This window comes from Callospermophilus lateralis, chromosome 2 (assembly GCF_048772815.1).
Source record: "Callospermophilus lateralis isolate mCalLat2 chromosome 2, mCalLat2.hap1, whole genome shotgun sequence".
Lineage (NCBI taxonomy): Eukaryota > Metazoa > Chordata > Mammalia > Rodentia > Sciuridae > Callospermophilus > Callospermophilus lateralis.
The window spans coordinates 25,322,403-25,394,491 of record NC_135306.1 but is presented as its reverse complement, the minus strand read 5'-3'; the positions used below and the strand labels follow the sequence as shown (position 1 = coordinate 25,394,491).

General features: G+C 37.4%; 1 protein-coding gene and 1 pseudogene across 1 annotated transcript; one reads left to right on the top strand and one right to left on the bottom strand.

The window, feature by feature from the left end:
• Positions 1-27,607: 27,607 nt before the first annotated feature.
• Positions 27,608-66,964, top strand: Rad23b (RAD23 nucleotide excision repair protein B). The gene is made up of 10 exons (XM_076845719.2): positions 27,608-28,057; positions 39,777-39,858; positions 41,490-41,569; positions 44,545-44,813; positions 49,258-49,313; positions 53,968-54,095; positions 59,489-59,624; positions 60,771-60,898; positions 61,641-61,811; positions 65,164-66,964. The coding sequence occupies exons 1-10, from the start codon at positions 27,992-27,994 to the stop codon at positions 65,275-65,277; spliced, it is 1,230 nt and encodes a 409-aa protein (XP_076701834.1). The 5' UTR covers positions 27,608-27,991; the 3' UTR covers positions 65,278-66,964.
• LOC143392070 (60 kDa heat shock protein, mitochondrial pseudogene) lies at positions 57,518-58,116 on the bottom strand (annotated as a pseudogene).
• Positions 66,965-72,089: the final 5,125 nt, after the last annotated feature.

Here is a 72,089-nt window from a genome sequence, read left to right as displayed (position 1 = left end):
AGGCTTCTTCCAGTGGGGCCTGTCCTGGCTGGACCTGGGGGTTGGGCTATACATGGAAAAGAGCAGCCTTTCCTCATACGGAGTGTGTGCCCTTACCTGGAGTCAAGGTTCCTTTCTGTGGTCAATAGTTGTGTAACAGGGCCAGGAACTGAGCAAATAGTTGAGCAATTACTTGGGGAATGATTGGAAAAAGAGGGAAAAAACACATAGATAGCATTCTCAATGGGGATAATATTTAATGGGGTGAAAATTGGTTATTGGGGATAATATTCAATGGGGTTCTTGGGGGAGAGAGTAAAATAATTTTACTCTTAGGGGCTGAGTGTGTAGTTCAGTGGCACAGCACATGTTTAGCATGCAAGAGGCCCTGGGTTCAATCTCTACCAATAACAACAACAAAATTAAATTTAAAAATTAAAAAATTCTACTTTTTCATGTGTAAATCCAGATAAACATTAAATACCCCCAAAATCCACCTGTATATTTGTGACATTAAAATCTCATGAAGGGATTAGGAAAAATATTTCTTGGGCTCAAGACATGACCCAGTAGTACAATTCTTGCCTAGCATGCAAGTGGCCCTGGGTTTGATCCCCAACACCACCACCACTGCCCCCTCCCCCAAAAATAAAAATATGTATAGAAAATATTGTTAGGGGAGTAACAATTATGGCAAAGTGATCTATATAAAGATTATAGCAGAGTATGCATCACATAGTAGGTATTCAATTATGAAAGCTGTGGTTAATGTTATCATAGTTGGCTGTTATGATTGTCCTAACTAGAGAAACCATGTTGCCCCTCATGGGTAGAGAAGCAGGTACTGTAGCAAGTTCACAGATGAAATTAGCTTATGATGGATCTTGCCAGAGTACTCAAGATTCTAGAAAATAAACAGATTTTTGCACACTACTGGGATGACTTCCAGGGTGCCAGGAAACACTGTGCACAGCTGTGTTAAAATTAGGAGAATGAGAAAGTGTTCAGATTGTTACAAGGGCCACTATGACTCTGGCGGGGGCGGGGGGGAGGACAAGCTTCATAAATGTATCAATATAGAATTGAGGAAAATATTGGGCAACTTCTCATGCATGTTGTATAGGCTCTGCAAGTGTGTGGAAAACTGAATATCTGGTGGTTATTCTTAAAATCTGTGTTTGTATTGCTCCTGGTCTACAAAGTGGTTTTGCATAGACTATCTTATAAAATCATCACAATAACTCTGGAAGGTCAGTACTACATCCCCATGTAAAGGGTAAAGACACTGGGGTTTACAGGGTCCACTTTATTTCTGATACTTGGCTAACTGGCAATAAGTATCAGAGCAAGGTTCCTTTCTTCTCTGCTACACCACCTCTCTAATATTCTTTCCCACTGAGGAGGAAGATATGAAATGTAAAGCTATGAAGGAAAAGTCATGCTGGGACTTGGGGACTCCCTGTGAAGGATATGATAGTGACTGAATGGACACAACATAGCCATGCATGAAGGGAAGTTACCTTCACAGAGTAGGAATGTAGCATATGGCAAACCTACTGAAGCTGCTTAGAGACATCGACTGCTCTGTTGCTGAGAAATGAAAACCCCTCAAAATAGAGTACAGAAGCATTCCAAGATGCTGTGAAATTTGGACAATCAAATAGAAGGTTTGGGGGGCACAAATGTTGAGAATAAAAAATATAATACACACACACACACAAAATGAATGACTAGATACATTGTGAGTGCTGGTTTTTATTTCAGGGCCATAGCTTCAAATAGAGGAATGATGGATATTTGGCTAAGAATCGAGAGCATATTCAAAGACTGAAAAGAATGTGTTTAGTCAGAGACCAACTCATCTGGCCAAAAAGGTTGTAAATGGAAAACAGATGGGATAGGAGGGAAGAAAAAAAAAAACAACACCTAGATGAAACTGAGATGGGTTTCTATGCATGACATGAAGGAGTGCCTGGAAAGAATTTCAACAGTGAGGGAGGTTCTGAGTAATTCAATGAGAAAACATTGGGAAGGACATCAGAAACAAAACGTAGGCAGCAGATGTCCAGATATCATGCTCAGAACATGAACAACACAGTAACCTTGGGATTATAGCAGTGGCGACAAACAAGACCTCATAGATACCACTGAGAGTTGGCGTGATGGAACGGGTCCATGGGAACAGTAATAGAGGGTGAGCTGTGTACAAAAGACCTGTTGGGAGGAGGTGGAACAGCCCTGTAGGCTGGGAAAACAATAGATTCAAAGGAGCCCCTGAACACTTGGCTAAAGATGAAAGAAGAGAGGAACAGAAGTGATGTTTTTGTGGAAACAGAAATGAACCGCATGGGAGAGAGCCACAACACTGGCATCACATGCATGGTTAGTGAGGATAGCACTCTGGATACTTCATTCAGATGAAAGCAGAGTTTTTCACTTCCTTTCTAATAATTTTATGTCCCAGAAGATAGAGAATAAAATAACTGGGCCATTTGGTGGAGTAGAAGGGGTGAGTTTCTGGAAACGGTACTTGTCATCGTCACAGAACAGCAAGGCTGAGTGGGATCAGAAGTGTTCACAGGACTTTAGGAAGGTAGACTTCGAATGTTTTAAAAATGTATGGCAGAATTCCACAAGTTTGCAAAGAATAATACAGTACAGGAATCGCTCAGAAGCGTGACTTTGGGTGATTCTAATGAAGGGGAAAGATTTTAAAAGAAACTACAGTGATGCACAAAGCCTTTTCAACTAAGATGTGTCCAGAACTGATATTCCAAAGAATGGAGGCAAATGATAACTGAGAGAAGCAGAGAATGACACAAGGAACAACAGGAATGTTAAAATCCTTCAAGAATCAAAGCATTCAAAAGTGATACTTACAGATATAAGTATCCATACTTATGGATAATAGCATAGTAGTAGTTGCCAGGGCAGATAGAGGCAATGATGGAATGGAAATTCCCCAGGAGTATGGTGACATACTCTATTTTTCAATTGGAGTACTGATGACATGGGTATATGCATTCATCAAAATTCATCAAATTGCCAGGCACGGTGGCCCATGCCTGGGATCCCAGCAACTCCAGAGGCTGAGACAAGAGGATCGCAAGTTCAAAGGCAGCCTCAGCCAGAGCGAAGCACTAAGCAACTCAGTGAGACCCGGTCTCTAAATAAAAAACAAAATAGGGCTGGGGATGTGGCTCAGTGGTCAAGTGTCCCTGAGTTCAATCCCCAGTACCTCCCCCCAAAAAACCTTATCAAACTGCCCCTATATGTAATTGCACCTCTATTAAGATACATAATAAGCATATAAATCTGAGCAATGATATAAAATGAAAAAGAATGACTTTTTTCTTATGACTTGATAGTAAGTAAATGAAGTTAATGCAAATAGTCAAGGAATCAGAAAAGCAGAATCTCAGACTTTGAAATTAGTGTTCTCCAAGTAGATTTAGGGAATGTTAAGTCTTAATGTCCTATTGGCAAAGACTTCCTTATTGCCAGCGGGTGTGTCACTATTTTCCATCCTGTTTCTACTGAAAGTATTAGTGGTTTTAAATTTTCATGCACATAAATATTACCTTGGATGCTTGCTAAAAAAATTCTGAATCCATACCTGGAGATCTGATACAGTAGTTCTGGTTAGTGTCTAGGATTCTGCATTGTAATGAATGATTTTAATTGTAGGTGGTCCACAGAACTACAGTTTGAGAAACACTTCATTAGATAGGCAAATCATAAAACCGCCTCCTATTTGCTCTAATTTCAGGAAACCTTCTGATATTAAGCCTTTTCTTGTGACTTCATAGAGAAAATATTTTGCTTATATCACACATACTCCAGCCCACATGACATTTTAAATAATAGTCATTGACATTGCATGTGTCTGTTGAGTTTGCTAAATACTGGGTGAGCTTGTGATATGGAAAAATCCTTAAGTCTGGGCTTGTGAAAGACAGAAATATGATTTGTTCCAAATTTATTGAGATAAAAAATACTTCCAGGGGCTTGGGATGTTGCTCAAGTAGTAGCACCCTCGCCTGGAATGCAAGAGGTACTGGGTTCAATCCTCAGCACCACATAAAAATAAAATAAAGATATTGTGTCCACATAAAACTAAAAAAACAAAAAAAACAAAAAACTTTTAAAACACGACCTCTAAAGAAATTCTATACCGGACATCAAAATATCTGTTATGATTTTTAAGCAATTGAGCTTAAAATAAACATATATAAATACTGTATTTTCGTTTTACACTTAACTCAATAAATTTTGAAATATGTCTTTGTTTTTCTGATTTGAAATAAATATTCATTTGAAATTTTAGAAAAATGGGAATGTATTAAAAAAGTCATCAGTTATTCCACTGCCATGGACAAAGTAATTATGAATCACCTTTTGATTTTTTTTCCTCAAGTCATTTTTGACATATTTATTTATTGTTGTGGTGGTGGTTTATTTCTTTACAAAACTGGGATTATGCTATATAAACATCTCCTAATGTGGTATTATTGTATCATACTTTAGCAGTATTAACTTTCCTCTGATATGATTTTAATTTTCTTCTTAATGCCTATCACTACCTGACATAATATGTTTGTTTTCTTATTTATTTTCTGTCCTCTGTCAAATGTGTGATCCAAGAGAATGGAGCTTTTGCTATGAAAACCAGCAACTACAACAGTACATTTGCAATGTATTAATCACCAATACAGGTTTGCTGAATGAACAGTGAATGAATGGCATTGGATTATGTCAGTAAATATGATTCAAAGTCATGCTTTATAATGAGTAAGCAGCTCTATTGAATGAATATAATTTGCTGTACCATTTTTCTTGTGTTGAATAGTTGAGCTATTTCCGCCTTCCAATTCTGTCATAATAAATGATGACATATAAATCTTAAAAAGAAATTCATATTTTAAAATAATTCCTTAGGATTAATTCCTAGAAGTTAGAGTTCCTGTGTCAAAAATTATCTTTAAAAAGCTTAAAGACATTTTCACATATTGCCAAAAAAAACTTTCTAGAAATATCACAAATTTATATGTCTATAAGCAGTGTGGGGAAATCTCCATCTCTGTATCTTGGCTAATATTGAGTATTGCCATATTGACTGATTGATTGGCAGATTGATTTTTAGTACTGGGGATTGAATCCAGGGGTGCTCTGCCACTGAGCTCCACTCCCAGTTCTTTTTTAAAATCTTATTTTGAGACAGGGTCTCACTTAGGTGTTGTGGATATCCTCAAACTTGTGATCCTCCTGCTTCAACATCCCAAGTAGCTGGTATTACAGACATGTACCATCATGCCTGGGTGAGTATTGACACTTTTAAAAAGAAATTTGGTTAATAAATAAATCATTAATTGTATCCATTTTGATATTTGAACTGATTCATAAGAAAACAATAAAGGATATTGTCTTACTATAGGTTATATATAAAAGATTATTGCAGTCAGTTGTGCTGGTACACATCTTAATCCCAGAAACTCGTGAGGCTAAGGCAGGAGGATTACAATTTGAAGGCCAGCCTAGACAACTTACCTAGACCCTCAGCAACTTAGCCAAGCTCTGTCTTAAAATAACATTTAAAAATTAAATGCTGGGAGTGTAGCTCAATGGTAAAGCACCACAATCTCCAATACCAAGAAATTGGGGGTGGGTATTATTGAAACCACTTTCTTCTGTTTTTGTCATTTGCTTTTTTATTTTATTGTATTTTTAAATAGACACATAGATTTTTTATGTTAAGCTTCTTACTTTGTAATTTATCCCATTGTTTTTGTTCTCAGAAAGCTGTTCCTTATCTGGATACAAGATAATATATTTACCTGTTCTTCAGATAAATATACTATTAAATATTAAATATGTGTTTATTAAATATGTTTAAAGATTCCATTTCTCATCCATAATCCCTTCATTCATTTGGAATATGTTCTAGTCTATAGTGTGAGATGTAAGTAATTTTTTCTTTTTAGTTAATGAAGGGTCTTAATGAAATTTCATTGAGAAGTCTTCTTTCCCTTTTTGGGGTTATCACTTTCATCACATAATATTTTTTTAGTTAGGCAGCATCTACTATGAAGCATTCAGATCTGTGCCATTAACCTATTATGGTCTACATCAGTCCTAGCAGCACTTTGGTTGACATCTTCCAACTTCATATTAAGTTTAATATTTAAATAAGGCATGGCACCTCATTATAAAAATTGAAAAGTTCTACAAGCAATAACTCATATTCCAGTTGTCTTCACTTATATTGAGTTTGGATACCAGTGAAGCCCAAGGGTTTTTGTTTTTGTTTTTGTTTTTTTGTACTGGGATTAAAACCAGAGGTGCTTCACTACTGAGCCACATCTCCAGCCCTTTTTATTTTTTATTTTGAGACAGGGTCTCACTAAGTTGCTTAGAGCCTCACTTAGAGCTGAAGCTGGCCTCGAACTTGCGATCCTGCCTCAGTCTCCTGAGTTGCTGGAATTACAGGTGCATGCCACTGCACCTGGCATACAATGCTTTTTTAAAAAATATATATATATTTTTTAGTTGTAGATGGAGACAATATCTTTATTTTATTTATTTATTTTTTAATGTGGTCCTGAGGATCTAACCCAGTGCCTCATACTTGCTAGGCAAACACTCTACCACTGAGTCACAACCCCAGCCTCAGCCTACAATGCATTTTTTAAAAATATGTATATATTGACTAATTATATTTTCATTTTCTGCTGCCTGTCCAAATAATTTGGCAAGTTTTCTATTATAGAACTCAATTTTTTCTTATTGATTTATAAGTATGCTGTATTAACTAGAGCTGTGATTATAATGGAGTTTATATTTACCTTCATTGTAATTCTTTGTCTTTTTCATAAATGAAGTTTTCTGGGCTTAGGCCCCGTCTATACCTGGCCTAATTTCTGCGTTGGAAGCTTATCATTATTACTGAAGCATCCTTGCTTTTGCCACTGACTTGAAATGTCACCTTCATCACATTGTGTTAACATGGTCTAGTGGTTAATAGTGAAAACTCTGGGATCAGACTGCTGTCATTCATACACCAATAAAACTCTTTGCCACCATTTTCTGTTAAGTTTCAAGTGAATTGGAACAGTGACCTTCAGTGCATGGCAAATAGCATATAAGTGATAGCTATTATTATTGCACTGGCTAAAAGATTTTTCTCCTGTTGTGTTTTTTGTTAATTTGTCTTCACTGTGTGCTTTATTCATTGAAAACAACAAACTCCGTAAGACTCAACCTCTGCTTTTTGAATATCTTCAGTTACTTGCCTTCCAAGAGGGTGAGTAGAAACTCCTCAAGTAAGATAACTGAAGTTCTCCAAATTCCTTGCTTTGATGTCCTTCCCCCAACATGCACTTTCAACATTGCCAAACATTCCAGCCTCTGTCCTTGGGATACCAGGGATGCTGTAATAGATTACTGAGAAGACATGATGAATTTACCATGGCATAATCAGTTTGTCATAAAAACCCGAAGGACTACACTCACAACTCCTTACCACCCAACCTAGGAGCTGGCTGTGGCAGCTCCCTCACTTAGCAAGTGTCATTATAGTGAAGATGAACAATTTCTGAAGTCCTCCATGTCACTCTCCACCTCACCTCCCATTCTTTGGATTATCCCAGGGCTGGCTCCTGACTACAGTGCCTCAGCTCTGAGCTTAGAATTTTCTTCCTTGAATTGTACAGGAAAATCAACTTGGGGTTTTATTTATTTATTTTTTGTCAGCCCATTTCCAACGGCCTTATAGATTCCAGAATTATCGCTGAGTAATAATTTCCCAAAACTTAGCAGGTTAAAGCAACAGTTTATTATTATCTCATGATGCTATGCATTGTGAGTTGAGCTAAGCAGTTCTTCTCCTGGCCTCACTTTAGGTCTCTCTTACGGCTAGATCTGAGGACCTCAGGAGGCTTTGCTGCATGGAGACCTTCAAGATGACTTCTCCTACGTGTCTCCAAGGCCTCTCCACACTGCCCTCCCTCCATCCTCCCCGGGCTTTGCAATAGCCTTTCTGTACAGCATCCTAACCAAACTTTGTACATGTGGTGTGCACTGGTGCAAAAGAGGAAGGTTCCAGGCCTTCTAAAACCTTAGATCCAAAATGGCATAGCATTGCTCTCAGTGTGTTCTATTGATTAAGATCCTAATTCAGTAAGGGAGAGAACTACACAGAGGCACAAGTACCAACAGGCATGGTTCATTGGAACCATTTTTGTGTAACTACTACATCATTTTGCTTCACTTTCCAAGGCTGTTGTGTTTTGGGGTTATTGTTTTTAATTAATTAATTGAAAAGATTTAAAGTTAATAGAAATGGTGAACTTTAGTTTTAATTCACCATCTTATAGTGAGAGTCCAATAGTTATTTTGAAAATAGCCTTATAAATTATTTTTGGTATTTGTCATCACTCTCTTTTTAGTTCAGAGTATTGTGTAATACCATATTTTAAAAAAAAATCTCCTCACTCTCTCATCCTGTCAACATCACTTACTAGAAAAATGGTTTTCTTTGAAAATAAAACGCCTCAGAATGAGATACATTCAACACTTTAATTCAATAAACATTTTAAAAATACCTATTATGTGCTAGGTACTACAATCAAGTTGCTGTATTTTCAATTCAATTCAATGATCAATAACCACAAAACATTTTTAAAAGTGCATTGATCTCACTAAACACATGGAACTATAAGATATATGAAAGATTATAAGACACAGTATTATCCTTAAGGAGCTTTGCTATATGAAAACTATCAAATGGAACACATATTATCCATATAAAAAAGAAGGATGTTGAACATGTATCTGACAACATGTACAAAAATTAACTCATAATGATCAAAAGCTTAAGGTTCCAAAACCAAAACACTTTTAGACAAGAACACAGGGGGAAAAAATCAAACCAAAACAAAACAAAATATAGGTTAAATCTTTAAGGCATTGAATTTGACAATGATTTCTTGGATTTGAACCAAAAAACAAAGACAACAAAAGAAAAAAATAGATAAGTTGTATTTCATCAAAAATTCAGATTTATGCATCAAAGAACACTGTTCCCAAGGTAAAAAGGCAGCTCAAAGAATGAGGATTGGGGGCTGGGAATATAGCTCAGTTGGTAGAGTGCCTTGCATGCACAAGGTCCTGGGTTCAATCCCCAGCACCACCAAAAAAAAAAAAAGGAATGGGAATTGGGATATTCCAATCACATATCTGATAAGGGATTAACATCAGAATATGTAAAGGCTATAAAACACAACAACAAAAGGTAAAAACCCAATAAAAAAATTGGACAAAGTACTTGAAAAGACAAAAAAGATATTCAAATGGCCAACAAGTACATGAAAAGATGCTCACCATTACCAATAATTAGAGAAATGTGAATCAAAACTACAATGAGATACTACCTCATACCCACTAGGATATCAAAAAATGAATGAACAAAAACCAAAAAACAACAATTGTTGGTGAGGATGTGGAGAAATTTGAAAGCTTAGACATGTACAATTGTATGGTCCCTTTGGAAAAAAGAATGGTGGTATCTCACAACATTAAACATTAGAATTAGTATTTGATTAAGCAATTTCCATTCTGGGTGTATTAAAAAGGAGATTTGACAGATATTTGTATACTTGTATTCACAGGAGCATTAGACAATAGCCAAAAGATAGAAACAATCCAAATATTCATTAACAAATGAATAAACAAAATGTTGTCTGTATACACAATGAAATATTATTCAGTCTTAAAAAGGAACAAGCAAGATTCATGCTACATCATAGATGAATCTGAAGATATTTTCAATGAAATAAGCCAGACACAAAAGGAAAAATATGATATGATTCCATTTATGTGAGATAGCTAAAGTAGTCAAATTCAGAGAGAGAGAAAGTTGAGCATTGTTTACCAGGACTGCAGAGACAGGGAAATTAGGCACTAGTGTTTAATGGGTGTGGAGTTTCTGTTAGGCATAAAAGTTTTGGAGATTCACATGCATGATGGTTGCATAGCCATGAGACTGTAATGAATGCCACTGAACTGTACATTTAAAAACTATCAAATGATAAATTTTATTATTTATATTTTACCAAATCAAAAAGGTGAGCACTTAGAATAGAAAGCAATAAATGCCACAAGAAAGACATAAATGATTTTTCCCCTATCTGCTTTATTTGTCTCTTGCATGTCATTATCAAATATTCTATGTACTTAACTTTGTTTCTACATTCTTCTTTAGAATGTAAAGTTCATAAAAGTAGGAAATTTTGCCTTTTGATCTTGCTTTATAATTAATGACTATAACACACTAGCACTCAACAGATATTTTTTGAATGAGAGGATAAAATACCAGTTGTTACACTTTATTGTTGAGGGAGGAATGACTAGATGACTAGAAAAAGAATCCATACAAGTTTAGTACAAATGCAATTTTTACCCAAATATTTTCAATCCATGGCTGGTCGAATCCATGGATGTGGAAGCCTCGCTATAGAGGACTAACTGTCCTTTCATATTTTTATATTATTAACCAGAGGACTTTCATTTCAGTTTGAAGAATTCCCTTTAGCATTTTTTTTTTTTTTAATAACGCAGGTCTAATGGTGAGGGACTCTCAGCCTTTGTTTGTCCAGGGAAATCTTTATTTCTCTCTCACTGCTGAAGAATATTTTTGCCATGTAAAATAAGTTTGATTGGCAATTTTTTTCCCCATTGATTTGAATATACCATCTCACTCTTTCCTGGCCTGTAAAGTTTCTTCTGGGAAATACACTGACAAATTTACTAGGGTTCTCTTGTGTGTGATATGCTTCAGACAGAAATCGAATGTACTGATAAGGACGTATAGGATTTGAATTCTTGATTGGCAGGAGTGACCTGTTCATATGATTGGCAGAAAAGGAACCTATTATGGGTTAGTAGCTAGGGAGGCAAGAAAACTGCTGCTTTTAAACAGTGTTGCTAAGGAATGTACATTGACACAGCATTTGGATAGAATTTTGATAGAACTTATTAACTCAGCAATCTTCTTCTTTGTATCTCTCATGGAGAAATTCTTAAACATGTGCACAGGAAGGGAAATTGAGGTACAAGATTAACTAACTTCACCAAGGTCATCTCATAGTTGACATGAGGGTTAAAAGTGAATATAGAAAGCATCTTGTGTGACCCAATAAGCACTATATAAACACCTGTTCACCATATTTATTTATTTCAGGATAAAGATTTTGTGCTTTGCCTAACTAACTCCCAGTGCTTTTATTTTCAATCTGCATGAGTAATTTACATGTTAAATATATATTTGCCATATGTTGGAAATATTGTTCAGTTTGTTTCATATTTTTCTGCTTATATTCTTATTTGATAAAGAGATGATAAAATTTTGTTGACCTATTCCACTATGGATATTTTAAAAGCTTACATATCTGCTTCCAATTAGAAATTTTATGAATATTTGCTTTTTTAGTTTTCCATATTTTATTGGTGTATTATAGTTGTGTATAATGATGGAATTCATTGTTATATTTTCATACATGCACACAATAAAACGATATAATTCAGCCAATATCATTCCACAGAATTTCCCCTTTCCCTCCCGTCCCTCTCCTCTGATCCCTTTCCTCTGCTCTGCAGATGTCCCTTCAATGTTCATGAGTCTCCCTCACCTCTGACCTTTATTTTCCTTTTTCCTCTCCAGCTTCCACATGAGAGAGAAAATATATGATCCTTGACCTTCTGAGTTTGGCTTATCTGTTTAACATAATGTTCTCAAGTTCCATCCATTTTTCTGAAAATGACATAATTCCATTTTTCTTTATAACTGATCAAAATTCCACTGTGTACATATAACGTATTTTCTCCATTAATTTATCTGTTGATGAGCACCTAAGCTGGTTTCACAGTTTGCTCTTGTGACTTATGCTGCCATAAACATAGGTATGCATATATCATTATAGTATGATGACTTTGATTATTTAAGATAAATACTGAGGAGTGGATAAGTACTGAGTCATATGATGGTTCCATACCTAGACTTTTGAGGAGCCTCCATACTGATTTCCATAGTGGTTGTACTCATTTACAGTCCCACCCACAGTGTAAGTGTTCTTTTTTCTCCACATCCTCTCCAGCATTTTTTATTGTTTGCATTCCTGATGGCTGCCATTCTAACTTGTATGAGATGAAATCTCAGTATAGTTTTGATGTCGATTTTCCTAATTACTAATGATGTTAAACATTTTTTCATTCATTTGTTGACCGTTTGTATTTCTTCTTTTGAGAAGTATCTGTTTAGTTCATTTGAACATTTATTAATTGAGATATTTGGGGGTTTGATGTTAAGTTTTTTTTTTAGTTCTTTATATATTCTAGATACTAATCCTCTATCAGAAGAGTAGATAGCAAAGATTTTCTCCCATTCTGTGGGTTCTAAATTCACATTCCTGATTGTTTCCTTTACTGAGTAGAAAAAAAGAATACAAGTCACTGCATTAAGGCCCAGTCTCATCTCATATGACCTCATCTTAACCTGATTACATCTTCCAAGACCCTATTACCAAATAAAGTCAGAGTCACAGGTAGTCACCATAGGTTAAGACTTGACATATTTTTGACACAATGCAATCTATAACAGTTTTTAAATACTTAACAAATTATTCTAGCACTAACACTTCCCTATTAAAAATGTTAATGTTTCATCATACCATCATCTGTTTAAATGGATATAGTAAATGGATACATATTGAGATCTCTATGAGGCTACTGTTTAAACTCCTTGCTCTATTTTTTAATTCTTTGTATGAAGTGAAAATTTATCTTGAGATGGCTTATAATTATTTTGAGAAATAGTTCAATATGGAGACTTTTAGAAATGTCATATAATTCAGCTACACAACCAACTTATTTCTGTCTGCAGAGGTTTCCTCATTTCTAACTTTCTCAGACCCACTGTTTTGTCATGAAAGCTACATGGAAGAGAAAGAGATACGATTCTCCCTGTGATTAAGGGTGCATTCCACTTACAATACCCCCTGCACTTTATTGGTTTTATTTTTAACTAAACCACATGTGGGATACATCTACTTTCTAATAATTTGGAACATCAAAGAAAAAACTAAAACAATTGAGAGTACAAATGGGAGCCAGAAACTATAAAATAAATTTCACTTAACAATGGATATGCAAGAATAGATATATCAGTGGAGCAAATACTACCTTAACTTCAAACATGTTTAGTTCTGGAGCTCTTCTTAATTAATACATAGTATAACAGCTCTGTAAAACACAAGCAGGCTAGTATTGCAAAAATACAAATAATAATTATGGGTCCATGAAAAGGGGATACACACTTTCCACTTAAAGTTCTAAAATATTATTTAACGCTCTAAATCGAGTTTCTTCTAGGAAATATATGGAGTTATATAAATTTTCTCAGAAGTTATTTTACAGAATATTATAATATAACTGTCAGAACATCTGGCGTATACACAGATTAGAAAACAAGCTTTGAAAGTTATAGGGAGAGCTGAAAAGATAATGTGTCCCCCCACATCCACTTCCCCTATCACACAGGGTCAATCAACCCTCACTGACTTCCTGGAACATTCCTCAAGCTCAGCACATAACATAGATCTTTCACTTATTTATTTCTCCTTTTAGGTTCTTCAGGGCAAAGATTCAGAGGTTTATCCAATATAGGGTTTGACATATATCTACATCCCAGTAAATGCTAAAGAATAAATTATAATAAATTAACAAATGCATGTGATTTCAACAAGATGCCAGCTATGATTTTTAGCTTAAGAGATAAGTCACGTATACTTGAAAATAAATCATGTATTAAAAGCAACTTTAACTGGAAATGAGAAACTTTGTTGTAATGTAAAAAAGAATCTTGGGTTGGAGAAAAAAATATTTAAGCATATTGAACTTTAGCAAAAGATCTATTTCATAATTTGTTGCTAACAATTTTTCTACTCTTTCTTGCAAAACTGATGATAAAATCAGTTCAAATAAGAAAAAAAAAAAAAAGAAAGGATGAGTTGCGTAAATGATACTGTTTAAATACACACAAAAAAATGTTACTGCCAGGCCTTTGCCCCAGTAGCTTGCTGACTAAAGCTAGGAAATCAATTTTCCAAATCACAGTTAGGTGTTAAACCAATAAAGTGGTTTTAGGGGTATGCATGTAGAATGGACAAGGTTTTGGTGTGCATAAGAACTGAATTCCTAGAAGTTAAGAACCACCTATATGCCTAAATGGCTTTCCAAAAGATTGTGACAAATGTAAACTCACCAGCAAACTTTGAAAACACACTCCCATCCATTTTTTATGTTGTTGGAAGTTATTAAGTCTTGTTTAATTTTAATATGGAACAGCTGGAGGTATAGTTCAGTGATACAGTACTTGTCCAGCATGCTTGAAGCCCTGGCCAGCATGCTTGAAGCCCTGGACTCAATCCCCAGCATCACAGTACAGGTGTATGTGTGTATATACTCATACAGACACACATACACACTATCACCTAGATTCAATTTTCTCTCTTTGACCAGGCGTTGTTGTTTTTTTCCACATTATTTATTGTGCTCTTTCTCTGCTTCAGACATGCTTTTGAGTGCTTAAAGAAAGAGAGCCAACAGACCAAGATCCCTGTCTTCCAGCAGAGGATATAACACTAAACAAGTAAAATAACACATAAATTATGCAGTATGTTAGAAGATAGTAATTTTATTTTAAAAATGTTTTTCACAGGCAAAATACAGATTTATTGAAGGTTAAGGTGGAAGCAGCACTCTGTGAGGTAGAGCAGAATGGGCTGAGAAAGAGAGAGAGGCTGAAGATCCCAATGTCTGGAAATTAATGTGTTATATGCTGAATTCTGAGGCATTCTCTTCCTAATATGAACACGATTGAAAACTTACCCCATTTGCTCCCATTGGTTACCTTACAATACCTGATGAGAATGGTGTTCAATTTTTCTCCATTGGTACTTTAGAAAACCTAGTTAGAATACTGTCCACTTTACCTCCATTGGCTGTTTCAGAACACCAAACCTGTGGCAAGGAGTTACCTTGGATGATAAGTCTTCAGTGGTGGGAGTTGTCATGGTAACAGGACTTATCTTAAACAAAGGACAAGATGACTCATCGCCCAGTCATGTCCACTACTGGCATTTTTCTTCTACCCTGCCTCTTCCATCTTGGAATCCCTGAACTCCTACCTAACATTTTCCCCCAAGAGACATGATCCCAAAATTCTTTTGGGGTGGTTGAGGAGCTAGAGATCTAATCTTCTTATTGATGCTTCAGGTTGACAATTGACTGTTGTCCCTGCATATTTGGTATTCACAGAACTTTCATCCTCTCTGGTGAAGATGAAACAGCAGAGTGCTGGGGTTCACTTGTAGGATCCCTTTGTAGTCTTGTCATAGTACCAGCTTGAGTTTGATGGCCTAGATTTTTTTAATGGTTTTCTATCAGGTGAGGCATGGACACCTGAGGACATTCAGTATCCAGGAGACTGACGGCAGTCTTCTGGCAGGAGCTGGCAGGAGACTGGGTGAGGTGTATTGGGCAGGGATCATGCTAGGACCACAATGAACAGGACAGCAAAGCATCATTTCCTTGTAAACACTTTTGTATTAACATAAAGGCAATTGGTATTATTGGTGAGTCTCCGAAAACCATGAAGACATCAACTCTTTAAAGCTTATGGTGGAGACCAACATGGCATTGGTTTGTGAATGGAGGCCATTTAAAGCTTTAGAAATGTTAGCAGAGTTGTTAGAAACATATATACAACATTTAGTTTTTATAATATCACAAGTGTCCCCTTGAGCTATAGTTAATATATGGAATAAATATTGGGGATAGATAAACATCAGTAAAACACAGATCAAACCTGCCTCTGTAGAAGGTAAGGCAGTTTGGAGGTCTCAAATTGACTCAGAAAGAAACTTGTGACTCTGACAGTTTTAAGTGATAGTTATCAGGCACTCCAAAGAACCCTTCTTTTATAGCCTCCATCTTTACTTATTTTTGGTAGGGCTAACTCAAGTGTACATCTCAAGGTACATTACAAGAACCGTTTTTTGCTTTCAAACATCCATATATGACTGTGCTTTGGTTATACTCTCTTGCCAGGTGTTTAAAAACCAGTTGGTCAAAATTGACCTTGTTCCTATCTACTGTTACAACTGAAATTCCTTAAGGAGTGACTCTTGGGAATTTGTGAGAAGTCTCTTTGCTTCTTCAGCTTTTCCTCTACCAGTTGTGCCATCTGCCAGGATGAGTCAAGGTCTTGCTGACCACGTGTGGCTTCCCTTGGAAACATCAGGGACATTTCCCTCTCCAACAATCCCTCCTCTTTGCAGCATGAGCACTGGTTGGCTTCCTCTTCTCTAGGGTCCTTATGCTCCCTCTGACCAGGAGGTCAGGTGACTCACTGGAGTTGCAGGGCCTTTGGTCCTATCATTCCCTGGGTTCTGGCTAATCAGAAGGCAAGGGACAAAGCATTGGCTGTTTTTACTTGGCCCTTTACTTCCTTAGTTTTGTCTTCAAGTTTTGGTTTTATACATCCAGCAAGCCCATTTCACCAGTCTTAAGGTAGGAGTAATGGATTATAATTCCAGTATCTATAATTTAGAATATAGTAATTTTAAAAGGGGAAAAAAGGAAAGCTGGATAAGGAGCATGAAGGAATGCTGAACTGGGGAGGGTTGGGCATTTTGTCATATTAAATAGGGTGATCAAGGGTCGGGGTATAGTTGAGAAAGTGAGATTTAAGCACAGATTGGAAAAGGTGAAAGAAAGGGCAGATATCTACAAAAGAGTTTTATAGGAAGAGAGAACAAAAGTCTTAGATGGCAGTGGGCCTGGCCACTTCAAGGGACAGTAAGGAGACCAGAAGAGTGAGCCTGGGGAAGTGTGTAGCAAATAAATCAGAAAAAGAAGGGGAGGTGAGAGGAAGACAAATCATGTAGGGTTTTGTCCACTGTAAGGACTCAGGATTTTCCTAAGTAAGTTTTAAGCAAAAGTGAACTGATCTGATTTATGTTGTAAAAGAATCTGGCTATTGTTTTTAGAACAGACTAAAAGGAACAAGAGTAGAAGCATGATGGGCCCATGAATTGAGTGACCATGGTGGCACTGCGGGAGCCAGTATGCATGGTTCCTTGTCATGGACTCTTACCAGGTTGATAGTTATCATCACCTCTGAATATCCAACCTGCCTCACCCACATCCCGAGCCGGCAATGAAATTTGGAATTCCTCTGCATGTAGTGAGCTGGCTGTGAAATAAAGTGAAGAAACCACAGGACAGAGGAAGTAATTTTAGAAATGGGGATGGGACAGCTCTTTGACTTTAGGGGTTAAGCTTCCACATGGAAAGAGAGAGCACTAGAACCTGCGTTTGCTTTATTTATATGGGGGAGCTTCAAAGGTTTTCCATGGAATGTAGAAGGTAGAAGGTGGGCTGTCTAGTTCCCAGTGGGTCATGCCCAATTCCAGAGGGAGAGCTATCCAACTAGTACAGCGAGGGCAGATATCTCATGCGTTAAGCAGTCTACACATGGGAATGCTAGGATCGTTCCCAAGGGGAGACCTAAGTCCCCAATGTCTGAGTACCAAATAAAAGACCACTCAAGAAGCTTCCTGGGTGAAGGTGGCTTCCCACATACCTGTCAAAAACAGAGCCCAGTGCTGACTTCTCAATATGACGCTCGTTTTTGAGGGATCAACTAATGTCTCAGTGGCAAGTGGTCTGCACTGGGGTGTTTGCATGTAGGAAGTTCATGCAATTTGTTCTTACTGAAGTGGACGTTTATTTCTGGTATAGATTTCCATTTCCTGCCCACAGAGCTTCAGCCTATACTATTATCTAGAAATTTACAGAGTGCATGATTCATAAGCTTAGCATCTCACCCAACAAAGTACCTGATCAGGAGACCCACTGGGAAGTACACTGTTCAGATTACTCTTTAAGGAAAATGTTGCCTGAGAAGTGTAGTTAGCTGTCAGGTATTCCTGGGTAGCCCTGAGCTATTGAGCATGGCTTGGGTACCGGAGTGAGGTAATTGTGTTGGAATAGGGATTGCTCTAATGGTTAGTATTTGCTCCAGAGCAGCCCATTGGGTTGACTGAGATTTTTGTCAACTCTGCATCATAGGCTGAATCTTTTCCTGCTTTTTTCCTTACCAAATTCTGCTTCCTCCCCTTTATTTTTCACAGATGATAACTGCCCCACCTGCCCATCCCGCTAAAATACTCATACTTCTAACTCTATTTCAGTGTCTGCTTCCTAATTTTACATAGTGGACTCAATCTCATTTATAGATAAGATCTGGTTATTGTTTTTAGAACAGACTGTAAGGAGGCAAGAGTAGAAGCACGATGGACCCATGAATGGAATGGCCATCGTGGCAGTGATGGAGATGATCAATAAGAGATTCAGAAGACTGAGAAACTTGGGAGCAGCTGGAGGTTGAAGGAGCCAGAAGTTTAAGCTAGAAGACAAAAAATAATTTTAAAGCTTGATTGTTATAGACTGAAATTGTTTAAAAAGTATTTTTAAATTAAGGCCTGCTTCTGAAATGCCTTTAATAATGAGTGGAACACTTTTATTACATTATGGGAGTATTTTTGTAATTAAGAAAATGTCGCCACTCTACAAACATCTAGAATTTGGAAAGAGGTTTCATGAACATAAATGTTTGTCATAAATCACTAATCTGTTTATAAACAATGGTAAAGAGAGCCATTGCCAACAGCTAGCATGGTTGTGATTTTTATTGTTGTGTTTTTTGTCTACTTTGGTGTTAAGTATCTCTCTGGAGAGTGGCAATAGCCAATACAGACACTCTCTAGGACACCCTTGATAGGGGACAGTGGGGGGTAGTTTCAGTGTTGGTCAGGTGAGACACATGAGGAGGTGGAACCAAAACCATGAAACAAAAAATTTATTACTTACAGATCCCAAAAAGGTTAGGAATGGTGACAGTAGGCCTATGGAAAGTCCAGGGACATCAAAAACTCAACCATCAGGTGGAAAGCAGGAACCTGTGGAGCTAGACCTTTATTAAGGTTTTTGGGTGTTTTCCCTTGGGCTTTCCCATGGTGGGCATTCGCGTGGGTTGAAGGAGTGGTTAGTTTAAACAAAACATATGGGAAGGGACAGATACTTATTTGAATGACTCTAGTTTTAGCCATTAGGTTTTATTGTGGTCACAGCTGTGGCACGTGGGTTTTGAGTCACTGGGATGAAGAATAAGTGAGCTATATTTCAAACAACCACATGGGAAGGGGGAAGTTTTAACTAGGCTAAAGGTGATATGGTCCAACTGGGTTCAAATAATGTCAGACTTAATAATGGATGCTACATCAGCAACTATATTAAACAAATTCATGACAGTATGTGTTCTGCCTATGAAAAAGCTTAAATGAAATGCTGCTATTTTTTTTAATCCATAATCAGACTTTGTCCATCACTGTATTTCCAACACACTGCTGGTACAGAGTAGGTACTCGGAGATCACTTGCTGGGTAGACTATGAGTATCCTGCAGTACAATATCAGCGAGCATAGTTACTCTTGACTCAGGACTAGAGGATCCCAAGGGAGTTCCCTAACATGAAGTGATGCTTTGGTGAGTCTTACAACACACATCAACTCCACCAGCAAAACCTGCCAGCTCTAACTTCAATAAATCCAGAAACCAACCACTTCTGTTTGTGTGGCTTCCACACTGACACAAGTCACCACTCTCAATTGGACTACTGCAATAACCTTGTAACTAGTCTGTTTGAATCCTTACCTCCCTAGGAAGTTCTCCATGTAGAAATCAGAGCAATCCTTTCAAAACAAAAGCTGCAACATGTCGCTTCTTTGCCTTGACCCTCCATTGACTCTCCGTGTTTCTCAGAATTAAAGCTGAAGTCTTTGCCGTGTCATTTTACCCATAGGCTCACTTTTCCCTTGTTTCCCTGGCCCCTTTGGCTGACCTCAGTATTCCTTCTATTCACCAAGCATGCTTCAACCTCATGGCCCTGCACCTATCTGCACATGATGAAGAAATACAATGGGAGTGTGAACTTTACTGTCTATTATTATTGTTTCCCTTATTTGGTTCCCTCTAGTTTTCTGTGGTAACTGCAGGGCTGGCTTCTTTTCTACTCTCTGCACTAATATCACTCCAGTAGGGGACTTTTCTTAATTCATCTGTATGTCAATCTGGACCTCAGCAGAAAAACAGATATCCCATTCAAATTAGGTATTTTTATGGATTGAATTGTGTCCTTTCCTTCATCACAAAACAAAACAAAACAAAATAGTACCTCAGAATCTAACTTTATATGGAAGTGGGGTCACTGTAGATGCGATTTATTAGATAAACTGTAAGGGTGGGCTCCTAATCTGACTTGTTTCAGAAAAGCCTGGTGTATGCGAATCTGCTGCCAAAGGTGGAAGGTATCAAGAGACCAAAGAAAGAAGCCAATGAAACTAGGATTGCACAAAATTAAATTTATTAGGGATTTATGAACAGAAGTGTTTCTTGAGTGGCTGCAAAACAGGAGGCTTCCTGCACCCAAGGCGTAGGAAGGTTTTTATATCAGGTGGGACTCAGCCAAGCGTAATGTACCTGAGCTTTCTCAAAACCATTAACATATTACACATCAGTAAAGAAATAATCCAGGAGCATGACATAAAATGCTCAACTGACTATCTTCTTTTAAAAATATTTTTTAATTGTAGGTATATACAATATCTTTATTTCATTTTTATATGGTACTGAGGATCAAACCCAGTGCCTCATGCGCGCCAGGCAAGTGCTCTACCACTGAGCCACAACTCCAGCCCCTCAACTGACTATCTCAATGACAGTTTTTATCCCCAGGGTTCAGAATGCACACTAGGCTTACTTGGTGGGAAATGGCAATCATGACCATATGGCTGTAATCATGCTAGGCTGAGTCCCTACATCTTATAAGAGGAGACACAGGAACACAGACACAGAAAGGGAGAGTGCCATATAATGATGGAGGTGGAGATTGAAGTGCCATAACTTCAGACCAAGGAACATGGAGGACTACCATAAAACTACCAGGATCCAGGAGGAGACAGAAGATCTCTCCCTGACAATTCAGAAGGAGCAGAGCCTTGTCAATATTTTGATTTTGTACTTCCAGCCTCCAGAATTGATAAATAATACAATTTCACTTGTCTTAAGTCATTCAGTCTGTGGTACTTTGTAACACAGCCCCGGAAAACTCATAGAGGTGTATTCCAGAAAGGTTCAATAGAGGGACTCCTTACAGATAGAGTACAGGGAAAACAATAAGGAGAATGCAGGACTCTGGAGTGAGAAATAAGACCCTCTAGGCCTGAAGGGACAAGGTAGGGCTCAATTACCAGAATCTGGAATAGTGTTACCTGAAGAGGAGTCACCCTGCAGATAACCTTGCATCAAGTGCATTGCCAATCACAAGAAGGAATGAATTCCCTAACTTCATTTTCCTCCCTCCCCACAAGACCCAGGAAGCACACTGCAGTATTCCAGAGAGGTTAGAGCTGTCGGGGCTAACTACTAAGTGGCAAAAGGGAAGAAAAAATGATAGGGGTGGTGGGTTAGGAATGAAACATATTTAAAATATTCTCTGTAGCAACATTCCTTTTCCCAAGCACTGTTGATTCTTTTCTCATGCTTTCTAAGAAAAATAGCACTTATCATCATGTGGTGTAATGTGCATACCTTTTGATTTTTAGTTCTTTACGTTTATTTAATTATTATCCTTCTAGAATACAAATTTCATGAGGGCAGTGAAGTTTGATGGATACTACTGTTTCCCCGCCCCCAGAATGCTTCCTGGTATGGACAGTCTCAAACACTATTTGTTTAATTAATTGTTTGAAGTGCAGTATTCTCACCCTGGAGCTATTATGGTCTACATATAATTTGAATGTGTGAATATGTTCCCCTAGGGTTTGTGGGTTAAATGTAAGCTCCACTGTGAGATATTTTTAAGAGGATAGAAACCTAATCTGACCATTGTATTTAGGGCTCTGGCCTTTGGGAAGTGATCAAGATTAGATAAGGCCATCAGGTGGAGCCCCCATGATCGAATACTGGTGGCTTTATGAGAAGAGGGAGAGAGAGTTCAGAAATACACAGAAGCATATGCATCTCTGTTTCTTGCCATGTGATACCTTGGACTCTACCAGCAAGGCCATGAATGAGCTTTGAGCCAAGATATACTTCTTTCCTTTGTGCACCTCCATAGTTATGAACCAAAATATCTCTTTTCCTTACGAAGTCACTCAGCCTCAGACACTTCACTATGGTAATACAAAATGGACTAATACACCCAGCATTTTCTAGATCAGTAGCTGTGGCCTATCCTCTTGCTCATCCTTTCCCCTGAAACCATTTGATTGATTTCTAAAACATACAAGCAAAATTTTTAGGAATCAATGACTCCTTCCATCGTTTTATCCACTGTAGAAGGTGTAAGATCAGGCGAGGCGGGCAGCAACCAAAGGAGGCAGATATAAAAAGGCCACCTAAAGAGGCATTATTTGAGATATCACTCCTGGGCAGAACTCGATCAGACTGACAGAGGGGACAGGAGAAGGGTCTGAGGAGAAACCGCATGGGAGCTCGACGGACTGGACTTTTATGGGGCTTACAGCAGGAAGGGAAGGGCTTGGGACAGGAAGTGTTTTTGGAGTCCCTTGTCCCACTGGAGTTGGTCAGGGGGAGCTTGGCTGAACTTCAGATTGGCCAGGGGGTCCTGATGATTGACAGGCCTTAGTCAGGAGATCCCACTGATTGAAAGGCCTTTTCTATTGGTGCCTGATTCTCCCCCCCCCCCCCCCAAGGGCTGCTTTGTTCTAAGTCACCGCCACCGACCTGACAGAAGGGAGACTGGAGATTTTGTTGACAAAGCCTTTGTACTGTGGCACAGGGGTAAGGCCTTATCTAGCATGTGAACTATGGGACTATGGGCTTAGGCATTCCAGGAGGGCCCATATAGCCTATCCAACTGATTTTACTGGGTCAAAATGACTATATCTGGTATGCAGTTTTTCTAGAAATAGTTTTAAGAAAAAAAACAGCAATTTTATCTTAACACTGTGCTTTAGAAAATATTATGGGTGAACCTTTTAACTAACTGACACTTAAAATCTACTGTTGCCACAGCTAATGGCAGAATATATTCTTGTATATATCTAGAAAGTTTCTAAAAACACTCAAAATAATGCTTCTTCTAAGGAGAGGGAAGGAAGATTTTTCAATCAATCCTTTTCTATGTTGCTGTTTTTCTTTGCTTTTTTTTTTTTTTAACCATGAGCAGAATATTTTTAACATACATTAATATATGGACTCTCTCCCTTCCCTTTTCTTTTGTAGATAGACAGTAGTATTTGGAGAGGATGAATTTACTATTATAACTTTGTACAGTATATACTAGTTTTTAAAATATTTTCACATTTTCTTAGCCATTTTTCAACCAATAGATATTGAAGCATCTACATTGTTCCAGACTCTGAAGATAACATGATGAATAAGACTGATATAACACCTGGCCATATGGAGCTTATAACTGACCTGGGAGTCAGCTAACATATGCTACTGAGAACCTATTGTGCTCCAGGCACTGTTGTAGGTGCTAGAACAACAGCCACGAATGACTGTGAGTTTACCTCCCCAAGAAGCAAGTGCCTTGCCAAGACAAAAGGTTTAATGTAGGTTGAGCACCCTACCAATGCTCCAAAAGCTTTGGATTTTGGAGAGTTTGAATTTCAGATTTTTGGATAAGGGATCCTCAACCAATAAAATCTATACAAATATTCTAAAATCTGAAACACTTGAAATTTGAAACATTTCTCATCCTAAACTTATGAGGGTCACTTACTTGTGTTTTTACTTGTGTCTGTTGGAGAGGTCCTCTCTGAGGAAGTAAAATTTGACTTGGAGCCTGTAGCAGTCCATTTTCTGCTGCTTTAAAAGAATATTACATATTGGATAATTTATAAATGATAAAAGTTTATTTGGCTCATGATTCTGAAGTCTGGGAAGTCCAAGCACAGGCACTAGCATCTGGTGAGGGAGGCACTAAATGCTGCATCATAACATGGTGGAAAGGCAAGTGAACACACACCAGACAAAGGGAACCAAGCTCAGTTTTATCAGAGAGCCATTCCTGAGATAACTAACTCACTCCTGTGCTAATAACGTACTCCATTCATCAGGGAAGAACCTAATCACCTCTTAAAGTTTTCATCTCTTAATACTGTGAACATGACAGTAAAATTTCACATGACTCTGGGTGCAGGAGGTTGAAGCAGGAGGATGGCAAGCTTGATCCAACCTCAGCAACTTAGCAAGACCATACCTCAAATTAAATTTAAAAAAGGGCTGGGAAGCCAGGCACAGTGGCACCCACCTGTAATCACAGAAGTTCAGGAGGCTGAGGCAGGAGGATTGCAAGTTCTCTGTCTCATAAAATAGAAAATAGGGCTGTGGATGTGGCTCAGTGGCTGAGTGCCCCTGAGTTCAATCCCTGGTACCAAAAAAAAAAAAAAAAAAAAAAGGGAAAAAAACAAGGGCTGGGGATGTAGTTCAGTAGTAGAACACTCCTGAGTTCAATCCTCTGTGCTGTGGGGGGAAAAAAAATTCAACCTGAGTTTGAAAGGAGACATTCAAATCATAAAGAACCATCTGACAATGAAAAAGAGTCATTCAACTACTTAGAAAGAAAGAGTTTAAGCTGAAGGAACCTCAAATGCAAAGCCCCTGAGGACAGAATCACCTCAGCCGAGCCCTAGGGATATAGCTCAGTGGTAAAGTGTTTTAGCATGCTCCAGCATTGTAAAACCTCAGCAGTACAAAAACAGAATGCAATTTAGCCGTCTGAGGAATAGATGGAAAAAAAAGGTAAATGAAAGAAAGATAGTACAGAAGGAAGACTGCATGAGAGGGAGAGAGAAGGAAAGAGGTGAATCTGGAGAATTTGACAGTAGTCCAATTGTATGGGCTCTCCAAGGCCAGGAAAAGAGTTTGAACTTTAACATGTAATTAGGTGTTGTCATGGTAATTTTAAAGGACATTTGGATAGTAAATGTCCATATGCTTAAAGGCCAATATGCTAAAGGCTTAGTTATCAGCCATTAGCACTACCTTTAGGAGGTTGGAGCCTAAATGAAAAAAGTTAGGTCATTGGGGGCTTACCCTTGAAGGGGATATGGGGGCTCCACCCATTTCTGCCCCTTTCTTTGCTTCCTGGCTGTCAGTGGGTGAGCAATTGCACCTCTACACTCTCTTGTGATGATGTACTGTGCTCCACAGGTCCAAAGCAATGTGTCCAAGGGACTATGAACTGAAATTGTGAGGTAAGATAAATCTTTTCTCCTTGTAAGTTGATTATCTTGGGTATTTTGTCACAGTGACAGAAATCTGACTAAGAGATATACATAGATGTAACATGATCTATCATTTAAAAAGACTATGTTGGCTGTTGGGGAGGCAGCTGGGAGAAGAAGAGCAAAAGTGGAGAAACCAGTTGGGGGCAGGTGAAGGATGATGGAATCACCTATAATTATAGAAGTAGAAATGGTGAAAAAAGGCTGAGTTGGGATATAGATTGGAGAATAAAATTGACAGGACTCCCTAATGGATTGGATGGAAGTAGGGGAGGGAAAGATAGGGAAGAAAGGGTCTTAGGAATGAGGACTAGGTTTGGTCTGAATACCCAGGTAAATGGTGATTCCCTGAACCAATATAGGGAAAACTGAGAATGGTGGGGGCAGGGGTGCTGTGAACAGTTTGTAGGGGCAAGAAAGGTCCATAAGGAAGTCAATTGTTCTGTTCAGCCATGCTGTTATTTCTGAGGCTTGTTATATTGCAAGTGAAAATATTGCTTAAGTGGTAGACTGACTCTATAGCTAAGAGTCCAGATTTAGTTCAGGCTGGAGGTACTTCAAAACAAGGACCAAGATGAGATCACCTGGTGACTAAGACACAGAGGAAGACAGAGGACAGATAATTAGATATTGAATCACTGTATAGGTAAATAGGTGCTGTGAGAGGAGAAATATCATGTAGGAGGAGAGGAAGATTGCTCAGGAAAGTTTCATGAAAAACTTATATCCAAACTTTAAGAGTTCATGAAAAACTACAGTGACATTATATCTATGAAGCTGCTGGCTCAGAGTGGTGATTTGCTATTGGTCATACAGCTAATGGTGGTCTGACTGTAACTGTATTTGATACTTGAGTAATTTAAGTTAAATGTCATGGAGGGAGGGACTATTAAAGAGGCAGTCAGGCAGGTACCCAGGAACACCAGTTCTAAAGTCATCTGCCTGAGTTCACCATCTGGATCTGCCACTCACCAGTTTTGTAACTCTAAACATATTACTCAACATCTCAGTATTTTAGTCATCTCTTCAGTAAATGGCATACTACTAACAGTTAAACACTTAAGGACTGTCATGTTCCTTGTACTAAGATTTTGCATGCATTATTCCACACACCCCAGCCCCAACAATCAATGAGCTGATTGAACTTATCTCCAAATTACTGCTAATGAAATGGGAGCACATTCCTCCATTCCACTAAATATTTACTGTGTGTCTGCAATGTTTCTGGATGGGACTATCAGCAAACGAAACAAAACCTTGCTTTTGTGCAGTTTCAACTTGGGTTTCAAAGGGGAAGGAATGATAAATTTAATAAATATGTACATTATATGGTAATCCGAAGATGATAAATGCTATAGAATAAATGGATAGGATAATGGAGCTAGAGAAGTTGTGATTTTTAGTAACGTAACCTCAGTAGACTTCACTGAGGCAACGAAATTTGAGCAAAGCTTTAGCAGGTGAGGAGACAGAATGGCAAGTGCAAATAAAGCACTTGGGGGCATATTCGCCTACTGTCCACCAACAATTCCATGTAGGGGTAGAGCAAAGGTAGATGCACTCAATTTTAAGAACTTTTGACTTTTCCTCTGGATGAGATGGGGCACAAGAGACCTGTTCTGTCCAAATGAATAACATAACTTGACCTCTGTTTTAAATCCATCCTTCTGTTTAAGTTCAAGGCACCAAGGTTAGAGAGCGAATAGTCTGCTTAGTCTGGAGTTGGAAGTCTACTCTGGGATTTAAAAATGAATCGACACCACAAAAGCTCGCACAGCTGCCAGCGCCTCACAGTGCTGACCCACCACTGTGGTTACCGCGATCGTTTCATTTATACTCCGCCCCGACTACCGCCCTCTAGGTCCTTGGCTTCTGGCTCAGCATCCACTCTCAGCTGTGCCTCCACGTAGCGCTTCCCCGGCGACGGATTGCGCAATTCGTGCAGCGGGGCGGAGTCTGAACGTAGGCGGGGCGGCGACCGGAGGCGGGTAGCCTGCGCGCCCGGCAGCAGACGCGACAAGGAAACCCCGAGGGCCACCGACGCCCGTGGTGTACGCCTGCGCACACCGGATCCCGGCCTCCAACATTCCAGAGCCACCAGCGGCCCCACCCCCAGTTCCGGGGCGGAGTTTCTGGTTGCGCCTGCGCACAAGCTCGCCGCACCCTACGCCTGCGCGCTTGGACAGCCCGGCCCCATCCCCCAGGTTTTTCTGGTGGGGGAGGGGGCACGTCTCGGCGAGTCACGATGATGGCGGCCACCATCCTGTGGTGAGGTAGCGGGTTCTCAGCTGCTCTCGTGGGTCCCCTCGCTCCTCCTGTGGACTCAGCGGCCGGCGCGTGAAGAAGCACGCGGCTCGAGCTCGCAGGGAAGGCCGCAGTCGCGGGAGCAGCGGCGCGGCCCCAGGCACGGGCTGGGGGAGAGGCCGCTCCGCAGGGCGAATGTGACAAGCCCCCACCCCCACCGCCTTCCTCCTGAGAGCGCGAGGAGCGCGGGCGACCCCGGGGCGGCCAGGCCACAGACCCCGCCCAGAGGCCCCCACCCGGCGCAGGCCCGGCAGCGGAGCTGCGGCGGCACCATGCAGGTCACCCTGAAGACCCTCCAGCAGCAGACCTTCAAGATCGACATCGACCCGGAGGAGACGGTACGTGCGGCGGGGCCGCGGGCCCAGTGGGGGCGGCCGCGTGCGGGAGCTCCAGGCGCCCGCCAGGCCTGGGCGGGGGGCGGCGCGCGGGCCCGCAGCCGGGACCTCGGAGAGCGCAGCAGGGCCCCGGCGGGGGGCGGCGGGCCGACCCTCCCGACGCTCCGCGGGCTTTGTGGCCCCAGAAAGGGGAGACGGGGGCCGGACGCCTGGAGGCAGATGGCGTGGAGCACACACCGCGGGCACGGGAGGCCTCGGCTCGAGCGCGTGGTGTGAGGCGGGAGGGGGAGGGGAGGGAGGACGGGGCCGCCTGGGCTGTGGAGCTTGGCCTGCTGGTGTGGTGCACAGGTGGGGGAGGGCGATGTAGGCGTCGTCACCACCCCTGCAGGGACCTGGTTAGGCACTAAGGTCTAGGAGGTGGTAACCTAAGATGAAGAGCCTTGAAAAAGTATCAGGTTCTGTCTGTAGCCTGCTAGAGGTGAGTGGTGAGAGGTGGGGAAGAGGAATTCTTTGCCCCTTCTCCTGAGAATTGTTAGACCTTTGATTTGTGTTATCACAGGTTATTTTACCACCGCCGTGCGGCCACCCAAACCCACACCCACATAAATTGTGCTTTGAGGCCTGTTGGGGAAGATTTTTTTTTTTTTTTTTTTTTGCCTGAGAGCCCTTCGAATCCAGGCTCAAGACTCAGCTTCAGATTTAACGGGTTCTGTCTCAGAAGTTCTGGAAGGAACCCTGCAACCTCTATGACCGATCCCCGAATAGTAGCTTTCAAGAGGAGAAATATATAAAAACTGCAAATGGCTTCAGCTGTTGAAGTTTTAAATACTTCAAAAGTTCACGTGATAAATTCTGATGCTCTCTTCTGTATTTCTAACTGCAAAAAGTGACACCGTTAAAGTTAATTAAACTTTTTACCAAGAATCTTAATGTCATGAATGTAAATTCGCTTGTATGTTCTGGGGATTGGGCTGCTGTACACCATTAAGATGGTTACAGTACGAGGTTTAAACTAGCAACTTACAACTTCCCCCCTCCATATAATTTTTTTTTTTTTTAAGATGAGGCCTTGGTGTTAAATAGAACTCCGTTCCTTTTGTGGCCCTGTAACTCATTTGCTAGAGAAAATTACTTAGCGTTATCCTCTAAACAGGAATACCTGTAGAGATGTATGGATTAAGTGGTATTTTGTTCTCCGTCAGTAAATGAAATCGATTATTTAATCAATGGACACCTTTGAGTGAAGGTGCAGTGTTACATTTCTTATGAAGTTTTCTATGTCTTTACTTTCTTAAACGGAGAGTTCCTAACCTTTTTACAGTTGTGGAACAAAATGACTTGATATCAAGATATTTCATTGTTGTAAAACATGTAGCGTGTATAATAAATTCTTAAAGTTTCGGAAGATTTATATATGAGAGACTTTAGTGTACTCAGAACTAATTGTCAACATCCAATGGACTGATATTACGAATAGAATAGAATTAATCTTGATTATTCCCTTACTACTTGTGTATTAGTAAATTGGAGGATGAAAGTTAAAATACAGTTGACTATTGAATAATTTTTAAACAAAATACATAAAATAAAATACCTCTTTGCCTTTGATTGTTTGTGGTGATAAATGTTGGTGCCCTTTTGCCACTATAACTATCAGCATCATATTCAGAATTAATGTCAGAATTACCAAAACCTAAGATTTGATTTTTTTTTTTTTTTTTTAATGTGTGGTGTATTGAAGTTCTGCAGTGACTCCATACTCCACTGAAATCAGAGTCTGTAACATTTGTATAAATTCTCAACTACATTTATCTTCCAGTAATTTACAGGGAATGTATTAGTATATTACCCAACTATATTTTCAGTAAGCTCATTGTTACAATGGCTTCCTCAACTTTTTGTTATTATTTATATAAATTGTTGCTATTAATTTAAATGTAAAAGCTAATAGTTCAAAAAAAGTTTTTCAAAACAACTGTTCTAATTCCATCTTTTTTTGGTTTATAGTGGAAATCAATTCAGGGCCTCAGACATACTGGGCAAGTGCTCTGCCAGTGTGCCATACCCCCTGCTCTTATTTTTACTTCATAGGGCGTTGTAATTAATGTTTATTTTTGATACAGTGCTTTAGAATTCCTATAAAAAGGAAACATTGAAAGTCATTTTCAGTGTCATGTTTCTAGTTTGTGAAACTATGTAACCAGAGGTTTTAGAAATAGATCTAAAATTTAAGAAAGGATAGAATTCCTAGTGAGATCTTTAGGTATACCGACAATTAATAGATTTGGGCTTCTCAGATCTGTATTTTGGTAGCTTAAAATTTGGTTCAATTTTTACCTGGAACGAACCAGGGAAACTTCCTGGGTTCTAGATGAGCATGAGGAGGAAGAGAAGATTGAGAGATGGTGGGTATTAAAGATTCATTTGTTGAATAAGTAAATGTTTAGTGAGCTATGCTGGCTGGACTGGAGGAGTTACAGGGACTTATAGGAAAGTCATGATTTGGGTCTAATGGGAGCTTTAGTGACCTAACTGCTCTGGCTAAAAAGGGTAGTAGAAAATGGAAAAGGCAAGATAATTTGTTTTTAAGGTGTTTTTATTCGCTCTATTTTTTGAAAGTTGGAAGTCTTTCCCTTATTATTTTGTACCAGTGCATGACCTTTATCATGCACTGCCTTTATTGTTAACCTTTGCAAAGCTCTTTTTATTTTTACTGTAGTAGTGCATCTCCTCTTTAAGAACATACAAGCAATAAGAAACAGTGAAATGTGTTACAAGTGAGATGGGGAGATTTTTCTTTCATTATGTGATATTCTATTTTTAATAGTTTGACTTACTATAAAATATAGAAGATATTTAAATAACCTACGTACTGAAGCATTGTGAGATGGTTGATATACTGCTATTCTTAAAAGATAAAAATTCAACAGTTTGATGTGATGGACATTTAGGAGAAAATGGAATGCATATAGTTTTTAATCTCAGATCCAAAGTCACTTAGTTTTTTGTTGGTGCTGCTTACAGCCATTAATTAAGAACAGGCAGATTCAAGAATAAAAATTTTGAAATCATTGCAACAGGAGTATGTGGTATATAAAATTATCCTATATATGCTAACCCCGACACTGGTTATGTGCTTTAAATAATGGGAGTGGGAAGCCAGTAAACTTTAAATGCAGGACCTGAAATGAAGTTACATTACTATATAAGTGATATTAAAACTGTACATTGGATGATTTTGATAAGAGAATTATGAAGTTTTGACTTCTATAAACAGCATATTTAGTGTGTTGTACAGGAATCTACAGTTACCTCATTTGTGGTTTATTTTTGTGATGATGGTGATTGTTATAAAGTATTTCTTTAGTATTAGTTCTGTGTGTAGTATTTGTTAGCCATTGTTTACCAACAGATTGTTTCTGTTGTGATTTATTGTATTTTCAATATAGTCATGCTAGATACAGTGCCTTAAACATTGAGTAGTAGTACATAAAGTACCATATTGTAAAGGTGAAATGAATGGTTCTTGGCATATTGGTAGAACAGATATGTGAAAAAACTGGAGTCTTGTGTGGTTTCTACCAGAGCTGTGTTTTCAGAGCCTGGCACATTGTAGGCATATAATGAAATCTTTTTAATGAACTAAATACATTCTTTTGGTGAAATGTCAAGTCAGTGCTCCCTCAGTGTATTGTGTTTGCATGTTGATTCATTTATTTAACAAATATTTATTAAGTACTTACTATTAGATGCCAGGCTGGACTCTCATGATGTGTATGTATATTCTAGAAGGCTAAGATACTGAAAAACAAATATAAAGAAGTAGGCAATGATAAGTGCTGTGTAGAAAACTGAATAGTGTGAGGTGATGGTGTAGTGCTTGATTTTTAAATAGACTAGTCACAGAAGGTCTTTCTGGGTAAGGTAACATTTAGTCTGAGATCTGAATAATGAGCATTCAGAGATGAGGGTAGTGTTTTCTGTAGGGGACTGCTAGGGCACAGACCTTTAAAGAGTTTAAGAGTGTATTTTGCAAATCAAAAAAGACCTGTATTGCTGAGGTAAAGGGGAGATTAGAGTTAGGCAAAGGGCCAGAGGATGTGTTGTAGGCTAGGGTTTTTAAGTTACCTTGATGGTGTAGGGAAAGTGTATGTAGGGTGGGCAAGAAGGAAAACAGTGAGACTTGTTAGGAGGCTTGCACAATACTTTTAAGCAATCGCAGTTTGGATTATGGTGGGAGTGGAGGATGGAATTGGGGTATGTTTGGGAAGGGAGAGTTGAATTTTTTGATGGGTTGGAATGATACAAATTGAGAAATCAAAGATTACACCTAAATTTTGGTTATACAGATTGTGTGAGTACTTGTGTTCTTTCCTGAAATGTAGAAGGCTGAGAGAGTAGCAGGATTGGAAGTTAGGGTAGGAACTCAAATTGAACGTGCTTATTAAATATTTATGTGTAGATATTTGTTATGAGGGTGGATTAGAGAAAAGTTTGGGCTGGAGATAGAGACATGAAAATAGCCAGCATATGTGGTAAACTTGAAACCATGGGACTGGATGAGATCTCCAGCCGTCGTTTTCAGTGCCTATTCCTTGAGAAAATTGATCTCTAATACCTAAGTTTTGTATATAATTAACTTTTGTGCTTTTTATAATTGTGGGACCTTGGTGAGAATGTTGGTAGGAGGATGGATTTAGTTAGGGTTGAATCCTGAGCTGCTCTGATATGTGGAGATGAACAGAGATCAGTTAAGGAGTAACATTTGAGATAGTAAGAATTTTTTTTAAAGTTTGTAGGAGGAAAAAGGGTCAAATGTATCTAATGCTTGAGCAGTTAATAGTAAGATGAGAACAAAAATGAGAGCTCTGATTTTGGCAACTTGGAGGTCATTTGTGACCTGTTTTCTTTTAGTAGAGATATTGCCAGAAGCTAGATGGAAGTGAATTGAGCAAGGAGCAGTATGTGAGGAAGTGGAAATAGTAGCCTTGGACTTAGAGTTTTACTTATCTTTGACATTATATCCCCTGCCTCGCTGCCCTTTACCCCCACCTCGTACTGGGGATTAAACTTGGGGGAACTTGACCATTGAGCCACATTGCCAGCCCTATTTTATTTAGAGACAGGGTCTCACTGAGTTGCTTAGCACCTTGTTGCTGAGGCTGGCTTTGAACTCCCGAGCAGTTGGGATTACAGGCCTGCTCCACAGGGCCCAGTTCTTTTTCTTGTCCCTGCTTTAATTTGTGACTTAAAGTAAATATAAGATTGAACACAGTAATTCTAAGCTTGATAACATATAGTAGATATTGTTTTAAAAGAAAAAAACCCATACAACATTGTGAAAAGTATATAGGAGTGTGTTTTTTTTAAAAGAAATTAAAATCAACAGTAAATGGTTTTGGTTGTTTCATTTTCTACAAAAGATAGTCTTGCCTAGATCTCTGTCCTTGTGTTCTTTAATCTCAATATCTAGTGATCTTCCCTTTATTCTGCTTCAACTATTCAGTCTCAGGGCATGTAACTATCCCTCACTATTCCTAGTAAATACTACCTCTTCCTCCATTACCAGTAAACTTAGTGTTTCACACTACATTTCCTCTGATTCCAAATCTAATGAGATTTATAATCCATTTTATCCCATTACCTTTTCATTGGCCCTTACACCTCATGTTAACACTTCCATTTTTGTCCAGCTAAGATAGAGGCAGTGAATATTCTCATTCCTTGGAGGAGTTGGCATAGCATGCCTGTAACCATGCTGCCTGTGTTTAAGTCTTCCCTGAACCAATTGATGTGTGACCTTGGTCAAGTTACCCAATCAGTGCCCATTTCCTCCTCTGTAAAATGAAGACAGTAGCTCTGAAAATAAATAAGATTTTGAAGGTTCTGTGAGTTTGGGATAATATGTATATAATGCTTAAGGACAGTTACAGTGCTTGGCAACATGGTCCACTCTTACACCATTGTTCTGATTTGGGAAACCCCAATGTAATTCAGCTGGATTTTGTGTTTACATCAGTGCAGCCAAAGAAAAATGTATAGCTACATGGACTTGTCTCACTTGAATTCATGAACATAAAAATTAATTGGACCTGTAGTGTGCTCCCGGAAGTCCACATTTCACTAATCCTTTCGTTCTTCACTGCCATATGGACCTTTTTTATTTTCTCTTCTTATTTTCAACTATTAATAGTCCTAGTTTTTATTTTATCAAGAATTCCAAACAATTGGGATAGAACCTCTACAAGGTCCTATCATAGTCTATATACCTGCTGGTTTCTTAATTGTGGATGATACTTACCTAAGGCCAATCCCTCTACTTGTCTTTAATATCTGTATCATATCTTCTTTTCTCTTTTGCATCTTTTGTTTTTCCACTTCTAGAGTGCATAAACATCTTTTCCCATCTTAATAAAGCCCTTGTTGCCACATATCTTTAGCTACTGCTCTATTTCCTTGCCCCTCACAAAACTGGTTACATTTTTTCCACATCTTTCTCTTTCAAATGCACCATAATGCTCCTAGAGGGGTTGCCACCACTTAGTATTTATATTTTGTTCTTGAGCACAATACTTTAAAAATCTCTTTCCTCATTTGTAAAATGGGATAATAATGATTGACCTGTCTTCCTTCCCGAAATAAGGAGTCTAAAAAGTAATATAATGAATTGTGAAATTAGAAATAAATTGATATTTTTTATGCAAATTCTGCTTTTATCAGTTTTTCTTTATTTTGATCAGTCTTTTCACTGTCATTTTTTTAAAGGTTTGTGTGAATGAGATATTTTCATTTTCTCAGCTTGACACATCAGCAGTTTAGAACAGTGAACAAAGTCCTGCTGTTTTGACTTGAAAATAGAGAAATTTTTTGGATAAGTGATATGTAAAATTTTCATTTCCATTTTGAAAGAAATGTGCTAAATTTAAATCTACTGTAGCAGAGTGGATCCTGCCAAAGGTTGCTATATACCATCTATTCCCTATAAGATCAGATAAATTTCTTTGTGTGATATGATAAGTAGGCATGGGTAGGTTATTTAGGAACCTGAATGCCAGTTTACATGGTTCCTGTTGGGAAAATAGATTCTGGACTTAAAAAAAAAAAAAAAAGTGAGTTTTACAGCCAAATGAACTTTATAATCTCTTTAGAAATTATGTAAACCTATTCCAGCAGAGGAAGTAGATCAGGTACAAATGACTGCACAAGTCGTAGATACAATCCTCAGCCTCTTTCCTCCTCACACTTCTGGTTGAATTAGGCAGCTTTTTTTTTTTTTTCCTCCTTCCTTTCTTCCTTTTTTTTGCACTAGATTCATTCTTTGCTTGCATAGAAATTTTATTATCATTGCCATTATTATTAGAACTGGGGATGGAAGCCATGGGCAGTGGACTGCAAATTCACTTCCCACTCCCCAGTTTTTTATTATTTTGAAAGAGTGTCTCACTGAGTATTTGAGGCTGACCTTGAACTTCTTGTGATCTTTGTGCTTCAGTCTCCCTAGTGGCTAAGATTTCAGGTGTGCATCACCAAGACCAGCTTATTTCTCTAGAAACTTTAAAATCTGTGGGTATCTTAGAGTTCTGCTTTCTCAGTTTTCAATTGTTGTGTCTGTTTTGATCTTATTGAAATTGTGCGGTCAGTAACATATTTTAAATGTGATTGAGTTGATATGTATAGGTCCTGAATGCCATTTTACATGGTTTCTGTTGGGAAAATAGATTCTGGATTTCAAATAGCTTTTTGGATGATAACTCCAGTTTGAGGATTATCTTTGTTACTCTCTTCTTCTCATATAATACTATAATATCAGTTATTGTTTTAATGAAAAGAAAATGTCCTTTCATGTTTTACATTTTTTTATTATTATTATTCCTTGGATCCAGAAGGGAAATTTTCCCATTTCTATTTAAGTCAGCAGTCATCTTTATATAATCAATTCTGTGTTTTAAAATTATCCCAAACCTACTTTTGAGAAGAAATTTAGAAGCTTCTTCTTGGTGCCTGTGCCAGTTTTTCAAATGGAAACCAAAAAGGAAAGTTTTGTCTATAGTGTAAATGTCTGAAATCCTTTTGTAAGCATATTTTGCTTTGGGAATCTTTTTCTCTTTTGCTGATAGGTAACCACCAAAATTTGATTGGTGTTATTTTTGATTAATTAGATTATGTGGTAGTAGAACTACCCCTCCCTGTATAATCTCTCAAAATTGCAGCATAATGTATATCGTGAGTAAATGTTGATGGGGGATATGATGCAACTTTTTTAACTCCAGTTTTCTCTAAAAATGGTTAAATTATCTAGGTTTGTTGTAGTAAGTGAAGTAAAAAGTATAAGACCTTGACCTGTTAAGTAACAACCATTGTGTACTTTGTTTTCTTCCAGTCCTTTAAAAAATATTTCTACAGGTAATACATAAGCACTACACTTTAAAAAAAATTTTTTTTTTGCTTATCCATTGACTTCCCTTTAAAGATAACTGTAGATATTTCATTCATTAATATTGCATAGTATTCGTGAATGTTTGTGCAATGATACCATTTCATCTCAATTGATGTTTAACAAATGTTTTCAGTTTTTTGTGTTATGATGGCGTATAACTTTGTCTTGACAAACTTAGTCAGACAGACTGCTTTAAAAATGCCTGAATCAGTGCTCCAAGTACAACAGTATTTGATGTGCTGACTAACTAGTGAGGATTCACATTTAACAGTCTGCCTCCAGAGCTTGTGTCCTTAAACCTTTTCTCTTCATGTGTGTTAGTGTCGTCATTAGAAAATAAGAATAGTATCACCTGCATATGTACTACAGGTAATACATAGGCACTACCTGTGTAGTACAGGTAATACATAAGCAGCATAGTTGGTTTGTGTATGCCAACATTACCACAACTGCATGGGTAATGTGTTGCACTACAGTGTTATGATGGCTGTGATGTCACTGTGATGGGAATTAGCTTTAGCTCCATTTTATGAGGTTCACTGTTAGCAAAAATGTTGTGCCACAAATGACTGTACTTTCAGTGGTTGTTAGCCTGAACTAGTGTAGTGCCAACGAGATGCATTCGTAGTGTTCAGATTAGGAAACTAATTAAATGGCAAGTTTAGCTTGTGTTTGCACTTTCAAATAGCTATTATGATTGCCTCTCTTTGGAGAGAAAGTAAAATCCGTACCAACTATGTTTAACATTATATTGGCTGTGTTTTATTTTCAGAGGCACAGTGTCATAAGAGAAAAGAATGTGAATGGAAATGAACTGGCTTTCAGGGAGAAGTTGATTCTAAAGCTGGGATGAGAAGAGTGGGAAACAGTTTAGTAGACTATTCACTGGAGGAGTCAGAGCAAGTGGAAAGAAGGGATAGCACTTTTGTTAATGGGAAGAGAGGAGATTAGATAGATGTGGATGTGATAAGATGCGTCAGTCCTGTGGCAGGAAGTTGAGGATGAGTTCTTCTCTGATATTTTCTGTTTTGAATAAAGTAGAAAGTAGACTTTGCAGAACGGGGTGGGGGGGTGTTGGGCATCAGATTTGAAGGAGAGGGCTGGTCAGGATAACAGGTAATGAGTATCTTTCCTTTTCTCCAGGAGTATTTTCAAGACTGGATGTAAATGTGTATAGAGTCAGATATATAAAAGGTTCAGATTAGCTAAATGAGGTGGAAGAGTTTGTCATTGTAGAGTGATTGGGATACTGCTAGAGACTACATTATGTTGGTTCATGTAGAGAATTTTGCCTAACAGAAGCACTGGAAAGATAAAGGAGTCTGATATTAGAAAGAAGGTGATAGGAGGAATGGCAGTGTTGTCCAAGAGAGTGGTAGTGAAGATTGAAGTGAAGGCAGAGACTAGGGACCAAAGTATCTTCAAGGCTCTGGAGCAAGTGTAATGAAGAGTTGTTGAGAGCCAGCAGAAATTGTTAACTTGTCATTTCAAAGATACAATAATTTTATGGATGACAGAATTCAGCCTGTGTCCTGTGAGATGACTTAAATGGATTGGAAGTAAATATCAATGAAGAAATGACACCAAAATTTTGGACAGCTCATTGAACCCATTCCAAAGTCTAGTTCAGATACTTTCTTGGATGTAATTTGTTTAATGATGATCATGTTTTTATACTCCATCCATTTCTGTTGGATGACTGTATATTAATTTGTCTTTATTACCTTACTCATTCAAACAGCAAAATGCTATTCTTGCTGTTTCTTTGGTTTCATATATATCTTTTTATATCCTTCATATTACTTTTATGGTCACTTATTTATTCAGCACTTAATAAATAAGCACACACTATAGGCTCAACCACTGTGTCCTGTACTGAGAGCTGAATTTACTCACAGTTTTATCATCTAATAGAAAAAAAAAGTATACATTAGATAATGGTATGTAATTTGTTATTCTCAAGTTTGCTGACTTGATTTTCTGGGTTCTTTTTTTAAAATTCTTGTTTTAGGTTTATCTTTGATGTTTGGAACAGTGGAAAATAATTTGTTGATCTCTGGATATTGAGGAATGTCAATAGCAGTGATACTACTGACCCATTTCTGGAAGATTGGTGTAGCAAGGGTGATTACTGTGGCATTTACAAAATGCTTTAAAAAGTTTTAAGTCACAGAGATAGATGATTTTGGTTCTATCTCTTCATCTGTGAAATGGAGTGGATGGTATTTTCATTGGTTCCAGAATTTTAAGGATTATGTGGATTTTGCATGTTAATGTATTTGAAGCTAAATAAAAAGTCCAATCTACTTTTTTAATTGAACAAAGCAGCTACCTTTATCCCTTTAACATAGGCTCAGAACAGTTTACTTAGACAATTTTCAAAACTAGTCTGGAAAATTGAAGTAAATGGAATCTCCCCCTTGATCCTTGTGCTTTTAAAATAATGTAGTTCCAGCCTGGTGCAGTGTCACACCTCTGTAATCCCAGCGACTCAGTAAGCTAAGGCAGGAGGATCACCAAGTTTGAGGCCAACCTCAGCAACTTAGTGAGACCCTGTCTCAAAATAAAAAACTTTTACAAAGGATTGGGGGCAGAGCTGAGTGACTAAAGTGCTCCTTGATTCAATACCCATTATCAAAAAATAATGTTCCATTGAGGCACATGGAAAAGCCAAGTTCCCTTGATGTTTTTACTCTTGTACCATCCTTTCTTGTCAGTTACTATCACAGTAGTTCTCAGCCTTAGTTGAACTTTGAACCACCGGTAAAGTTGTTTTTTTTTTGTTTTTTTTTAAATACTGTATTGTGAACTCCTCAGTTGTTTTAATTGGTCTTTGTAAAACCCAGGGGTGATTATAATGAAATATTACAACACTCTTAAAAATGAGTCATTTACCTTTTAACATTCATATTTAACCTTTAATACTGAAGTATTATTATGGATGAGACCAGTTTAGAATACTTTACTTTCCTACTCTGTGGGAAATAAACCCATAAACTTTTTATGCAAAACCAAATCTTTGATTTTCAGATCTTTGTTTTAATTTGTCAAGTCAACTAGTGAAGTTCTTAAAATCTGTGTGTAATGGGAAGATTATGTCTTTTGTATCTATAAGTACAAGTTAATGCTAAGTCTTGGGGGTGTAATATTAGAAAGACATGATCATAGTTTTTGGAAGTATTTGTAATTAAGATATTAAAATTTTAATTTTGCATTATTTATTCAGAGTGTGGATTGTCACTTTTTGTTTAGGCTTTTTAAAAAATATCTTTATTGTTCCTATAGGTGAAAGCACTGAAAGAGAAGATTGAATCTGAAAAGGGGAAAGATGCCTTTCCAGTGGCAGGCCAAAAATTAATTTATGCAGGTATGAATTAAATATTGAAATTAATATACTGTCTTGTTTATAGTGACATTCTTTTAGTTTTAGAAATGTTATCTTACAAATTATACTACATTCAAATTGATTCTGTCAGAAACATAATTGTATAGATAAAAGTGATGAAAGCAGTCATTTGAATATGGCATTAATATTCAATCTTCTCTTTATTCACATTTTCCCTACATATTTTCCATTGAATGGTGTAATTTTTATGTATTTTCATCTTTTTAAAGCATCATGTAATTGGCTTTTGTGTTTTTAATCAAACAGCATTTTGGTTTTTTTAATCTGTATTAAATGGTTATACTGATTGTGTTTGTTTATGTGCTCGAAATCATTCCTGTAAAATTAAATTTATATTAAGACTTCTTATAAATCAATAAGGAAAGGATGATCCAGTTTTAAAAATGAAAAACTAAAGATGTGAATAGGAAATTGCAAATTTAATTAGCCTCATTGGTAACCAGGACAAGGTATGTTAAAAGTAGACTCAAAACCCAAATTTAGTTGAGAAAAATTCTCTTTGTTCTTCAAAGGAAGTACTGAACACTGTTGTTATAGTTATCAGTACAGTGGTCTTTGATTGCCTGCAGATTCTTTTGTCTTTCCTGGATAAAATTTCGTAGTATGGTTTAGAAGAAATGCCAGCCTTGTGATCCAACCCCAGTATTTTTATAGGTCAGAATTCAGAAACCTAAAGAGATGTCTTAGGCATAGAACTGCAATTTTTGGTGCCTGTCAGCCTGTTGTCTAATTCCTATAAAAAATAGAGACACTATTCCTTTCTGGTTTGATAATTGCAACTTTTGATGCAGTAATTTTTAAAAATGAGAAACTAAATTAAGGAAACGGAAACCTCAAGGAGTTCTGACTCTTAGTATAACTGCATTTGTTTACTTTGTGCATTACCAAGTTCTGTACCATCTTCTCTTGTATACCATGTCATTTTCTGAAGTGTCTTTTAGTATCTTACATTTCTTTTTTATTTTTTAAAGAGAATTTTTTTAATATTTACTTTTCAGTTTTTCGGTGGACACAACATCTTTATTTTATTTTTATGTGGTGCTGAGGATCGAACCCAGCGCCCCGAGCATGCCAGGCGAGCACGTTACCGCTTGTGCCACATCCCCAGCCCAAGTATCTTACATTTCTGACATTGGAATATTTCTGATTTGTTAAGTATCTGGTTTTTAGGAGAAGGAAGTTTTGTTGTTCTTTCCTTCCATCAGGAGAGAGAATGTGGGTTATTTTCTAAGGAATATGAAAGTAATCACGATATTTAATTGTCTTTATCTTTATGATCTCCCATTTCTCAGGATCTGTTTTATATTTCCTTGCCCAGCAAGTCTTTTATATAATTAATAACAATTTTAAAAATTGTTTGGCATTCTGTGTGTAGTAGATATGTTTGACATCACTTAGTCAAATGCTTATGCCTTTTTAATTGTATTTCCATTCATTTTTATCTTGACTGATTGAGTAAAGAATTGGGTAATTCTTTGGGACAAGAATTGATAGAATTAACATTGGTGACTAATAGAAAGTTGTTTTGACTTCATTTATGTGTCAAAAATTACTGTGCCTTAAAAAACATTTTTTTCCTATGAATATATTAGGCAAAATCCTGAATGATGATACTGCTCTCAAAGAATACAAAATTGATGAGAAAAACTTTGTGGTGGTTATGGTGACAAAAGTAAGTTTCATCCTCATTCTGTGTGTCTTTATGCATGTTAGTCTTTTTAAAAATAATGACTCAAGTCCATACAATGGACAGAATTTATATACATTCCATAGGATTACATACGTAACTGTGATTTTTTGAATTTACTTGAGTCAACCATAAAGTTAATGGTTTTATACATTTGTAGTTTTAACATAATTTTTATATAAATTAAAACAGTTGAAATATGAAATGTATTAATTGTTTTTGCTGGAGTAGTTAAATGACCATGTGATTTAATTATGCTTAGAAACCTAGTAAATGTTATTCTAGGAATTTTAATTAAGGGTACTTTAAAGGGGCTTGGTAAGTTATATGCTAAACGTTACAAACTCCTCAAGGCAGAAAAGGTGTATAATATAAACTCATTAGTTGATTGTCTTAATCTGAGAAAGAAGAGCTTCTCATTACTATAATGAAGTACCTAAGGTAGATAATTTTATAAGAAAAAAGAGGTTCATTAGATCAGAATTTAGACATAAGGATTCCATTTTAATGATCTCATCAATTTCCAAAGACCCTTCCTTAAACACCATAGTAAGATTGATTATTCATGTTCTTGATACCTTAAAATAAAACTTTGGGATTAAACTACTTGAGTTGGGAGGAAGTAAGGCAACCCAAACAATAGCAAGTAGTGTTATAGCATTGAGTGTGAGTTTGAATTAATTAAAACAAGTTCATCAAAGATCAAAAATGGAATAAATATAAAGGTTATTTTCAAAGTCGCTACATAATTGATAGTAGAAAATGAAATAAACTATTAATAATTATATGTACTGAGAAACAAAAAGCAGCTAAATGGTTTAGATAGACTTGAAATTTTTTTAATCCAATAAGAGCCATTTAGCTATACTTAAAGTACTTATTAAAAGTTCAGCTTTAAATACAGAGAAGGAATCAAGTGAGAAAACCTGTATCATCTAGTTTTAATATACATAATGCAAAACCTATCAATTTAACTATTTCGAAGTGTACAGTTTAGTAGCATAAGGGATATAGCACATTGCTGTACAAATATCACCACCATTCATCTTCAAAAATTTTATTTTCCCAAACTGAAACTCTACTCATTAAATACTCTCATTCTTCTTCTCTCAGCCCCCAGCAGCTAACACTTTACTTTTCTGTCTCTGAATTTGTCCTCTTTAAGAGGAATCCTACAATATTTGTCCTTTTGTGACTTGGAGCATAATGTCTTCAAGGTTCATCTGTTTTGTGTAGCATATGCCATAATTTCCTTCCTTTGTAAAGTTATTTTTTTCTCATCTAGATTTATACATATTACATAAGGGGGAATATAATAGGCATACATTGGATATTTTGTTATTGTTAACATAGTCCTTTGGTATTGCATTAACCTTGACTATTCAGACTGTAAGAATTAAGCAGAAAAGATCTCAGAATAAGTGCATGTTTTCCAGGAATAGCTACTTGGTACCCTATTTATTACACAGAATCCTGATGATAATCATTGTTGTTTTATTTTGAAGTTTATAACAGAAACCAACTATTAGTTAGGCATTATGGAAGCAAGACCTTGTTACAGGGAGAGAGGAGAAACCAATTAAGATCAAAAGCAAGAAGAAAAACTTCAAAAAGCCAAGGGGCTTGGTACTGTCAGGAATAAGGGTCAAGTATTACTTTGTGGAAATAGGGACATTGGTCTACTACAGTAATCATCCAATCACAAATAATTTAAATAAAGCATTTAATCTAGATCAGTTAATATGTTTTAGTGCTAAAAATAGAAATCCTTACCCTTGTGAAGCTCCAGTTTATCCAGAATAACTCATTGCCTAAGGATTTCTGCTAACATTGGTATTTAAAGAATATTGATAAGGCCAAGCGCAGTGGCACATGCCTGTCATCCCAGCAGTTCGGGAGGCTACACGAGTTTGAAGCCAGCCTCAGCAATGGTCAATGAGACCATGTCTCTAATAAAAACATTCAAAAATTGGGCTGGGGATGTGGTTCAGTGGTGGAGTGCCCCTGAGTTCAATCCCTGGTCCTTCCCCCACCACCCACCACCCCTCAAAAAAAAAGAATATTGATAATCTTGAATATTATATTGGCCATTAAGAACATCATAGCTGGCTGGGGTTGTAGCTCAGTGGTAGAGCACTGGTTGGATCCTCAGCACCACATAAGAATAAATAAAGATATTGTGTCCATCTACAACTGAAAAAAAAGAAGAAAAAAGAAAAAAAGAACATCATAGAGCTAGCTCTAGGAGTCCTGGAATAGGAATAAAGGGAGTAAAAGGGTACTGGTATTTTTTAAAACCTTCTCCCCTGACCTTGCACTAGGGACTTTTTTCTAACATCCTGTCTGTTACCTCAAATTAAACACAAGGCAGCTCATAGCTTTTACAGTTTGTTGATTTTTACAGCAATCACATCTTCCACCAAAACAGTTAACTTTTTTTTTGCTCTTAGGAAAGTTATGAGCTAAACAGAGAGTGGATATTGATGGACCCCAGGAGAATAGAGCCCATACAGTATGATTTTCTTACATACGTAATTGCATTTTTGCTCTGTGGGAAGCTTATGGCTTTGCTTCTAATTCAGAAAGCACTGAGCATGTGCTTATAAATTCATTTGGTCATAATTTTTTTGTTTATATATCTCAAAATATTGTTAACCTTTTTGTACTTGTACCTGTTGATTTACATTCTGCATTAGTTTTCCCCCTCCTAAAATGCCACAGAATATTTAGCATGTTCATTAATAATCATACTTCTTTTTATAGTTGCATTTCAAGGAAATTATATTGAATATGCAAGAGTAACAAAGTGTTGGTATTGATAATTATATTGTTTTACAAAATCATGTTCAAGTTGTAATTTTGTATTGGTGTTGGTAGCATCATGAGAATATAGTTCATATGATGTATTTTCATGTAATGATGTATTTTTTCATAATTATTTTCCTTTTTAATATATTTAGCCCAAAGCAGTGACAACACCAGCACCAGCACCAACTCAGCAATCAAGTTCTGCCACTACTACCACAGTTAGTTCCTCCACAGCAACAGCTGTGACTCAGGCTCCAACACCCACCCCTGTTTTGGCCCCCACTTCCACACCTGCATCCATCACTCCAGCAACAACGACAGCATCTTCTGAACCTGCACCTACTAGTGCAACTCAGCAAGAGAAAGCTGCAGAAAAGCCAGTGGAGACACCAGCGGCTACCAGCCCAACATCAACTGACAGGTAAGAACTGGATTAAGAACTTTTGCATGTATTAATTTGTATAAAAAATGATTTCTTATCTACTGTCCCCCTCCCCAAACTTTGAAATTTGACTAAACCATGTGTTTGGATCTGTATTCATAGTTTACTATAGGAATATGGGCACACATTACCAGTGTATTAATGACAACTAATGCATTTTAAGCAATTATAGCAATACACTGTCATAAAAGTTACAGTAGAATATAGACTCTCTCAAAATGTCTCATTGTATTGTAGAACTTGGCAATCTGTGTGTGACTTAACACTTTGATACCTCAACAGTTGTTCTGATGACTGAGACTGCTAAGTGACTGTGTTTTCAGGATGTGGTAAAGGAAAGCTTCTCAGCTCCTGCAGCCAGGAAGGGGGAGTTGCATAGGTCAGGAACAAAAAGTGACTTTTCCTAAAGGTTATTCCCCCAGTAACCTGCTTCCTCCAACTATGCCTCATTGCCTATCATTTTCACCCCCCCAGGAGTTAATTCAGCTATCAGCTATTGATCCACTTGTGAGGTTGAGCCCTCATGATCCAGTCACTTTCTAAAAGCCCCATCACTGAACATTACTCTATTGGGGGCCAAGACGTTAACACATGAGTCTTGCATATATAAAGTATAATATAGACTTAACAGGTAGGTCTTATATATAGTATAGCTGATTCATGTTCTAGACAGAACTTTTGCACAGATTTCACCATGCCACTCACAACGGTATACAATTTAAAATTTATAAATAATTTATCTCTGGAAATTTCACTTAATATTTTCAGGTTATGGTTCACTGTGGGTAACTCAAAACTACTTCATTTTGGTGTTCTGTCTTTAAGTGTGTTTTCTGCATCTAACCCAGTCAGCCATGTTTGAAGGAGTCTGGGTCACCTGGACCCTTGCTGTAAATATATTGTGGGCTTAGGAAATATAATATTTTCCCTGTGTTTGCCTAGAATTTTTGTCTATTAACATTGTGTGGCACCATTGCCTAATTTGAGCCATCTTTTTTGTTGGGGGTGGGGGGTGGGAACCAGGGATTGAACTGGTCCATTAAGCCACATCCCCAGCCCTATTTTGTATTTTATTTAGAGACAGGGTCTCTAAGCTGAGTTGTTTAGTTCCTTGCTTTTGCTTTTGCTGAGGCTAGCTTTGAACTCAAAATCATCCTGTCTCAGCCCCCGGAGCTACTGGAATTACAGGCTTGCACCAATTTGAGCTATCTTTCCCTTGCAGAACTAGAAAAGTATCAACTCTCTTATGATGGGAGATACCCAGAGTCAAGTTAAGCTGTTACATGAAAGGGGTGTTGATCAGTCTATATGAAATTAAGGTATAAACTTAACACACTGATTCCCCAAACCACTTAAACATTGTGAACTTTAATATGTGGAATCATTATAGTATGTCTTATTTTCTAATTGCTTTATGATCCTTTAAAATCTCATAGTGAGAAATTCATAACTGGCTAGTATATTTTAATGTGCTGATGTCATCATTTTATTTCTTTATATTTCTATTTTTCTTTTTTTTCCTGGGGGTATAGTATACCTAGTCTGAAGAGTTGTGGTTACCTTATCAGATCTACAGAGAGTTGCATAAATGAGTTGATGGTCAGTGGTCCAGGAAAGCAGACACTAATTGGATTTTTGTATGCTAGCTACTTATTCTTATGTCTCAAAATTACCCATCTCAGAGGAGGATAATACAGGATGAGAAGAATGAAGGACACTCCGGAAACAAGCTGCTTTAATGTGCCTTAGTTCCTTCATCTGTGCTGTAAGACCTCTAGAATTCTGTAAAGTACAGAATTTTGTGAATAATTATCAGGAGATAAATGTGGAATGAGTATGTGTGTTGTTAGGAAGTTTGTCCTTCACTGCTAACTTGATGTTTAGTTTTTAGGAACATGTTTCTTTAGGTCACTTTTGCTCTTTGAAAGCCATCTGTTGTAATGTACATTTTACTAGATGATATCTGCTTTAGAATAATGGCACTTGTGTACAAAGATTGTATTGTGTGTAGTAGAGGACAAATTTAAATTAACTTAAATATCAATCAATAAGGGAAGAACTTGACCTGTGTATTATTCATACTACAGTGCTTCTCAAAGTGTAGTTAGTAATCAATAGACAGCAATCAGCATCACTGAGAATTTGTTTGAAATTAATTCTTAATCCCCAGATTCTGAATTAGAATTATCTAGGAGTGGATCCCAGAATTCTGTATTTGCACAAACTCTTCCTGGTGAATTCTTAATGCTTACTAAAACTTGAGAAACCTTGATAGCTAAAGTACAGTATGTAAGCATATTAAATGAATGTGATTTTGAGACTTTTTATTGAATAAAATAATTGAAAAACAGTATAGGCAATAGCATAAACCAAACAACAGCTGTAAAACTACAGTTGTGTATTTTTGGGCATTGGCTTGTTACTATTTAGGAAAAAGTAGCAAAGTTCTGGCATACTTAACTGATGAGTGGTTTCCCTTGTGGTCTGGGAGGGAAAAAGTGGTGAGGCTGAGTCAAGATTGAAGAGTGGTGGTTTTTAAAAGTATACCTCAGTCTTTAATCCTTCAAAGAGAATTTTTAAAACAATTTGTGAGATTAGTGCAAATTACTCTATAGGAAATTAGTTCTAGCAAATACTAAAATCTGTTGTGTAATAATGATTAAAACTGGAATGACTCACATTAGAAACTTGTGGAATAGGCTGGAAGTAGAACCAACCAGGAATTTAAGATACAGATGTAATTAGAAACCATTTTGGTAAAAATGCTGTTGGATTAAATGCCTCACTATCAGGGTAAAAAGGATGGCTCAATCCCTCATATTGTATACTCAGAAATAAATTTTAGATCAATTAAGATTTAATTCAAAAAATGGAGCTGAGGACTAGTGAAGAACAAGAGAAAAACTTTAAGAATAAAAATTGGAAAACCCAGTATACATTCTTTAAGAGCTTGATTTGGTCCATTAAATTGAATATTATGCATGTGTGGAGAAAAAAAATTGAGATAGATCTGATTGTACTGACGTGGAATGATTATTAGGTGAGAAAACCACAAACACACGCAAGACAAGTCATTCTTTAAAATAGAAACTGACATTAGTCATTGTCTCTGTGGTAGGGACCTTGGGCAGGAAAATTAGTTTTTAAATATTCTTTTTGAAATGTTACCTTCTGAACATGTTTTTTGTTTTGGTACCAAGGATTGAACTCAGGGGTGCTTAACTACTGAGCCACATCCCAGCCCCTTTTATTTTTTATTTTGAGACAGGGTCTTGCTAAGTTGCTTAGGGCCTTGCTGAATTGCTGAGTCCGGCTTTGAAGTTGTGCTCCACTTGACTCAACAAGTTTATTTTTACTGTTTAGTTAATGAAGAAATTTCAGTTGTACCAAAAGATTGTTGTGATCATAATCATATTGGGTGGTACTTTTCTGAGTACTTCACTGGTAGTAATCATACCTACAATACTTCAGAGTATTTGATACTATTATAGTTGACCTCATGGTGTTGATGGAGAAACTGAGGTTTTAGAAAGTTTAAATAATTTATGAATCAAACTTGGATTCCCTAGTTCTTGCTGTACTACAAAGTCCTTCTCAGAACTTTGAGGCATGATGTATTTTTGTTTTTAAAATTGAAATGGAGATATAAGAGTATATGTGTGTGTGTGTTCATTTAAACTTCTAATTAGTACCTTTGCCACATTTGTAAACTTCAACTCATTTTTTATTTTTGTGTTTTTTGTTCCTTGTTTTCAGTGGTGCTGGGGATTAGAGCCCAGGGCCTTTTGCATGCAAGGCAAGCACTCTACCAACTGAGCTATATTCCCAGCCCTTCAGTTTATTTTTCTTCATCCATTTTTTTTTTCCACAGTATTTTATAATTTGTTTATTTTTTATACTAGACTCATTGGTTTCCTTTAGGTTAGAACTTGAATCTATCCCACATCTGCATTTTTTTTTTCATATGCTATGTTCTTTGAAGTATATGTTGTTTTAGTTTTGTCATTTGGAGTTGTCCATAAAACCTCAGTATGGAGTTTCCTCATGTTTTCTGCATGGACATTCTACAGTGTACTGCTTTTGGTATTTCTCTGTTGCAACTTGATTCATGCATTACTTTGTTTGTCTATTATTATCTTTTCATATTTCTTAAATAGAATAAGCTGTCTTTAACTTTTGTAACTTCGGGCATTTTAAATGATGAGTTCTCAAAATAGAAGGAGGATTGAGATTGAAAATTTTCCCAAATTTAAAATGTTAACAGTAAAGTTTTTGGGGTTAACCTGGACAAGACTGTTTAAGCACTATAGCCAAACTTCATATTAAAGACAAAGAATCTCTTTACAAATGGGATAGTTACTAAACTAATATAAATTAAATTTTACATACTTAGTGAAATGTGCTTTTTCTAAAAACTTTACAGTACATCAGGAGATGCTTCTCGGTCAAACCTTTTTGAAGATGCAACAAGTGCACTTGGTAAGTATTTACCTTGTATGTAACCTTAGAGGTAGGGAAGAATTTTAAGTTAGTTTTTAAGATTACAATAATGCATTAATTTTCATGTTTTTTTAGTCTAGCTGTAAAATAATTGATCTAAATAATTATTCAGCAGGGTTATCACCAAAGACTACAATATTTTTTAATGTTGTCTTTCAGAATTCACTCTTATGGTTAATGTTAAGCATATTCCTTTCCTTATAGCAAGTAATTGGTATTTCCTAATGTGAGTTTGTTACAAAGTGTCTTTGAAAGGGAATAAATTCGTCCATCTGCCCCCATACTTCACGTTATTCACATTTAGTTTTCATGCCTACCCATTGACCCTAGAGGTTCTCATTTATATCTTGTCCCTTGTATTGACTTACAGCAAGTAAATGCCGTGTTTTTTTTTTTTTTTTTTTTTTGTGGTGCTGGGGATGGAACCCAAGGTCTTGTGCCTGCCAGGCAAGCACTCTACCAACTGAGCTATATCTCTAGCTGTCCTATCCTAACTTTTAATTGTATCTATTGAATACAGTCTTTTCCTCTGCCTTCACTCGTGTTTTTTCAAAAACCAGCTCCCCTCCTTTGTACTATCTCTGGTATAGTTCCTGCTGATTACTGTTTTATTGTCTGGGAACAGGTGGGATCAGTATGGACTCCTGCAGCAGTAGGATTCTAACAACAGTGCCTATGGGGATCTGGGGTTGGTCCTCTGACCTCCCTGGGCTTGAATTTCCCTGATACCCTAATTTTTGTGGATATTGATGTACAGTAGCAAAACTTTTAGTTAATTCTTTTTATTTTACCTGCCCCTAAAATATATAAGTTTTTCTATGGTTCTGTTTTTAGGCCATAGTTCAGAGTTTACACTTTGGAAATAGACAATACCATGCACTTGTCATAAGGATTCCCCAAGTTTTAACTCCATTATATAGACCCCTCTGAACTCCCAAACTCATTTGTTTAAATTACCAGTTAGAAAACTTTCATCCTTCATAAATATCTTATATATCAAATTGACTCAACTTTTTATTCCACTCGTCAATTCTTTGCCTTTGTTTTCTAACTTGTTTACACCATTATCTACCCTTTCTCTCACAGTTGGCATTATCCTCTGTCTGCCTTGGCCCAGTGAGTCTGATTGATTCTTTTCAAGTCTCCAGAATATTTGTTTCCACTGCCACTTAGTTGCTTTAGTTTAGTTTAGTTTCTTACCCTGACTCTTAACATTATTTTCTTTGTTTTGATCTTTCTCCCTGTGAGAGTAGACTTTCTAGAAGACAACTTTGATGGGATTATTGTTAGTTGAAATAAGTCTAGGACTCATTCTTAATGAAATATGTAAGGATGTTTATTGCCACTTCAACCTTATTACTAGCTTTGTCTTTGGTTTGTTCTCCCCAGTTTTTCTGTAAGTATCAGACTGCTTATAGTCTTGAAGAATAACATGGTCCCCTGTACAACTGTACTTTTAAGATCTAAAAAGTATCAGACTGCTGACTGACATGTCTTTTTGATTTTTTAATAACTTGATGAATTAAGAAATAAGATTTTAAGAAGTGTGGTACAATGACTGGGTGTAGGGTATTCTGGACTCACAGTCTGTGTGTATCTTTGTGCCATTATTTACCAGCCATTGATACCTTGATCACCTTAGTAATAATCTCTAAGCCTTAATTTCCTTGTATTTTAAAGACGATGAGAATAAACCTTTCTCATTGGGTTGTTTTGAGAACTAAATGAAATATATGACGTTAAAAAATATAATCTTCCATATGTCTTAATTTCCTTAATATTGATATCTATTTTTCTATGTGGAAACTAGGTGATGGAGAGTATTTTGCCAACTTGAGTGGATTTGTGCTAGAATTACATCAATAGATGATTAGGAAAATAAAAGAATATTAAAAAGTAGCCAGGAGCAATGGCACATGCCCATAATCTTATGGCTCGAGGCTGAGGCAAGAGGATTGTGATTTCAAGGCCAGCTTTAGCAATTTAGTGAGGTCCTAAGCAATTTAGCAAGACCCTCTCAAAATAAAAACTAAAAGGGGCTGGGGATGTGGCTCAGTGGTTAAGCACCTTTGGGTTCAATCCTTGGTGCACATACAAACACAAATTAGTGTTTATGGGATGGGAAAAGAAAGGTTTTGTGTGTGTGTGTGTGTAACTGGAGTGAAATACCTGAGGCTCTCTGCTTTATAAAGAAAAGGGGTTTGTTTAGGTTACAGTTTTGGAGGTTCAAGTATGAGTATGTGGTACTGACATCTGCCCATCTGTGTTCTGGTAAAGGTTCCATGGAGGATGGCATCACAGTGGTAGAAGTATAAGAGGGAAGGCTCCTGTGGTGAGACAAGAAAACAGATCGAGGAGGGGCTCTTTTATAATTCACTTTTAGATAAATAAGTGAGGGTCTCCATCTCATTTTGCAACACTAAGCACTATTAACACTTGCATCCTCGGAGGGACAAACTTCATATTTAGGGGGTTTTTGGTTTTGTTTGTTTGTTTGTTTGTTTTTGCTATTAAAGTACCTTTAGATTTTGAAAAGTCTATAGAAAAAATATGAAAAATGACACTGTTCCCTGCTCAGCTGAACCTGTGTTTGGATAGGAATAGAAAAAAATAAATTATAAATCATGTTAAATGATTTTAATACAGAGAGTTTCTACAAAGGAAAATAGTTCTACTTAAGATAGCTGGGCAATACCTCTCTGACACTGTCACTTTTAATTTTAGAACTGGAATGTATGAAGGATCTGGCTCCATAGAAGGCTACACACATGAAGGTTCTCAGCAGGGAAAGATGACCTGTTGAGTAACTCAGGATCATTGTGGGTAGAGGAGGATTACTGATGGTGGGGAGCCTGAGCCGTTTTTTTCTTTTTCAAAGGCTCAGTTTTGCTGCTGACTGAAGAGTGGGTTGTAGGTCTGGGGGCAGAGTATAAACCAGACCAGTAGTTGCTGTGGGCTGATATTGAGTGATGGCAGTGGAGAAAGGAGCTAGATGGGTTTGGGTTGTGATTTTAAGATGGAAGGGCCAGGATTGTAGCTCAGTGGTAGAGCGCTCGCCTAGCAAGTGTGAGGCACCACATAAAAATAAATAAATATTGTGTCCAACTGCAACTAAAACATAAATATTAAAAAAAAATGGGAGCTACCAGATATACTGGTCGATTAGATGTGGAAAGGCAGGTAAAGAAGTTGAAATCATCAAGCTTTCTGGTTCAAGCACTTAGGTGGATAGGCAGCCTGTGGAGAGGAACACATTTAAGGGGAAATCTTTATTGGAATTAGTTGAGGAATGAGAGGAATGTGAGGGATTGGACCCAGCATGTGTGGACAGCTATAGCTATAGAAGGAAGAGAGCAGACAAATGTACCAGTTGCTGAAAGATATGAGGATGGAGTCATGCGAAGTTGTTGTTTAAAGAAGACACATACGAAATACATAATTGATCGTGGTTGCTGATTGGAATGATTACTCGGAGAGTGAAGGGTGGAAGGTGGAGAAAAGAGAGGGTAACCAGATCTAATCTTTGAGGTGGCAATAAAGGCAATAGTTTCCAGACCATGGGTGAAAGGAGAAGATAATTTTAAGTGAGGTGAGATTAGTGGGGGGAAACAGCTTTCATTTGATAATTTTGGTAAGTGTTGTCAGCCCTCTTCATGAAAAGCAAGATAGGAACTTGACCACTGGGCCGCATCCCCAAGGGAAGATTGGAGAAAGACTTCTGGCTGTGACTTACTGGAATAATAACTGTCTTGTGTTGTATAGGAGATTCTAACTTTCTTGTTTACTAACCACCTTTCTCCCACTTTTTTTGGTAATCAAAAGAAAAGATATCAAAAGAAAACTGCCAACTTGCTTTGTTATAATCAATTGCTTGAATTGCTCCTTTACCTGTTATCAAAATTGAGCTCATGTATTTCTTATTATAGGTTGCCTTCCCTAACCTCCTGCTAATTCTAGCATGCATCTACACAGAGCTACATTTGCAGCCCAGTCTCCTGTTCATTCTCTGTTAATTTGTACCTGATAATTCTTTTGAACTTAGGAAATGTACTATTTTTCTATTGGCTTGTAGTAGGTTAACACAAACTTAGTGGTATAGGACAGCACAGACTTATTATCTTACAGTATTATAGGTTAGAAGTTTGATACAGGGTTGTGTTCTTGCTGAAGATTGGGTAAAAACCCTTTCTTTGTCCTTTTCCATCTTTTGAAGGCTTCCTACTTTATTGAAATTTATGGTCCTTTCTCCATTCTCACAGGCAAAAGTATAGCTTTTCTCTCCTGCTTTTGCTCTCTTAACCTCTCTGCCTCCCTCTTCTACTTACCCAGGAAGCCCAGTGGGGGTACCTTATCTTAAAGTCAGATTATAGCAACCTCAGTTTTACCTACAGGTTCACTGCCCTTTGCCAAGTAATCTAACATGGTTTTTAAATCTCTAGTCCAGGTATTAGGACATGGACATTTCTGGGGGATTTTTATTCTGGATCATTATTCTGTCTATTGCATATAGGTTGTTATTTGTTTTTGTAATCCTAGCGGTAGTATCTGATACACTGTATACATGTATACACTTAAGAAATGTATAGAGAATGTACATTAAATGTTTTGTTCTATACCCCCCTGCCATTTTTAGTGACAGGTCAGTCATACGAGAATATGGTAACTGAGATCATGTCAATGGGCTATGAACGAGAGCAAGTAATTGCAGCCCTGAGAGCCAGTTTCAACAACCCTGACAGAGCAGTGGAGTATCTTTTAATGGTGAGAAACACTTTTGTTTTGTTTTGTTTCCATTGTTTGTTTTAAGATCAAGATCTCAAAGATTTTAAAAGAATTCACTAGAGAAAAATAATGCTTACTAGATAATTAATGCTTTTATTTATCCTCAAATTAGTTAACATTTTGTATTGATAAAATCCAGCCTTTTCTAAAACATTCTGGTACAGTTTTAGTTAGGATGAAACATGGTTAAATGAGTTATAAAATTGGCTATCCATTTGGAGTCATGCTTCATATTTTAAGTATGTGTTGGGGACAAGGAACATGTTTTTGATCTAATAGGCCCACATTTTAATAGCTTTTTTATTCCTAGCATGATCTTGGATGAATTATTCAGAGGAAAAATAGAAGCTGCCAGCTTTGAAAAATTGGGGAATTTTTATATAAAAACTTAAATTTCTGTGTTTTTTTTTTTTTTTTGGACAGACTTTGGTTTGAGGGGGGTATTTATTTTTGTTTTTTATTTTGAGACAAGGTCTCACTAAATTGCTGAGGCTGCCCTCCAACTTGGGATCCTTCTGCCTCAGCCTCCAGAGTTGGGATTATAGGTGTGTGCCTCCATGTGTAATATTCCTAGCCTGGATTTGGATTTGTTAGCTTGTTTATAGTCATTAACAGTTAAGGAACTTTTTATAAGTCCTTCCTTTATTTTTTAAGTGGTAATAAAAGTTTTTGATAAATAGGTTATTGTGGATATTTGAAGCCCTTGGCATTTTATTGGGATCTGCCAGTTTTATAGATGTGGGGTTTTTTGTTTTGTTTTGTTTTGTTTCTTTTTTATTTTTGGTACGAGGGATTGAACTCAGAGGAACTTGACACTGGGCCACATCCCCAGCCCTGTTGTTTTACTTTATTTAGAGACAGGTTCTCACTGAGTTGCTTAGCACCTTTTCATTGCTGAGGCTGGCTTTGAACTCATTTCCTGTCTCAGACTTGTGTGCAACTGCGCCCTAATATAAATGTGTTTTACATTCTTTTGGAATGATGCTAGGTTATCTTTTTTTAATCTTACATTTTTGTTCTCTCATTTTCTTTGGTGTTCTGAGGTTTTGATCTGATTGTGAATTGCCACAAACCTCATCCACTATCATAACTCTGAGGAATACATATCACAGTGTAACCCATTCCTTTGTTACTACATTGCACTTCTGTTGCAAATTCCTTTCTAGTTGCCAGCTAACCTCAGGAAAGCCTCAATTATTTCTACCAGTATGGGGGATTGAACCCAGGAGAATTCTACCACTGAGCTACATTCCCACCTTTTAAATATTTTATTCTAAGACGGGTTTTTACTAAGTTGCCTGTGCTGACCTCAAACTTTAGATCCTCCTGCCTCAACCTCCATAGTAGCTGGGATTACAGTTTTTTACCACTGTGCCTGGCTTGCATCTCATTTTATTTTATTTTTTTTGGCACCGGAGGTTGAGCCTAGGGGCACTTTACCACTGAGCTATATTCCTGACCCCTTTTTTATATTTTTATTTTGAGACAGGGTCTCACTAAGTTGTCATGGCTGGCTTTGAATTTTCTATCCTCCTGTCTCAGCCTCCTGAGCTGCTATGTAGAATTAAATACAAATATATGAACAGATGAGGGGCTGGGGATGTGGCTCAAGCGGTAGCGCGCTCGCCTGGCATGCATGCTGCCCAGGTTCGATCTTCAGCACTACAAACAAAGATGTTGTGTCCGCCGAAAAAAACTAAAAAATAAATATTAAAATTCTCTCTCCTCTCTCACTCTCTCTTTAAAAAACAAAATATGTGTGTGTGTGTGTGTGTGTGTGTATGAACATATGAAATGAGTTCATGAAACAGTTTAAAGTGTTTGAATATATTTATGGTTGATTTCATAGACTGAAAAAGGTCTACCTTTAATTGTTACTAGTTAACATATAAGTAAAAATGAATGAGTGGAAAGAAGAAATGAATTATTGGTCACTTACCTAATAAGAGGCTGTATCGTGTGTGAAAATTACAGGTAGATCAATAGCAGTGTTGATTTACTTTTTAGTTTAACAAAACTGTTGAGAATTGGGTGGATACTCAAGATCCTAAATCTGTGTATAGTTTGCTAACACTTAATAACTTCATCTGAGGACTTGAATTGGCTACCAATTTCCCAAATACTCATTTCTAGTGCCCACTATGTTTCTAATGCAGTGAGCCATCACCCTGCCATTCATTACCCTTTATTCTTTGTGATTTTATGGGTTTGGCTTCTGGTTTATTAGGAAATAGAAGCATGTACCATTCTTGTTCTTATTCAGTTGTAATACTTTCTTTTTTTTTTTTTTTTTAAGGTGATCTCAAAGTTTTGATCCTCATTCCTTAGCCTCCCAAGTAACTGAGGTTACACATGCACTACCAGACCCAACTCAAAATCCAAGAATTTGATAAAGTCCTTTTAATAGTAGTAGTTATAAAATCTATAAGTATATGTATTCATAATAGGTTGTTCAGAAAGTGTTCTTGCAGTTTTAAACTATAACAACTCAAGAAGGTAAATGCCTCAGACATATAAAAAGCATCAACTAAAAGTCAAATTATTTAAATTTCTTTAATATCTATTTTGTGAGTTTTGAAAACAATTTTATATGTGGTACTTTCTGACACATTCTCAGAATTGGATCAGTAAAGAATATCTAACTTTGAGCAGTTTTTATTACACAAAGGTTGTCATATAATTGAATATCTCTACTTTGTACCCAATTATTCTCCACAGAAAGATTGCTTCTGAACTTCTTTGTCTGGTGATGGCAAGCACTAAAATCCTGATTTTTAGCAGAATAGTAGTATAAATGTCCCAGTGATTTAAATTGAAAGCAGTGTATTGGTACTCTGCTCTTGCACCCAGTATCAGGAATATACAATTGTCTTTTTATTCAAAACCACAAAATAGATTATCTGAAGGCTTAGACAGTGAACCCAGTAAACTGTTGTATATTGTCAACTGAAACCAATAACTGATAGTTAATAGGGATTTTCTTCAACATCAACTAATCTTTTCTTCAGTTGTTTTCTTCAACTGACTTCTCTGAAGTTATTGGTGAGAAACCCTGCTTTGAGTTTCCTGTCACCGTTCATAATGATAAAGCACTATTTTGAAAATCAGAACATACTACCTCTCATACCACTTTTCCGTCACACTCATTCTGGAGTCTGTCTCCTTAGGAATTTCTATGACTACAACTTCTGCTTTAAGTTAACAGAAGGATTCCACCTCAGCAACATTCATTGAAGCAGTTCTTAACAACTTGTGTTTGATCAGATTGCTTTTCCCTCCATACTCAGAAAATCTTTGATCTTGAAAGATTTTTACACTACAAAAGATAATTCAACACCTGCATTCTTAGCATGGTCATTGTAGGAATCTTGAGTGTTTGTGTTTGGTGTTTTGTTTTAATTCTATACCAACTTTTCATCTTCATTAGCTGGAGTTAATGAGACCAAGACAGGAATGTACTAAAGAAGAGCACAACCCCCGCCCAAAAGAATGCCTTAAGAGCAACTTTTGTAGCACTGAGGGCATCTGTAACTGTCTTGTCATTCACTTCATCATCACTTGGCCTGTCAACCTTACGCATAGCTGCTCCATCTGAAAGTTTTGCCTGTCATTCATTTAGTTGTTCACTAGTTGTAGCATATTAATTACTCAATGACTTCCTGAACACGCCTTACAATTTGAGTTTAGTCACCTTTTTCTTTCAAAAGCATTGCATCATCTTTGTTGATGGTGACCTCTTCAACTTTTCTTAACTCATGAGACCAAACATCTTCAATATTTAGGATCAAACCTTCTTATCCAAACAGTGTGCCACAAGTAGCAATAGCTGTATCTTCAAATAGTTCTTTCTATTGTCACTAAAACTTGCAGCTTTTACTGCCACAACCTAAAGGCCAACTGAAACAGGTATACTTGGAGTTTCTCCATCAATATTTTTAGCAGTTATGACCAAGAGTTTATCATGCAAGGATAGACTGCTTATGCTCAGGAGTTGTAGCATCAACAGCTAACATCACACCTCTCCTGAGTTCCGCTGGATTAGCTCCTTTGCTAATCTCCTCAAAGCTTTCCTTGGATATAGAGCATACCACTACATAGCAGTGGCAGTGCCATCCTTGACCTACTCGTTTGTGTTATTGGCAATATCCTGAACAAGTTTACCTCCAATATATTTTTAACGGTAGATATTTTTTTGGTCTTTTTAGATATATATGATAGTAGAGTGTATTTGGACATATTATACATACATGGTTTATATCTTATTCTAACTAGGATCCCATTCTTGTAGGTGTACATGATGTGGAGTTTCACTGGGCATGTATTAATATATGAAAATTGGAAGATTGTCTGATTTATTCTATTGTCTTTCCTATTTCCATCCTCCTTCCCTTTCTTTCATTCCCCTTTGTCTAATCCAGTGAACTTCTATCCCCCCCACCCCCCAATTGTGTTAGCATTGCATATCAGAAAGAACTTTTGAGTTTTGGGGATTGGTTTATTTTACTTAGCATGATAGTCTCCAGTTCCATTCATTTACCTCTAATATTTTTGTATTTATCTTTTAAATCTATTGACTTAGCAACAGTTACACCATCTTTCATTACTTTCAGACTTTCCCAATTCTATGGAATAATTATTTTTATTCCTTTTCACCCCATTGTAACTGCTACTTTGCTACAAGGTCTTCACCTTGAAAGGCTCAGGCATCTGCACCAAATTTTTACATCTTTGGCATAAGCCCCAGTGACATGAGGAGCCAGTGTCCTGGACACTGGTCTCACCTGAAGAACTATGAGTAATCAGGGCATTTCTGTGGGATATTAGCAGGGAGTGCACACTGTGAAACAGGCCATTGGCAGCAAGTAAGGGAGAGTCAACTTTTTTTTCCCCAGGAGTTATTTCAGAACCGTCATCTTTGGATAGTCTTAAGGCTGTCCTTACAAATTGTCCTTTGTATCATTGAGCAATGGGTGCTGAAATTTTCTGAGAATTTCAGAATCAACTAGAGCAATGAATGTGTAGCTCAAAACCTTGGTTTAGTTTTAATAAGGTACATATCAATATTTTAAAACTTAAAATAATTATGTATGACTGGTGGGTATCTTAGTTGTTGGTGCAAATAGAGAAATTTCCATCATTGTGGGAAATTCTGTTGGTCAGTGCTGCCTTATACTACACCCAGGCCATGTCTAATATAATTCAAATCCATGCAGTTTAATAATCCTTTACTTTTAATTGAAGTAGACATCTGTTTTATGCTTTTAGGAAATTAGGCAGGGATCTTAAACCGACTATCAGCCTTTTATTGGTATAATAATATTTAGCTAATTTGGTATGGTGGATTGTCTTAAAGCTTGGAAATTGTGTTGTAGGGAATTCCTGGAGATAGAGAAAGTCAAGCTGTGGTTGAACCTGCTCAAGCAGCTGGTACTGGGGCTCCTCAGTCTTCAGCAGTGGCTGCAGCTGCCGCAACTACAACAGCAACCACTACAACAGCAAGTTCTGGAGGTAAAGTGGAATCTCTTGGATAAGGGAGAAATGGTTGTAGATGGCTAAGGTGGGATTCATTCCCAAAGCATTTGAATAATTGAAAATAAGTTCTATATTGATTAAAGAGGGGTCCAAAAGAAATTCTTCCAAGTGTGTAAAAGATAATTTTTCATGTATTACATGTCAGTGCTGTAGTTTTGTAAAAGGGCATATAATCAGTTTAGTTTGCTCTAAGGAAAAGATACTTCCCCAGTTTGCATATAGTGTTACATTCAAAATGCTCACCTTGTTACAGGATCTTAGTAGTTATCATACAACTTAGGAAATGAAACCCTAAGAGGCTTAAAGGCCTCCTTACTGGTCAGTATCCATGGATCTAACTTCAGAACAAAGCCTGGAGCCTGTGGTAGGCCCACGATTTACTTGTGGTTCTCCTTCATTCTTCCTTGTATTTTTCCTAGTTCTCCTTGTGGAGCTAAGCTCTGGTTGACAACAAAAATCCCATAATTGCTTTGTACACAGTCTTGTATTAAAATTCCTAATGTGCAAACCTGACATTCCTAACTTTTAAAATACTAAATACCTTTCTCTCTCTGACTTAACATTTCCCAGGAATTCACGATAGTGATTTTTATGGATTTTTGACTATATAGTCATTTCATTTAACACTAGTGGGTTCCATAAGATTGTATTGCCTAGTGACACCATAGCTGCTTTACTTTGCTTCAGTACAGTTTGTGATGTTCATACAGTGACAGAATTGCCTAACCACACATTTCATTTTTCATAGCAACTTTTGAACAATTGGAACAAATTTATTACTTTTTATTTTGAGAAAATGTAGGTAGAACAGGAATTCCTAGGGTTTTTTTGTTTTTGTTTTTGCGGGTGGAGGGGTAATGGTGTGCAGGGAACTTGTAGGAAGTTTGGTTCTTGGTGATCTGCACTCTTCTGCTTTGGCCAATAGTAATTTCTGTGATATAAGATTCATACAGTGATAAAATTTGAAGATTGCATCATTCATTTTATTATATCTGAGAATTCATTTTTTACTTGATAATATTTGCAGTATAAATATGATTTAACCAGCTCTCTTTGTGTGTGTTGTGTGTGTCTGTGTGTGTATTTACTACTTTCATTTTTAAATGTTTGTGTTTATTTCAGGGCATCCCCTTGAATTTTTACGAAATCAGCCTCAGTTTCAACAGATGAGACAAATTATTCAACAGAACCCTTCCCTGCTTCCTGCATTGCTACAACAGATAGGTCGAGAGAATCCTCAGTTACTGCAGGTGATTATTTAATTGGTGTTAATTTGAAAAGTGGGTTTAGAATGTATTCTATTTTGAAAAAGTCCATAAACGTACTGTCCACTCCACTAGTTCTTGAGAATGATTAAATCCACATTACACTTAGTAGAACATTATGCTGTATATAGGTGTATTGAAAAGAAATTGAGATATAGAAGTTGTATCAATTTCAGTATGTCAAATAAGTTTGGAAAACATTTACCTCTTGCAGATTCCCAGTGTATATTAACTTTAGAGAATCAGAGTTATTTAATTAAACAAAAACTGCTTACATTTTTATTTTTTGTCACTAGGAATTGAATGGGCTTTACACATGCTAGAAAAGCATTCTACCACTGAGCTGCACTGGACCCCTTTATTAAATTTTATTTTGAGATGGGGTCCTCATTAACCTGCTGAGGCTGGCCTGGATCTTGAGATCCTCTACATCAGCCTCCCAAGTAGCTGGAATTTTAGGCATACATGGCTGCATCCAGCCTCTACAGCTTTGAACATTGATTTTATGGGAGGGACATTTATGAAAGACTATTTGAATTCTCCTCAGTGTTTACCTAATGTAAAAGTACTGAATTTCATTAGTAATAATGATAGGTGAGAAATTATTTTTAAAATATTGCCATTGTAAAGTTATAGCCTTTTCTTTCTTATTTGTGTTTAGAATTGCTGTTTTTTCTAAAAATATTTAATATCAGTGTATTGTTTTCCTCTGTCCTTCAAATCACAGCAAATTAGCCAACACCAGGAGCATTTTATTCAGATGTTAAATGAACCAGTTCAAGAATCTGGGGGTCAAGGAGGAGGAGGTGGAAGTGGCAGTGGAGGAATTGCAGAAGCTGGAAGTGGGCATATGAATTACATTCAAGTAACACCTCAGGAAAAAGAAGCTATAGAAAGGGTAAGTTCCCCTAAAAATAAGAGTGAAGTTTCTTAGTTACAATAACCACATTTCAGATGCCCATTAGTCACATGGGACTAGTAGTTACTACCGGAGAGAACGGATCCAGAGCATTTCCATTCACTGTAGAGAATTCTTTTACATAGAGCCTAGAGTCTAGCCCTGGAGACCCTACTCCCCCACTTATCCTATTTCAAATTTTGCTTCATTTTTGTCATATAAAATAAATATGCATATGAATTTAATAAGAATGATGTGTAGTATACATCATATTCCAGCTATCCTGATTTTCTTTGCATCCTTTTCCTTTTTTTTTGCACTGGTTACCAGTACAGGTCATGGCACTGCAGTAATTATTTGTTTGATTTCTCTCATTTTCGATATTTGTAAACAGGTAATCATCATACTTGTCCTATTTTTCCAACTGAGATGTAAATCAGATAACGTGTATAATAACTTAATATACTTAAAAAAGTCATCTGGACAATAATAATTTGTCCTTACGTATTATACACAAGAGTGTTCAGAGTTTACAATTAGGTGTTTTCTACATATCCCCATCCCAACCCTGTCCAACCCCCCAGTTATTATAGCATTCCATAACCGAGCTGCACTACCAACCCTTTTAATTTTATTTTGAGACAGGGTCTTGATGATTGAGAACTTGAGGCCCTCCTGCCTCAGTCTGCCAATTATAGGTGTACACCTTTGTACCCTGCTAAGATTTTAATTTATGTCTTGAGCTACCCCCTCCCCCACCCCTGTAATATAATTTGAGTAAAAAAGACTTGCCCAAATTATTTTATAGCAACTTTTTAATTTTGAGGTCAGGGTTAATGATTTTTGATTATGGTGTGTGTATGGGGGGGTTATGTTTTATTTTTCTAATTTTGCTTGTGCTTTTGAGAGAAAGTTGTTTATCCTGTCTTTTCTGTTAGGAATTTATAGCTTTTACATGTCAGTCTATGATCAGTTTTGATCTGCTTTTTAAATATGATGTGAGTTGTGGGCATTGAGCTTCATTCTTTTGTATATGGATATCTAGTTACTTGTACCCCATTTGTTGAAAAGACTTCTCTTTCCCAGCTTAATTGTTTTGACTCTCTTGTTGAAAATCTATTGACCACATGTGAGGGTTTATTCCTGGGCTCTCAGTTCTGTTCCATTGAACTGTGTATTTATTCTTATGCCTCCTTATTACCTCCTTTTCTTGATTACTGTGACTTTTTTAATAAGTTTTTAAATTGGCAAGTGTTGAGTGCCCCAGTTTTGTTGTTGTTGTTGTTGTTTCCAAGTATTATCTTGGTTTTTCTGGGTCCCTTGCCTTTCTGTTTCAATTTTAGGATCAACTTGTTCAATTTCTGCCACCAATAAACAAAGATGAGGCTGGCTAAATTGAATAGGACTTGTGTTTATGTTTATCCTGGAGATGAGTTTGGGAAGTATTGCCTTGTTTTAAGTCTGACCAACTCATGAATGTGGGATCTTTCCATTTGATAGGTTTTCAATAATTTTTCTTTAGTGTTCCATAGTTTTTCAGGGTGTTTTGTACTACTTTTGTTAAGTTTATTTATTTATTTTTGGAGTAATGGGGATGCTTTGCTACACCCTTAGCACTTACAAATATATATATATATATATATCTTGGTAAGTTGTCCAAGGTGGCTTCAAACTTGTAATCCTCCTGCCTTGACCTCCTGAGTTGGGATTATAGGAGCGTGTCACTATGCCCAGCATAAGTAATTTTAATTCTATACATTGATCTTGTATTCTAAAATGTTCCTGAATTCATTTTTATTAGTTCTAATAATTTGTGTACATGTTCCTTGGAATTTTCAATATACAAGTCTGTGAATAGAGACACTTTTTCTTTTTCAAAATGAATACCTTCCCTTTTTTTTCTTGTCTAATTGCCCCACCTAGAACCTCCAATATATTATTGAGTAGAAGTTTAAAAACAAAACCAGTATTCATCTTTTTCCATTCCTTTATTTTTAACATTTTTGGGTTTTGAATCTAAAGTGTGTGTCTCTTACAGAAAGAAACAAGTGGTCGGAATGTACTCTATTGACTAACCTACCTTTTTATTTTCGCTGTCCCAGCTATGATCTGAACAAGATTTAGATAACATCTCATTCTTTTAGTTTGTTCTCCTCTATTTGTGGATAAATCGATACTTACACTGAATTGGGATTTTGCCCAGTTCTTACAAGTCACTTTTAAAAATAGTCTAATATAGGGTGATTGAAACAGTTGAGGAGTTGAGGAGAATGTTCATAAATAGCATTTGGCTGACAAATAATAATACTTAATGAGTTAGGTAATTGCTTTGAGTGTTTAAAAGTCTTTTAGAAGCAGTGCATGTTGAGTCACAGGTATTTTTTTTTTTAATTGACTAGGAAAAGGAAATTAAGTAGCTGGTAATACCATTAAAAATGCTATACATGGGGACTGGGGATGTGGCTCAAGCGGTAGCGCGCTCGCCTGGCATGGGTGCAGTCCCGGTTCGATCCTCAGCACCACATACAGACAAAGATGTTGTGTCCGCCAAAAAACTAAAAGAATAAATACTAAAATTCTTCCTCTCTCTCCCTCTCTCTCTTTAAAAAAAAAAAAAAAAAAAAAAAAAAAATGCTATACATGTTAAGCAGTGAAAACAGTCTACCATGCTGGGCACAGTGGCATTGTAATGATCCCATCAGCTTGGGAGGCTGAGGCAGGAGGATCATGAGTTCAAAGCCAGCCTCAGCAACTTGGTGAGACTCTGTCTCAAAATAAAAATACAAAAAAGGGCTGGGGATGTGGCTCAGTGGTTGAGTGCCACCTCCCAACCCCACCGTCCCCAAATAGGTCACCATATATGTTGATTTCAAAATAATCATCTGGTTTTCTAGTGTGAAGTATTGAATAAGGGAAGGAGATTGAGAATAATATTTAATCCAAATGAAAGACATAAGTTACTTTAATAAATAAAACATTTACAAGTAATTCATTGAGACAGTTAAAGCCTCTCCAGTTGCTTCCATCCTTATCTTCACCTTTAAAGTACTATAAGCTGTTGGATCTACAAATTGCTGTGGGATTGATTATTTTTAAGCCCTTATAGTTACTTTCTGGTTTTTGGTGTTAATGGCAAAGAGTATTTGCATAGTACCTTCTAACCCTTGGGTTGGACAATGAATCCAAATTCAGGTGGGACTGAATTCATGTAAAATTCTCAGAACTTTTGTGTGGGTATTGTTTTCAGGTAATGATCTGTTAGTAGTGCTATGCTGGAATTCAGAGTATGTGAAGAAAATTAAAAGGGCCATAATTAATGGGTTATATTTATATTTTCCTTCTTTTCTTCCAGTTAAAGGCATTAGGATTTCCTGAAGGACTTGTGATACAAGCATATTTTGCTTGTGAGAAGAATGAGAATTTGGCTGCCAATTTTCTTCTACAGCAGAACTTTGATGAAGATTGAAAGGGACTTTTTTGTATCTCATACTTCACACCAGTGCATTACACTAACTTTGTTCACTGGATTGTCTGGGATGACTTGGGCTCATATCCACAGTACTTGGTATATGGTAGTAGATTGTTGGGGTGGGGAGGGCGGGATCTAGATTATTGGGCAGGGATAAATACAGTGCATGTCTGCTTCTGTTAGCAGATGCCGCAAATCCACACAGTGTGTAAAATATTATACAACCAAAAATCAGCTTTTGCAGGTCATTATTTCTTCTATAAAACATAGGTACCTTTTCCTAGGTTTCACTCTTTTTAGTGTACTAGATCCAGAAATTTAGTGTAATGCCCTGCTTTATATTTCTTTGACCTAATATTGGTTTCTGAAAGGATCTTTGCTACCTAGAATTTACAGTCTCTGTTTCATGGCAACACTGGATAATGCTTTTTAAAATTTAAAATAATTTTGGAGCAACTGTAAACAGAAATGCCAAATTATTGATGGTTATTGTTGCTGCTTCACATAAAGTATAAAATTAATGTGTAAGGAAGCCCATTCTTTCATCTTAAATACTTGGGGTGGGGGAGGGAAGAGGGGAACTTTTTCTTAAATTGAAAATAATTACTGCTATTTTAAAATTTCTTGATCATTGAATGTGAGACCCTTCAAACACGATTTGAGAAGCTGTACAAGTATAGGCAGAGTTATTTTCCTGTTTACATTTTTTTTGTTTGTTTGTTTTGGGGAGAAATTAGTAGGTGTCTAATTACTGTTTACTTCATTGTTATATTGCAGTAAAAAATTTAAAACCACCATTGCATGTTTGCTTTTGATGTATCCCTTTGTGAAATTAGCACTTTTGGGGCCAATGGAGAAATGCAGCATTCACTCTTCCCCCTTTCCTCAGCAAAAATGTGCTTATCAGCAAGTCGTAAGTCAAACCTGCTGTCTTTTTAAAACCCACAAAATGCTGAATCAGTTCAAAAATAATGCAGATGTTTCAAAACTGGGTTTCTGATATTTGTAAATGTTTTTCCTTATTAGATAAGAATATATTACCATTAAGGTCATTAGTATTATATTGTTTTCAAAAAGAGGAGATGGACAGAACTATAATCCAGCATCTTTTACTGCATTAAAAGACTGAGGAAGTCTCTTGGAAGGGTTGGGAAACGTGTCTGGAAAAGTACTTTGGAAAATTTACAATCAAGATAACTCATGGCATATTAAAAGAAAAACCTTGATAGCAGTGTTGGCTTTTATTTGGAATTTTTTTCATCTCAATTTTTTCTTTGGAATCTGTTTCATTGACATTGATATTTGATCAGAAAGAGGGGCAGATGTCTACTTGTTCAGTTTATCAAATCTATTTTCCTGACTATAAACAAGACTATTTAAAGAAATAATATTTTTCCTACCATCTGAAAGTAAGAAGATGAATTTGCACAGACTTCTCCCTGCGTAATGTCATGCAATGTCCTTAGCACAGTTTGGTGATGACTCTCTTAAGCTCTTACGTCATGCACTCGTAACCTGTCTTATGAAAATAAATGAAACCATGATTTTCCTTCACAATGTACCATGTTTAACTATCCTGTGTTTATTCCATAAACATGATAGGCTTTTGGACTTTGTATTATCTGTATGTTTTATAATGGATCATGCATAATGTCTCAGGAGAATAAAATAGAAGATTCATAAATATGTTTATCTTTCAAAGACGAAACAATAAGTTGGAAGAGGGGTGGCATTTCTGGTTGGAGAATGGAATACTGTCGCTTTTTTAGGACACTCTGCTACCTTGTTGCTCAAAGCATAGTAAAAACTGGCAACGGGGAAAAACAGCAGCCGCTTCTTTCCTCTGGAAAGTGACAGCAGAAGTTGAAGGCACGGAGCTTTTATCCTTGGACAACCACAGATAGTAGGATTAATTACCGGAAGACAGCTCAGGCCAAGATTTGGCCATTCCTTACATTACTTGTTTATCTGCTTCTTAAAGAATCAGCTGAAACACCATAAATGAAATAGGCTTTTTGTGCCTTTTGCTCTTATTGTTTAATTTACAAATAGTTTTGATAAATCTCTAAATGTAAGTGGCTATTTGATTTTGGAATTTTGCATTTGAGGTATGTTGTCAACTATTTCTTGAATACGTCTATTGTTTAGCTGCTTTATGGAAAATGTGAGGAAGTCTTGAGTTTATATTTGTAAAATTCTTTTGCCATCCTCTGATCAAATATTTCATTGTTTAAAAATAATGAAGTTTTTCATCATGATTTTTTTTCCTGTACCAGATGGCTAGGATTCTAGAGAATTAATTATAAAGTATTTTCAATACATACAACATTGCATTTCTCATTTTTTAAATGATTCTCATAGAATCTTAGATTGAAAGTTGACAATACCTCTGTCACCGATACTTGTATTTTATTCAGTAATTGGTGAATATAACATATAGGTGGCCATGCATGATGTTATTGGGTCTCCTGATTATTTTCTCAACCAACGCATCAACAAAGAGATGGGATGCTTGGTGGGAATGTAAGCCAAGATGCATGAAGGCTGCTAGAGACTGATAGAATCCCCTTCTTTTCCACACTGAGAGTAGCAAACCTAAGGCTGCTGTAAAAACGATGAGCTAAATTTCCAAGAATGAGTAATTTCTTACCAGATCTCTTCTACTGGCTTCCCTGATTATGAGGTTTGGGCATATGTCCTTTCATTTGTCTTCTGTCCATTTTCCATTTTGTTGTTCTAAGCCAGAGAGACTGGCCAACTATAGCCACGTGAGCCAGCTCTGATTTACCACCTGTCGTACAGTCTGAGCTAGGAATGGTCTTTTTTAAAAATGGTGTTGAAAAGATAATTTTTATTACATGAAAATTTATGATTCAGTCTCGAGTGTCTATAATAGTATTATTGAACCAATTATGCTCATTTGTTTACCTTTTGTCTATAGCTACTTTCATGCTACAAAGGTTTGCTATTGAATACTTGAAACAGAGACTCTGTCCTGCAAAACCCAAATGTAATTCCTAGCTGTCCCATTACAGAAAGTTTGCTAGCCCCGTTCTGAACATTGAATGATGTTTTTTATTCCTTTCTTGGCTTTCTTAGACTCCTGACTTCAGGTCTTTGCTTTAGTTTTATTTCCATGTGACCATCACAACTTCCCAGAGACACTGCATCAGCCCCAGCATCTCCATTCAGAAGGAGGAGCCCCTGCCTGTTGTGCTAGCTTCCTGGTGTCTGTCTGAGTGACTACTTTGAGATTACTCTTCACCATTGCTATCTACTTCTAGTTCTTACAGTAAGATAGTGACATTTAGTACTGAGCATACTGTCAGAAGCACCTGGCACAGTGAAGAAGTTGTATGTATGCTTGTGGGATCCATGGCCCCAGAATCGACCACAGTGGGAGAAGAATGGGTGGAGCCCTGGAGGGAGGAATACAACATTGGGTCTGTTTGAATGGCAGTTATTGTGAGGACTGTGGGTATAGTTGGGGGATAGGAAGGGCAATGACCAGAAGTCAGGGAACAAAAGCTTGGATTTGATGGGAAGAAGCACTGTCATTAATGCAAGGATAGTAATAAAGAATGAAAAAATGTAAAGTAGTTAGACTTGGAAACAGGGGTCTTGTTAATAGGGTTTTTGCCACGGAGGGGACTGGGAGGATGAAAAAGTTACCCTAGAGTGGTCTTTTCCACTGTGCAGAGGACTAACACTAATGGGCCATTTTAATAGTTATGGATCCTCTTTAACAGGTATAATCGTGCCTTCCAGGTGCACAAATTAAAGTTCATCCCAGACCTCAGCCACAGTCTCAAACTTGAGTTTTCATTCTCATTGATTTTGCTATAGGCTTTCTTCATCTTCCTCTTCCACAGCTGCCCAGGTTGGACTTGCTGTGGGTAGAGATGTAGAGGAGTAGTGTTCTTCCCAACTCCACCTTACACAGCTTCACCTGCATCCCTCAACGTGTTGTACAGGAACAGTCGCCCCTTGGTATCCATGGGGGATACCCACATCTGCAGATGACATTGTGTATAGCCTGTGTGTATTTCCCCTGTATACTTAAAACCATCTCTAGGTTATTTAACGGTACCTTATAATGTAAATGTTGTATAAACAGTCATTGCACTATTTAGGGAATGGCAATCTGACCAAAGGTGCAGTTTCTTTACAGAAAGTTTGTTTTGCTGCAGTTGGTTGGATCCATGGATGTGGAACCATAGATACAGAGGGCCATCTACTTGCCATGGTGGAAAGATGAGAAGCTCTATCCTACACTTTTTTATTAGCTCTCTGGTTGGGATTTTGGATCCGATGGGTTTCTTGAGAAAAAACAATTTAAAAGGATAATTTCTAGGTAGAGGTTTGAGATTTATTGTGGAATTGACTCACAGTTATGGAGGCCTAGAAGTCCCACAGCATGCTGTATGTGAGCTGGAGAACCACAAGGCTAGTGCGATTCAGTGCAAGCCCAGAGGTCTGGAAAGGCTGGGATGGGGGACACTGGAAAACCAGGGGATCGGGAGTGCCAGAATCCAAGGGCTAAAGACATCTAGCTCAAGAAGGCAAACTGGCCCGATTGAATTGCCACCCTAAGATTCAAGGAATGGTCAATAAAGATACTGGGTTGGGTTGTTGACAGCTTCCACTCCATAACAAAGGTCCAGAAATGTCTCAAACTGCTTTTAAGATGAGGTGTTTGCTTGTACAATTGCAAAAGCTGTGTATTTGCACTTAATAGCAGATTAGAATAATAATATATTGCCTTAAAATTAATTTAAAAATTGCTGAGGATATTTGGGACAATGACTTAGAAAAGTTTAGGAGTTGAGATATTAATTGGTTGGTTTCATAAGGACAAGTGATTTTTAAACTTAGATTGTAGTCTGCAGTATTTCATTTGAAGAAATGGAATGGACTTCTTTTTGTTTAATTAGATTTACTTCTGTTTGGCATTTTGACTGATTTATAGTTTCTGCCACTTTTTATTTTTTTTGTTTTGAGATGGTCTTTCCAAGTGGCTTAGGGCCTTATAGGTTGCCCAGGCTCACCTTGAATTTGGGGATCCTCCTGGCTCAGCCTCCCTAGTTGCTGGGCCATCTTTACAGGAACTGCGCAGAGAGCTCCATTCACCCTACTACCATCTCGGAGAGCCCTTTAAAATTTTTCAGTTGCTCGGCTAATGTCCTCTGCAGCGAAAGGATCTGCTCTGGTGAACTCACCACATGTAGTCAGTCACACTTGGTCCCCTTTGATCCACTTTCCTCCATCTTCATGACCTTACCATTTTTTAATGTCAAGGCAGTTGCTGTGGAGTGCCCCTCCAGCCATCTTCAGTAGTGGTCCTCAGCCTTGGACTCAGGGTGGCACTGTGGGATAGCGCAGCAGCACTGCTGTGCTCCTCACCATGTCCTGGGAGCTGGCTCGGGCAGACTGTCCCTCTGTCCCGTCACTGCTGTTCACTTGGACCACTTGAAGGTGGTGTCTGCCAGGCTTTCCTGGAACGTTAGTGTCCTTTTGTATTTAATAATTACTAGTTAATGATAGTAATTTGATGAGATATTTTGAGCCTTTGTGCATTTTTCCCCCTTGGTATCAGTGATCGAACCCAGGGGTGCTCAATCACTGAGTCACATCCCCAGCCTTTTTTGAGACAAGGTCTTGTTAAGTTGCTTAGGGCCTTGAACTTGTGGACCTCCTGCTTCAGCCTCCTGAGTTGCTGGGATTATAGGCATGAGCCACCAAGCCCAGCTCATATCTTTTTTCTTGTCAAAATTTTGCCCATTAATTTTAGCATTATTGATTTTCTGCTTTGGTGATGGTTTTCAAATTCCACTTCAGGTAATAATATTCCGTATCTTTGCATTCTTTTTCCTCAGTTTATTTATAATGAGTGGACTTGGATTTCTGCTTTATTCAGTGGCATATAATATTTCACTTGTTATTTTGTAGCTCATGTTGGCTCAGATTCTGCCATTGTGTGTTTTCTTAACATGCCATTGCCTCTCTGATTTCCTGGGACAGTAAGATACCCCATGCTTTTCTACAACTCTGCCCTGGAATCAGCCATTTCTCCAAGGAGCTCCATTTCTCTTCCCTGGACATTATATTTAGAAACCAAAACTTGGTGGCACACACCTGTAATCTCAACTACCTGGGAGGCTGAGACAGGAGGACCACAAGGTCAAGGCCAGCCGGCGCAACTTAGCAGGACCTTGTCTCAAAACAAAAAGACCTGGGGTGTAGTTCAGAGCACCCCTGGGTTCCATCCCCAGTACAGGAAGGAAGAAACCTATACTTTTTGCCGGGTGAACTCCTTGCTGCTGGAGTCCACAGCTTCAAGCCCTTCAGCAGGCGAAGAAAGTAACTACACGTTACATCAGCATCGAAAACTGCCCTCAATCCGTACCCATAACTGATCCGCACGCAAGGCCTTCTGGTTTCTCCCTTCCCATATTTCTAACTCTCAGAAAATTGTTCCCATCATCCCTGATGTCATTTCCAGCTCCCCCGTCACCAGTTCTCATGGCAGCTGGTGTCTTCGTAGCTTGGGTGCCAAGCTGCTTGGCCACTGTCCTTTCCTGAGCACTGACATGCTAAATGCTACTTTCCACTGGCCTTACAGGTGGAGGTGAAAATGGTGCTGTGGCTCAGTGTCCAGTCTTGGCTTCTTCTCACTGGACCAGGAGGCCTTATCTGTCTTGCTGCAGCTGCATGCCTTCTGGAGGCTAGGTGGAGTGAGGCCCGCAGGTGGTGTAGAGGGTGACCGCTCTCTGGCCTCCGTCTTGGCCTCTGCTGCTTACGTGGTTCAT

Excerpts from the sequence above, each read along its gene's own strand:
- Rad23b (XM_076845719.2), top strand. The coding sequence starts at position 27,992 with ATGCAGGTCACCCTGAAGACCCTCCAGCAGCAGACCTTCAAGATCGAC. Across the intron at positions 41,570-44,544 it reads TGGTGGTTATGGTGACAAAA|CCCAAAGCAGTGACAACACC; the intron begins GTAAGTTTCATC and ends TAATATATTTAG. Across the intron at positions 44,814-49,257 it reads AGCCCAACATCAACTGACAG|TACATCAGGAGATGCTTCTC; the intron begins GTAAGAACTGGA and ends AAAACTTTACAG.